This window comes from Podarcis bocagei (genome assembly GCF_964188305.1).
Source record: "Podarcis bocagei genome assembly, chromosome: 1".
Classification (NCBI taxonomy): Eukaryota; Metazoa; Chordata; class Lepidosauria; order Squamata; family Lacertidae; genus Podarcis; species Podarcis bocagei.
In genome coordinates this window covers 4,832,437-4,904,051 of record NC_138125.1, presented here as the reverse complement: position 1 = coordinate 4,904,051, position 71,615 = coordinate 4,832,437, and the positions used below count along the sequence as shown (strand labels likewise).

The following is a 71,615-nucleotide window of genomic DNA, read 5'->3' as shown; positions in this document are numbered from 1 at the left end:
ATCGCATGGTCGGCGGTTCGAATCCCCGCGGCGGGGTGCGCTCCCGCCGTTCGGTCCCTGCTCCTGCCCACCTAGCAGTTCGAAAGCACATCAAAGTGCAAGTAGATAAATAGGTACCATTCCGGCGGGAAGGTAAATGGCGTTCCGTGTGCTGCGCTGGCTGGCCAGATGCAGCTTGTCACGCTGGCCACGTGACCCGGAAGTGTCTGCGGACAGCGCTGGCTCCCGGCCTATAGAGTGAGATGAGCACACAACCCTAGAGTCTGGCAAGACTGGCCCGTACGGGCAGGGGTACCTTTACCTTTACCTTAATAAACATGATGCTTATATTTATTTCATTTAAAATATCTGCAGTTTAAAAATACAGCTCTGAAGATAAGACACATAAAAATATTTTTCACAAGCTCAACAAGCAGCAGGACAGTAATTAAAAGCAGCCTCCCACCGTAACTTAGAGGGAGGATTACAAAAACTGGGGAGCCACCACAGAGAAGGCCCTCCCCTGGGGTGCTGAATATTATTTGCCAGATGGTAGAAGCCCCACTAGGAAGGTCAACTCCACAGATCTCAACGCAGAGGCAGGTCTGCTTGGAAGAGGGGTTCCTTCATAGAATCACAGAATAGTAGAGATGGAAGGAACCCTAAGAGTCATTTAGTCCACCCCCTGCAATGTAGAAATCTCAGCTAAAGCATCTGGGGGCAGGGAAATTTGCACCGACATCTAATTCTTATTATTGCATTTCCCTGCAGATTTAGGGTTTGTGGATTCCATGCTCACCCCACCCCGAAGATTGATAGGCAAGTCGCTTTCAGGTTTATTTTATTGTCGAGTTGGAAAAAGCTCAGAAAAGGACTGCCCAAATGATTGAGGTGGAGGCAGTATGATACAATACGATAACGTTTATTGTCCTTGTCCCATACAGAACAACGAAATTGAAAATATCTACATCAAACATTTGAAACCAACAAGCCTGCTATCCCAGCTATCCCAGCTTGTTTAGCCCCCTAAAAACTCTGATACCCCATAAGTAAATACAATATACTCCCACAGAGACTACCTTACACTGCATTTAAAACCAAAATCGCATTTGGATAGAAACTGTTTCTCAGGCGGCTAGTCCTAGTCTTTATAACCCTGTATAGTGGTACCTCAGGTTACATACGCTTCAGGTTACACACTCCGCTAACCCAGAAATAGTGCTTCAGGTTAAGAACTTTGCTTCAGGATAAGAACAGAAATCGTGCTCCGGCGGCGCAGCAGCAGCAGGAGCATAGGCGCCGACTCCATGGGGCCTGAGGGGGCTCGAGCCCCCTCAAAAAAATTTTTGGGGGGGCTCAGCCCCCCCAATAATCTCGGGCGCCCTTCCAGCAGAGCGCCGCCGCCGTCCCCCGCCTCCTCCCCACCTGCTCCTTCGCCAGCCAGCCAGCCAGCCGCGCGCCCTAATCGGAGAGCCCCGGCCGTCCCCCGCGAGATTAGGGAATCCCCGGGGGGCGGGGGCTCCTGCCTCGCTGCTTCGCAGCACCATCGCCACTGCCAAGGCACTGCCGGAAATCCCGCGAGAACAGGGGAATCCCGACTGGCCACACCTCCCAGCCAGCCAATCGGCTGGCTGGGGGGGCGTGGCTTGCCCTATTTAGGGCCGGAGCCACTTTATTTGCATATTCATGAGCTTATTTATTATTCATGAGCTTTCCCGGGCCCCCCCAATATTTTTTATAAGTCCGCGTCCCTGAGCAGGAGGCCCCATTAGCTAAAGTGGTGCTTCAGGTTAAGAACAGTTTCAGGTTAAGAACGGACCTCTGGAACGAATTAAGTACTTAACCCGAGGTACCACTGTACCTTCTTCCAGAAGGCAGAAGCTGAAAGAGATCATTTCCGGGGTGCGCACTATCCTGCGCTATCTCTGCAGCTTTCTTATGGCACCTGGAAGCATAGATTTGATCCAAGGTGGGAAGAGTGCACCTAATTATTGTCTCCGCAGTCTTTACAACGCTGGATTGCATTGTTTTCCCCCTGACCGTGCAGCTCCCAAACCACACACAGTACTGCAGGGTCACAGGCAGAATATCCCTGTCACCACAAAATGTCACTGGGGGGACCGATTTTCGATGCTTCCGCAAGCAAGGCTCAGATTTTCCTGTACTTTCCTATAGTCACGAAGTGTCTACAAAGCCTGTCCCTGTTGAAGTCAGTAATCTTTGTTTTCCATCTGAGCTCCTAGCTCCGTGGAAAAAACAAACATGATGGATGGACAGAAGCAAATATTATGGCTCTCTGGTCACGAAGGGCTGAGGGCGCCAGCTCCTTCCAGCTCACAAGTAACCAGCCACGATCCCTTTCTTTCAGTGTGTGACAGGGGAGAGAGCTAGCTCAGGGGTTAAAACATCTGCCTTCCAAGCAAAAGGTCTTAGGTTCAGTCCCCAACATCTCCAGCAAGGGTTGGGAGAGGCTAGACTCTGTCTGGAAGCTGCTGGCAGCCAGTGCAGACAATACTGAGCTGTATAGACCAATGCTCTGATTCAGTAAAATGAATATTAGACTCAAAGTCTCTGAAAGTCTTTAAATGAAGAGAGATACCAAACTTTGTACGATGAAAGATAAGCTGTGAAGCTTTGTATTGTTTTTAACACTCGATTGGAAGCCGCCCAGAGTGGCTGGGGAAACTCAGCCGGATGGGTGGGGCATAAACAATAAATTATTATTATTATTATTATTATTATTATTATTATTATTATTATTATTTCAGCAAATATAATGTCCAACACTCACTGGAAGGGCAGATTGTGAAGCTGAGGCTCCAATACTTTGGCCACCTCATGAGAAGAGAAGACTCCCTGGAAAAGACCCTGATGCTGGGAAAGATGGAGGGCACAAGGAGAAGGGGACGACAGAGGACGAGAAGGTGGGACAGTGTTCTCGAAGCTACCAGCATGAGTTTGACCAAGCTGTGGGAGGCAGTGGAAGACAGGAGTGCCTGGCGTGCTCTGGTCCATGGGGTCACGAAGAGTCGGACACGACTAAACGACTAAACAACAACAACAATGTCCAACACTGAACAGAGATTCCGGATACTGACTGCTGTTTCGTAGATCTTCATCGGCATGGTGGGAGAATACAGAATTGTTTCATGAACCCATCTTATTTCGAATGAATATATGTGAATGGAAATATCAAATGCTGTGGAGCAGGGGTCATGTGATACTGTGATAAAAGACAGCTTCCTCTATTCTGAAATCAACATCCCAACCAGTGGACAGGAAGACATGGTGGTGAGCTTCCTGAAACCCTGGATGACCACTGCTCCAAACTTCAGAGATTTCAGAGAATCGTAGAATGGTAGAGTTGGAAGGGACCCTGAGGGTCATCTAGTCCAGCCCACTGCAATGCAGGAATCACAACTGAAGAATCCCTGGCAGGTGGCTACTCAACCGGCCTCCAATGCTGGAGAGTCAACCAGCTTCCAAGGGAGTCCATTCCACTGTTGAACAGCTCTTACTGTCAGAAGGTTCATCCTGATGTTTAGCTTTGGAATCTCCTTTCTTGTAACTTGAAGGTCTTACATTCTGGAGCAGGAGAAAACAAGATTGCTCCATCTTCCATCTGACAGCCTCTGAGATATTTGTAGTTAGCTATCCTATCTCCTCTCAGTCTCCTCTTTTCCAGGCTAAACATATCCAGCTCCTTCAAGAGCTCCTCACAAGGCTTGGTTTCCCAGACCCTTGATCATCTTGGTCGCCCTCCTCTGCACACGTTCCAGCTTGTCGACATCCTTCTTAAATTGTGACGCCCAGAACTGGACACAGTATTCCAGGTGTGGTCTGACCAAGGCAGAATAGAGTGGGACTATTACTTCCCTTGACCTGGACGCTATACTTCTCTTGATGCAGCCTAGAATAGTGTTAGCTTTGTTTTTGCTGCTGCATCACACTGTTGACTCATGTCCAGCTTGGGGTCCACCAAGACCCCTAGATCCTTTTCACATGTACTGCTGTCCCCCATCCTATATGTGTGCATCTGGTTCTTCCTAAGTGCAGAACCTTATGTTTGGCCTATTGAAGTTTTTAATGTTTGATGTCCTATTGTTTTAATTTGTTGGAAGCTGCCCAGAGTGGCTAGGGGAACCCAGTCAGATGGGTGGCATATAATTATTATAAGTGCTTTCTTTTCCCCTTAAAAAAATGTTTAGGGGTACTCTCATTTTCCTACTCATATTGAAATACTGCCTCTCAATGAGGCCAGACTTAGATTCACAAAATGTTTAGGGGTATGCGTACCCCTGTATACCCCCCAGAAAAAAGCACTGATGATGATCATTATTATTTCATCATCATAATCATGAGTGATATTACAGCAACTAGAGGAAGGGGGTCAGATTTAGGTTTGATGAGGCCCTAAGCTACTGAAGGTCATGGGGCCCTTTATATTTCCAGCTGTCCTTTGTCAACAACAAATTGTCAATGTTTTTTGTGTTGAATATATGCTAGATGGTAATTGATGGACCAAATAGGTCCATACACAACACAAAACACTAATGCTGTATGTAGGTTTTATTTTATTTGTTTTTTATCTTATATTTTGGAAATGTACATCCAGTTTTTTTCCCCTTTAATTTTTTGGGCTATAGCTTGTTTAGCTTATACAGTGGTACCTCAGGTTAAGTACTTAATTCGTTCCAGAGGTCCGTACTTAACCTGAAACTGTTCTTAACCTGAAGCACCACTTTAACTAATGGGGCCTCCTGCTGCAGCCGTGCCGCCGGAGCACGATTTCTGTTCTCATCCTGAAGCAAAGTTCTTAACCTGAAGCACTATTTCTGGGTTAGCGGAGTCTGTAACATGAAGTGTATGTAACCTGAAGCGTATGTAACCTGAGGTACCACTGTACATAAGGTTCCACTGGGGTTGAGGGCTTAGAAGGCCAACAAAACCTGCAAGTTCACTGGTCTTGCCAATGCTGTGGCTTCCCTCCTGTCAAAGGCCAGCTTCCCAGGTAAGCTTGGACAGACATCCAGTTCTGGGCACCACAATTCAAGAAGGACACTGACAAACTGGAACATGTCCAGAGGAGGGCAACCAAAATGGTCAAAGGCCTGGAAACGATGCCTTATGAGGAACGGCTAAGGGAGCTGGGCATGTTTAGCCTGGAGAAGAGGAGGTTAAGGGGTGATATGATAGCCATGTTCAAAGATATAAAAGGATGTCACATAGAGGAGGGAGAAAGGTTGTTTTCTGCTGCTCCAGAGAAGCGGACACGGAGCAATGGATCCAAACTACAAGAAAGAAGATTCCACCTAAACATTAGGAAGAACTTCCTGACAGTAAGAGCTGTTCGACAGTAGAATTTGCTGCCAAGGAGTGTGGTGGAGTCTCCTGCTTTGGAGGTCTTTAAGCAGAGGCTTGACAACCATATGTCAGGAGTGCTCTGATGGTGTTTCCTGCTTGGCAGGGGGTTGGACTCGATGGCCCTTGTGGTCTCTTCCAACTCTATGATTCTACGATTGATTGATCCCTCCCTCCCCTCGACTTCTGCAGTGCTGGAACTTTACCTGGGGAGATAGGAAGATGCTTTTGGTTCATCTTCCAGTGGGCTGACCTTCCTGAGGGGCAGGTTCCTTCAATCCTACCTGGAGAGGCCTGAGGGTGAACTTTGGACTTCCTGCATTCAAAGCAGATACTCTCCCGGTCACCTATGACCCTTCCCCCTCAAAGAACCAGTTTTTGCAAAGCCTCCCTATCTGGTCACCTGAGGGCAATTCATACCATGAAGCTGCCTTATTCTGAGTCAGACCCTTATCTAGCTGCGCCTTACGTGCTCTGAATGGCAGCGGCTCTCCGGGGTTTTGGACAGGGCCTTACCTGGAGTGGAGATGCTGCCAGCCAGGGACTGAACCCGGGACCTTCTGCACGCAAAGCAGATGCCCTGCCGCACTGCCGTCCTATGCGCCTTTGACTGGCGAAATCCCCCCACCCAAAACACCCTGAAGTGGATCCCTTTTTCCGAGTTACTGCTGCAAATCCGGACGGAAGTGGCGGTGAGGCAAGTGAGGACGGGCAGAGTGCCTCTGGGCATGTGCAGTGCGCCCTTGTCGCAGGCAACCTTTCGGCAGGACCACTGTACCCAACCTATTACCCTTCTCGGCGCTGCAAGTGAGGGTTTCTGGGGCAGAGGAGGTGCCTTGCTAGGCAACCCTAAGCCCCAGCACCTCTCCTTTCCCCGACCCTTTGCCGCCTGCCGTCTATAAAAGGACTCCATCGCTCTCCCTTGCTCCCGCCCGCCCCCTTCCCACAGACAGCCGCGATTCCTTCCCGGCTCCCCGTGGGAACAAACGGCCCCTTCTCCGCCCTCCCGGCGAGGGCAGCGCTTCCTTCTCTTAGCCCCCGCCCCGTCTGCGGGAGGCCGTCCACCCCCCTGCCCACCCTCCCCGCCCCGCGCCCCTTCATAGGCACGGCTCGCCCCGCCGCGCCGCCCCACACGCGTCCCGCCCTGCCCGCCCCGTCGAGGCGCACGCTCTCGCCCGCCGCCGGCTCCATGGACGGCGGCGGCGCTTACCGCTGCCGCGCCAACCGGCACCTGGAGGGCGGCCAGTCGGCGCTGCCGGGCTCGCTGCTCTTCGCGGCCGGCCTGCTGGGCAACGTGTTGGCGCTGGGGATCCTGTGGCAGCACCAACTCCGCGCGCGGCTGCAGCGCGCCGGCGGCTGGGGGCGCCCAAGGGCGTCCGCCTTCTACCTCCTGGTCAGCGCCTTGGCCGCCACCGACCTGCTGGGCAAGTGCCTGCTCAGCCCCATCGTCCTGGCTGCCTATGCGCGCAACCGCAGCCTGAGCGAGCTCTGGCCGCCGCCAGCAACTGCCGTCGGGGAAGACGCAGTCGCCGACGCTGGAGACGAGAACCCCGGGAGCCTGTGCCAGCTGTTCGCCTTCCTGATGGCTTTCTTCGGCCTGGCGCCCACCATGCTGCTACTAGCCATGGCCCTGGAGTGCTGCCTGTCGCTGGGACACCCCTACTTTTACCAGCGCCACACCAGCCGGCGCCTGGGCGCGCTGCTAACCGTCGCGGCGGGCGCGCTGTGCGCCCTCTTCTGCGCCCTGCCGCTGCTGGGCTTCGGTGCCATCGTGCAGTACTGCCCGGGCACCTGGTGCTTCATCCGCATGGCCGGCGGCGGGCGGGCCTACTCGGTGCTCTACGCCAGCCTCCTGGGCGCGCTGGGACTCGCCATCGGGCTCTGCAACCTGGTCAGCATGCGCAGCCTCTACCGCATGGCGCGCCGGCAACCCCCGCGAAGGAGCCAGCCGGCCGGAGCGCACGGAAGCGGCGGTGGCCCCGGCGCCCCGTCGACAGCGCCTCCCGGCGCCGGCCGCACAGAGGAGCTGGGCCAGCTGGTCTTGCTAGCTCTCATGACCGCCCTCTTCACCATCTGCTCCCTGCCCATGATCGTAAGTAACGCTACGAGGGGGGGACGGGAGAGCTGTGCGCCTTGGAGAGGCCCTGGCCGTCGAGGGAAACGCCCCGTCGGAAGGCGCGCTCTGTGCGCCCAGAGGGAATAATCATCATCATCATCATCATCAGTGGCGTAGCGTGGGGGGTGCAGAGGGGGCCGGCCACACCGGGCGCAACATCTGGGGGTTAGGGTTAGGGGGCGCAAATCCACGGGTTAGGGGGTGCAAATTACTTGCCTTGCCCCAGGTGCTGACAACCCACCCTACGCCACTAATAATAATAATAATAATAACAACAACAATAATAATAATATTTCTACCCTGCCCATCTGGCTGGATTTCCCCAGCCACTCTGGGCGGCTTCCAACAAAAGATTAAAAATACATTAAAACATCAGTCATTCAAAACTTCCCTAAACAGGGCTGCCTTCAGATGTCTTCTAAACGTCAGATAGTTGTTTATTTCCTTGACATCCGATGGGAGGGTGTTCCACAGGGCCTCTCCAGGGAACCTCCAGCCATAGGAGCCAACTCCGAGGGACTGAGGGGGCTTTGCCCCCCAAATAATATATTTGAGGGGGTCAGGGGCCCCCAAAGTTGACTGGCATTCAAATGGTTTGTGTGCACCACATTATGTGATGAATTATGTGGGGCAGGGCTTACCTGGGCTACCACAATATTTAATTCAAGTTGGCGCTCCTGCCTCCAGCATTTTGGTCCTTGGTGGGGGGCAGCCTTCCCCCGGCTGTGTATGTCTAGATGCCTAGAGAGCATGGAGTAGGTATCTCAAGTACCACATTGCCATGTGCCTCTCAAAGGCACCCCTGGCATCCGCAGCTGGAGCTGAGAAAGACTTGGGGTGAGAGGAAGACCAGAGGGTCTCCTTGTGCCAGCCAGCCGTGGGCCAGGCTGAACCCAGCATCTTGTGGGGCCTGAGACAGAAGAGAGATGGTCCACCCCCTTTTGCAAACACTTTCTGCCAGAACACTGCCATGGTCACACTTGCAGGTAAAGATAAAGGTAAAGGGACCCCTGACCATTAGGTCCAATTGTGGCCGACTCTGGGGTTGCGGCGCTCATCTCGCTTTATTGGCCGAGGGAGCCGGCGTACAGCTTCTGGGTCATGTGGCCAGCAGGACTAAGCCCCTTCTGGCGAACCAGAGCAGCGCACGGAAATGCTGTTTACCTTCCCGCCGGAGCAGTTCCTATTTATCTACTTGCACTTTGACGTGCTTTCAAACTGCTAGGTTGGCAGGAGCAGGGACCGAGCAACGGGAGCTCACTCCGTTGTGGGGATTCGAACCTCCGACCTTCTGATCTGCAAGTCCCCTGCGCCACCCGCGTTTCTTGCAGGTAGATAGATTTAAAAACTAAACTGAGGACTGTGTGAAATTAGGTCGGGAGACACAGAATCGTCTCAGTGCTATTTTTTCTATTTTTATTTTTGGTGGACTGATGTGGATTTTGCTGTTTGTAGTGATATTACTGTTACCACCGTTATATTCTCATTTTTTACTTTGCTTCTCATTGTGTATTCTTTGTGGGACACCTTGAGATTTTGTTAGAAAGGTGCTGAAGAAATTTAATAAAACTAACAACAGTAACAATAAATTAGCACACTTAATAATAATAATAATAATAATAATAATAATAATAATTTATTATTTATACCCCGCCCATCTGGCTGAGTTTCCCCAGCCACTCTGGGCGGCTCCCAATCAGATGTTAAAAACAGTACAGCATTAAATATTTGAAAAATAATAATATTAAGGACACCCGAAGAGCCTGCAGGATGAGGCCAATGGCCCGTCTGGTCCAGAATTCTGTTCTCCCAGTGGCCAACAAGATTCCTGTTGGAAACCCGCAAGCAGAACTTCAGCAGAAAACCCCGGTTGTGGTTCCCTGCAACTGGTAGACTGCCACCCAGAGTGGAGGTTCCACCCTTTTAGTCTTGCCTGCAGGGGCACAGATGCCATACACCAGGCATAGGCAAACTCAGCCCTCCAGATGTTTTTGGGACTACAATTCCCATCATCCCTGCCCACTGTTCCTGTTAGCTATAGGGTTGATGGGAGTTGTAGTCCCAAAACATCTGGAGGGCCGAGTTGGCCCCTGCCTGCCACACACGATGATCTGCGCACCTGATTAGAAGAGGGCCGGCGACTTCTGCTAGCAAACGTGTCTTTTCCATGTTTCATGCCTCCCTGAACAGTTTTAGCTCTAATCTCCCTTTTGCATCTCTTTGATAACTGCGCACCTTCCTGTCCCTTCTGCTGAAGCCCTCGCAGATTGCTTAATTTAACAGAAAACAGAGCCTGGGCCATAGCAGGACTGCGGTGATAAATGATCTAGCAGCTATTAACTCAGGCTGGAATTGTTTTAGGAAAGGGGGGGGGAAATCACAGCAGGCAGAGATCTTACGCCGGCTGCTCCCTGGAGGCAGAATTCTGAAAGAGGGGGGCTTCACACAAGGCGGGTTGGATTCTCCTTTCTAACATCCTCATTGGCCTGGCCAAAATATCCGTGACATATGCTTGCTTTCACTTTTGGGGGTGACAGTTTGGCGTCTGTTTTCCATCCACGTTGCAATCAATCTCTAGAACAAATTGGTTAGAGATAATGGCCCGGCGGTTGAGGGTGTTTTCTGCAGCATGTTCTTGACACAAGAATAGTTCATTAGCGGAGGATTTATCTCGCTTTGGTTTGGTCCGTGTCTCTTTCCCTAATCATGCCCCGTTATTGCTGCCTAGGAGGGCCACAGTGCATGCAAAAGAAGCAAAGAAAATGAAACAGAACGTTTGTGGTATAAAAAAAATTACAGGATTTCAGCAGGAAGATATGCACCGACTGGGAATGAAGCAGCGTGATCAACCCCCAAGCTTTTGCAGGTGCAACCGGCGTTGAAATCGTGATCACGTGTGACCTCCCTGATAGCATCGTGACCACAAATCATCATGCATGTGCATTCAAAAGGACGTCTGGCTGTTTTTCACATCCCAGATTAGCTCAGCAGCAGTCTCCCAACCTGAGGTTTTGCAGCTTTCCCTGCGGCAGATGTTGTTGGGTTTAAGGGCTTTAGAAAAACAGGGTGTATATAAGATACTCCAGGCTTTTAAATAGCTATTCGCCTAATAAGGGGGGGAGGAGAAAATGCTAAAAGTATCGCTTTACGTTTTGTAGTGTGTGCAGTTTGAGCTCAGTTTATAATCAAGTTACAAAGAGAAAATTTGAAATGGAGGCTGCAGGAGTGGACGCGCTAGGGAGTAAGTCACATGCATGCATTACTAAGGGGCAGGGGACTTTTGCATTCACTTCTGGGCAAGAATATGGGGGCCACATGCCGGTAGTGAGCAGAGCTGAAACTGAGAGAGGGGGACACAAGAAATGCCAAATTCACCCCTTGCAGTAGGCTACTTTCTACAGAAACCAACACAACCCCTCTCTGTCATTTGTAGAAGATTTTGTAGAATCGTGGAGTTGGAAGGGACCACGAGGGTCATCTAGTCCAGCCCCCAGCAGTGCAGGAATCTTTTGCCCAACGTGGGGCAAATGCCAACAGATTTTGAAACGGTGCAAAATGTAGGCTCCTCTCCCGGTCTCTGATCCACCTGCCCTTTCTTTCTCCCTAGCTTTCTGAAATGACTCGCGTTCTCTTGCAGCAATGACTGAGACTAAAGGAGAATTTGATCAGGTCGCTTTAACTTCCCCCCGCTGCCCCACCAGAGAACAGAAGCATATATCTCCCAAGCCCCATAACCATTGCCCCGTAAGTCACACCCCAACCCTGCTATGGGACATCACAGCGGACCTTGACTGCGCCCTCGCTGTTGTGGCTAAGGGCTCTGAGCCCTGCACTGGTTTTCTTGAGAATCATCACATCACACCTCTCTGAGATTAGCACAAGAGCAGGGATGGAAAGAACAGCTGCCCTCTGCGGTGTTTGGACGTGGGAAGCGGTTCTGGGTAACAGAAAAGGCTCGCCGCTGTTCTCTCTTGGTTAAGCTGCAAAACATTCCGGCTGTGCTTTCGGAGCACCGATAATGACAAGTCTCAGATTTATCGGATTCTTTGCGGCTTGCTGCGAGTCAAAAGCTGCTAACTAATTGATTTCTGGAACGGGACGGCGAGGGAACACTGACTAATGTTGATGCATTTGAGAACTTGCTTTGGTTACTTGCACACAGTCGGGAGAATGTTTCGCGCTGCCGGCCAACAGCATCCATTTTTTAGCCAACACGCACGGCATGTCTGGAACAGAGCAAAGAAGATTAAGACAGATCTCTGGTCATCAAGGCAGCCCTGCTGAGTCTGACAAAAGAGACCATCAACTCCAATATCCTGCTTGCAGCAGAGATGATGTGCAGGACCCACAAAGCAAGGCAGCTTGAAGAGAGCAGCCTTCTCCTCCCGTAGCAGTGGCTTACCTGTGGTCCTTGCCTGGTGCGCTTTGCGGGCAGGATGAGGCCTCAGTTAGGAAAGCCAGTTCGCAATCTAGTTGTGTAGCCCTGCCATGTGTGGTTAACGGGCTTTGAGGCCGGCACATCTAGCCATGAGAGACAAGGCTGAACAAATGAGCATAGAATCATAGAATCGTAAAGTTGGAAGGGACCCCTAAGGGTCATCCAGTCCAGCCCCCTGCAATGCAGAAATCTCAACAAGATCATCCATGACCAAATATCATCTCAATCGAAGCATCCCTGACAGAAGGCCATTCAACCTCTGCTTAGAAACCTCCAAGGAAGGAGAGTCCACAACTTCCAGAGGGAGACTGTTCCACTGTTGAACAGCTCTTACTGTCAGAAAGTTCTTCCTTTCTGTTTAGTCAGAATCAGTGCCAGATTTACTTATAAGCTAGGGCTTGCCAATCAGAAGGTTGGCGGTTCAAATCCCTGCGACGGGGTGAGCTCCCGTTGCTCAGTCCCTGCTCCTGCCAACCTAGCAGTTCGAAAGCACATCAAAGTGCAAGTAGATAAATAGGTACTGTTCCATTAGGTCCAGTCGTGACCGACTCTGGGTTTGCGGCGCTCATCCCACTTTATTGACCAAGGGAGCCAACGTACAGCTTCCGGGTCATGTGGCCAGCATGACTAAGCCGCCTCTGGCGAACTAGAGCAGCGCACAAAAACACCGTTTACCTTCCCGCCGGAGTGGTACCTATTTATCTACTTGCACTTTTGGGCGTGCTTTCGAACTGCTAGGTTGTCAGGAGCAGGGACTGAGCAACGGGAGCTCACCCCATCACAGGGATTCGAACCACCGACCTTCAGATTGGCAAGTTCTAGGTTCTGTGGTTTAACCCACAGCGCCACCCACGTTCACATTTATTACAGTGCTTTCAGCATTCAGAGCCTTTGGTGTACATTATCACAGGAGTCCTCCCTATAGACCTGCAAATTAGGCCCATATTTACCCCGGGGAGACTGAACTCCTTCACTTTACAGAAGACAGTCTTCTGTTTGACAATCAATCTCTCTTCCCTGTGAACTGTAGTTCTGGGAGGGGAAAAAGGGCGTCCTAACAGCTTAACAAACTACAGCTCCCAGGATTCTTTGGGGAAAGCCATGGCTGTTTCAAGTGATATAAGAGCATTTTAATTGTGTGGTGTCCCGGGGTCTATTTAAAGTTAAACAACTCTGAGAAGGGAGATCTGCAGAGACATTGGAGTTACCCATCAAAAGTTAGCAACTGTTAGCAGATCAAGGAAGTCAACTCGCCACAGGCTTTCCCACCAGCGTAAAATGTACTGTATAGCAAAGGCTACCAGCCACAATGGCTGGGCTCTGTGCACCACAGCGGGAAGTCATTCTGGGTACCAGTTTTTGGAAAGCACAGGAAGGAGGAAAACTCTCTGCTTGCTGGTTTTCCGCAACCATCTGGTTGGCCCCTGTGAGAACAGGATCCTGGAACAAAAGGGCCATTCGCCTGATCTAACAGGGATCACCTGATCCAACAGGCCCAGAGCCGAGGAATCCAGCTGTTCTGAGGGTGGGGTGCACGGCTGGCTCCAATGCCAGCACTTTCTAAGTCTGTTCCACTGTCAAACTGGGAACCAGGCAGAGGGCCTCTCGGTGGTGGCGCCCACCCTGTGGAACACCCTCCCACCAGATGTCAAGGAAATAAACAACTTTTTGACTTTTAGAAGACATCTGAAGGCAGCCCCGTTTAGGGAAGTTTTTAATGTCTGGTGTTTTGCCGTGTTTTTAATACAGTGGAACCTCGGTTTCCCAGTGTCTCAGAAGCCAAACATTTCAGTTTTCGAACGCCAAAAACCCGGAAGTAATTGCTTCCATTTTCGAACGCGCCTCACAAGTTGAACGGCTTCTGAGACGTGTTTCTCAATTTTCTCCATTGAATTTGCCAACAGCCCATCGAGCCTCAGTTGTCTAACATTTCGGAAGTTGAACAGTCTTCCGGAACGGATTACGTTCAACAACCCAGGTACCGCTGTATTCTGTTGGGAGTTGCCCAGAGTGGCAGGGGAAACCCAGCCAGATGGGCAGGGTATAAATAATAAATTGTTGTTGTTGTTGTTTGTACTGATGTTGAGTCAGGATCTCCTTTCTTGTAACGTGAATCCACTGATTTGAGTCCAACCCTCCAGAGCAGGAGAAAACAAGCTTTCTCCATCCTCCATGTGACAGGCCATCAGAAGGTGACTATCCTTTCTCCTCCCAGTCTCCTCTTTTCCAGGCTAAACCTCCCCAACTCCCTCAACCGTTAAGGTGTTGTTTCCAGGCCCCGGGTCATCTTGGTTGCCCTTCTCTGAATTATGTTCCAGCTTGTAAATGTTATTGTTGTTGTTTAGTCATTTAGTCGTGTCCAACTCTTCGTGACCCCCTGGACCAGAGCGCGCCAGGCTCTCCTGTCTTCCACTGCCTCCCGCAGTTTGGTCAAACTCATGCTGGTAGCTTCGAGAACACTGTCCCACCATCTCGTCCTCTGTTGTCCCCCTCTCCTTGTGCCCTCCATCTTTCCCAACATCAGGGTCTTTCCCAGGGAGTCTTCTCTTCTCATGAGGTGGCCAAAGTCTTGGAGCCTCAGCTTCAGGATCTGTCCTTCCAGGGAGCACTCAGGGCTGATTTCCTTAAGAATGGATGCGTTTGATCTTCTTGCAGTCCATGGGACTCTCAAGAGTCTCCTCCAGCTTGTAAATAGTCAACTTAAATTTAGATTTCTCTGCCCATATTTCACATTTGGCCACCACAGCAGGGTTAGGGGTGAGAACCATCTGGTCTGCCAGCCTGCCCCCCCCCCACTTTAAAGGACATTTTCTCAAGGAGACAGAAGAAGGAAGTCAATGTTAGCGAAAGTGTCTTTTCAGAACTGAACGTTGAGAGTACAGTGGCCCAGGAACAGCAGGAACCCTGTTAACGCGAGAAATGGATGTTTGCCAACCGGCGTAAAAGTCTTCAGGCTTGGCCGGATTTGGTGCCAGATCTGATTCATCTGGCAGATTGCCAAATGCAGGCCAGTTTCTAGAGCCAGAACGGCTATTTTTGAGCTGCTGACCCCATTCTGAAGCTGCCCTTTCCTGTCTTCTCCTAGGCAAGGTTCAAGGCTCTTGGGTCAATTGGCAAGGCCCTTCCCAACTTGGGACCAGGATATCTCAAGGGATGCTTGATCGAGGGAGTCCCTGTCGGTGGTCCCCAGTGGCCCCGATCCACCAGCAGCTAGGTTTGAAAGAGGATTTACACAGAACAAAAGAAATTATCGTGAAAATCCCTGAAACGAGAAGTAATTGACTATAGAATAACAAAAATTTAAGAGAATAGGGCTATTCAAGAGAATAGGGCTATGTTTAAAGTCATTGAGGTTTTCATACCTTCTTTGTAAACTCGAGGAAGCATTTTCAGCCCTGCTCTTGAGCTTGTTGGATATCACTTAAAATCTTATCATTTCTTTATTTCCTTCTGAGGAAACTGATTAGTTCAGTGAAACGAGTTTTGTAGCCGGCATCTCGTTAAGTCTTTGTTTAATTCTAGTTGATTTTTTTATTTAACCTGAGGTACCACTTTATCTAATTTTGCCTCCCACTGCCGCCGCACGATTTCTGTTCTGATCTGATGCAAAGTTCTTAACCCGAGGTACTATTTCTGGGTTAGCGGAGTCTGTAACCTGAAGCGTCTGTAACCCGAGGTACCACTGTAGTACATTTACAGTCATACCTCATGTTACGTCCGCTTCATGTTACATTCTTTCAGGTTACGTCCTGCGGCGACCCGGAAGTACCGGAAAGGGTTACTTCTGGGTTTCGCCGCTCTCACTTGTGCAGAAGCACAAAATGATGTCATGCGTATGCGCAGAAGCGATGAATTGCAACCCATGCGTGCGCAGACCTACCACTGCAGGCTGCATTCTTTTCATGCTGCAAACAGGCTTCCGGAACGGATACCGTTCGCAACCAGAGGTACCACTGTATATATAAAACAAAGGTGGCATTTTTTCATCTCCGCCAAGCTAAGCAGTTGGCTCCTTACCTCTCCTGCCCTGACCTAGCCAGTGTGATCCACGCGGCGGTCACCTCCAGACTGGATTATTGTAACTCACTCTACGTGGGGCTGCCCTTGAGACTGACCCAGAAACTCCAGCGGGTTCAGAATGCCTTGGCAAGACTCCTTACGGGGTCCTCGCTGCGAGATCACATTCACCCGGTACTATACCAGCTGCACTGGCTCCCGGTGGAGTACAGGATCAGGTTCAAGGTGCTGGTTTTAACCTTCAAAGCCCTATACGGCCTAGGACCCTCGTACCTTCGGGACCACCTCTCCTGGTATGTCCCACAGAGGACCTTACGGTCTTCAAACAAAAACATCTTGAAGGTCCCAGGCCACAGGGAGGTTAGGCTGGCCTCAACCAGAGCCAGGGCCTTTTCGGTCGTGGCCCCAGCCTGGTGGAACATTCTGCCACAAGAGACTAGGGCCCTGCGGGACTTGACATCTTTCCGCAGGGCCTGCAAGATGGAGCTGTTCCACCAGGGCACAGCCTGACCCCCTCCTCTGGCAATCCTCACAGAACTCTAGCCCAATGGTTGCCATTAATTTGATTTGAACTGATTTTAGAATGAAATGATTTTAGAATGTTGTATTATTTTACTGTTATTAGCCGCTCTGAGCCCGGCTTCAGCTGGGGAGGGCGGGATATAAATAAATTATTGTTGTTGTTGTTGTTATCTCACCTTCTTTCCTCTGAAAAACTCAAGGTGGCATACATAATACCCTTCTTTCTCCCCACGTTGTCTGCACAACAACCCTGAGAGGTAGGCTAGGCTAAAAGCAGCCGATTGACCTCCCAGGGTCACCTAGTGCAGTGTTTCCCAACCTTTTTTGGGCAAAGGCACACTTGTTTGATGAAAAAAATCTCGAGGCACACCACCATTACAGCCCCGTGACGTCAGCGCGCAGCGTCACGCCGGGAGGGACGCACGAAAGTGTAAGTTTCAATTTTTTTCCCTCCCCCTTGCCGGGGAACCTCCAAGCTTTGGGGGTGGGGGGGAGGAGGCAGCAAAGCGAGGCAGGAAGGAGAGTGCGGCTTGGCTGGGTAAGCTTTGGCAGGGGCAGGGAATGAGAGCCGCGAGGCGGGCGCTGCAGACGGAGGCGCTGCCCGCCGAGCTCGCAGGCAGCCAGGCAGGCAGACGGCGAGAGCCCCGCGCTGGGCGGCCTCTCCTCGCCGCCGCCGCCCCGCCTCTCGCCGCCCGACTCGCCCGCCTCCCTCCAGGCAACATCTCGCGGCACACCAGGCAACATCTCGCGGCACACTAGTGTGCCGCGGAACAGTGGTTGGGAAACACTGACCTAGTGAGTATTTAACCCTTGTCTCCAAGGTCCTAGCCCAGCAATCTTAACAGCAGTGGCTCTGCAGTGTCTGGTTGCTGTTTTTTAAAACAGTTTTAACTGATTGTTATCTTGAATTATAACCAGCCTTTGAAGCTGAGATCTTTCCGAGAACAGCATCTGCAATGGAATTGTTTTGGAGATGTTTCACTGCATGTTGTCTGGCGCCCTGGCCTCCTTTGAGACAAAGGGAGGCATTCAAATTTACTAAATAAATAAACGGTATATACATTGTGGAAATCAATGCAAGAAACTTGTGTCCTCCTGGAGAAACATTACTGGGAGGAGGGAACAAGAGTCCTTGGAAAATACCGTGGTATTTTCTCAAATTTAATCCGTTCCGGAAGTCCGCACCAAATCAAAGTGTTCCAAAACCAAAGCGCGCTTTCCCATAGGAAGTAATGCAAAACGGATTAATCCGTTCCAGACTTTTAAAAACAACCCCTAAAACAGCAATTAACATGGATTTTACTATGTAACGAGACCATTGATCCATAAAATGAAAGCAATAATCAACTTACTATAAAATAAATAAGACAGTATTGTAGATGATAAAAAATTAAATTAATTTTTTTCCTTACCTGCACTGATGACAGTCATTGTTTGGATGGGGGGCTTGTATCCATTTCTGCAGTCACACAATCAATCAGTAGCTGAACTGGGTTCCACACAGTCAGAAAAACATATTAACCGAGAAAGCCTCAAAAACAAAAACACAAAATAAATAGCAAAAACAAAAGCGCCAAACTTCATCCGTTCCAGAAGTCCGTTTGACTTCCAAAATGTTTGAAAACCAAGGTGCAGCTTCTGATTGGTGCAAGTGCCCCGGAAACAATAGCCAACAGCTGCATTGGGCGTTCAGCTTCCGAAAAAACATTCAAAAACCGGAACACTTACTTCTGGGTTTTCAGCGTTTGAGAACCAAGGCACCACTGTACCGTGAGTTCAAAATGTGGCTACCAGGTTGCTGAGGGGATGTTGGAATTCCCTGCGGGGTGCTAAGAGGCAGGGGGCTTTGGAGGTATAAATGACCATGAGACTTTGAAAAACTGGTTTCCTTGGATCAAGTTAATTGGTTAATTTTGTTGATTTCATAGAACTCCAGGGACACCCAGGGGTTATCTAGTCCAACCATCTGCAAAGCAGGAACCGCAGCTGAATCACCAGGCTGTGCACTGCGATGGAGAGCCAAGCCAAGGTGCAGGGAATCGTTTCCCTTCCCGCCACCCCCCTTGCCCCACCTTCCTCCACCCAACCAAATACAGTGGTACCTTGGTTCTCAAACATTCATATAGATACAAAAAGTCCTTGCGCTCAATACTATTTCCCAAATGGTGTTTCCAGAGGTATCTCAGTAATGGATACAAAGTTCTGACTTTCTCTCAGGTCTAACTACTAAATTCCATGGGCGTTTGAAACATTGTCTTATCTCGCACGTATAAGTTTGTTTTTTCTACCTTTTATTCCTGTATCTTTCCCGTTCTCATTTACTCAGTAGATTTTCTAATATGCTGATTCACTCATCACGCTTTTACCATGCGCCATTTTCTCCGCCAGTGTCGGATTTCCTTAACTTCCCAATCCTTAAAACAGAACCTCCTTTTGCTTTTGTAAAAAGGTAAAGGGACCCCTGAGTGTTAGGTCCAGTCGTGACCGACTCTGGGGTTGCGGCGCTCATCTCGCTTTATTGGCCGAGGGAGCCGGTGTACAGCTTCTGGGTCATGTGGCCAGCATGACTAAGCCGCTTCTGGCAAACCAGAGCAGTGCTCGGAAACGCCATTTACCTTCCCGCCAGAGTGGTACCTATTTATCTACTCGCACTTTTTGGCAACTGATTGACTGGTTGTGTGACTGCAGTACATTATTGCTTTCATTTTATGGATTGGCGGTCTTCTTAGATAGTAAAATTCATGTTAAATTGCTGTTTTAGGGGTTGTTTTTAAAAGTCTGGAACGGATGAAACCCTTTTGCATTCCTTTCTATGGGAAAGCGTGCCTTGGTTTTGGAACGCTTTGGTTTTGGAATGGACTTCCGGAACGGATTAAGTTTGAGAACCAAGGTACCACTGTAACAGTTGTGGGAACTAAAATAAGGGCTGTTTCAGGCGCCATAAGACAGCAGATAGGCCCTGAGATCTTCAGATGGAGGGTGGCATACAAATTTAATAAAATAAATAAAAACAGAATCACAAAACTGTCAACTAGGTGGGGCTTCCGTTGTGCTTGACCCAGAAGCTGTGGCTAGGGCAGGCTGCTGCAACCCGATTGCTGGCAGGAGCGAGGGCTTGCCAACAGATAACACCTGTACTTGGAGGTCTGCACCAGTTGCTAATTTTCTACCAGGCTGAGTTCAAGGTTTTAGGAAAGTCCTTAGCAACTTGGGACCAGTTTACCTGGGAGATTGCTGCACCTCTTATGTGCCAGTCGGGCTGAATCGGTCTGCGGTACTGGTGCTGTTACCAGTGCCACACAATACACTTTCTGCATTTGCAGGAACTTCATCTTTTTGTGCACTTTGGAACTCCCTGCCTCATGATACCAGGCAGGCGCCTCCGCTGTGCTCTTTCTGGTGCCTGCTAAAAGCATTTGGGAACCGCAGATCCGGAAAAGGGACTATCTGCTTATCGGCCTGTCCGAAGAGGTGGTATATATTAGCAGAGCCTTAACTACAGTATAAGCATCTTCAGCTTTTTGTTGTCTTGTGTCAGATCTCTTAGCCGGAAAGCAGTTTGGGGGAGTTTTTACAGGACCGCTGCAGTTACATTGTTTTTGGAAAGCTGTTAAATGCCTGCGGAGAACCAGAGCCTCACGTGGACATTCTGAGCCCTTTTAAGGCCAGGATTCTAAAGAGAGGAGGTTGGAGGTTGTCAAGGGGTTATTGGAGACATTTTTGAGAAGAGCAAATGTTGAGGTTGGTGCGTCAGAGGCCAGCCTTGGCCAAGTTCAAGGGTGGCTGTAACGCCCGCGGAGCCACTGCTTCCTTAGTTCCACGAACTCATCCCCAATGCCGCCCCCACAAAAGGCATTATTTAGAATAGTGGTTTGCATGACCCAGTAAAGACGATAATAAGGCAACAAAATTGAAAATGGTGACAGTTAATTTCACATCTATTCCAAATCCCACTACAGTGGTACCTTGGTTCTCAAACTTAATCCGTTCCAGAAGTCCGTTCCAAAACCAAGGCGTGCTTTCTCATAGAAAGCAATGCAAAACAGATTAATCCGTTCCAGACTTTTAAAAACAACCCCTAAAACAGCAATTTAACATGAATTTTGCTATCCAACAAGACCAAGGATCCATGAAATGAAAGCAATAATGTACTGCAGTCACACAATCAGTCAACCAGTAGCTGAACTGGGTTCCACACAGTCACAAAAACAAAATGAAAAAGAGCCGCCAAAATGAATAGCAAAAACAGACAGACCTCAGTGTTAACACTCAAAATGGAAGTGTGGCACTCAAATCGGAAGCGTAACACTCAAAACAGAGCACATTTGGCTTCCGGAAAAAGTTCGCAAACTGAAACACTTACTTCCGGGTTTGCAGTGTTTGGCTTCCAAGTTGTTTGAGTACCAAGGCATCTAAGTACCAAGGTCCCACTGTACTTAGATATATAGCAGGATGACCCTCCTGGAACGAACGCAGGGAGACTTGGAGCCAATTCTCATGTTCCAGAAAAGCACCTGAGAAGCACTTTAGACTGCAAGTGTGCATATGAAAATAGGGATGTCCAATATAATAATAATAATAATAATAATAATAATAATAATAATAATAATAATAATGTTTTTATGTACTGAGTTGAATAGGATCCAAAATGCAGCAGTCTGATTGGTCCTAGAACAATAGGATTCAGAATGCAGCAGTCTGATTGGTCCTAGAACAATAGGATTCAGAATGCAGCAGTCTGATTGGTCCTAGAACAATAGGATTCAGAATGCAGCAGTCTGATTGGTCCTAGAACAATAGGATCCAGAATGCAGCAGTCTGATTGGTCCTAGAACAATAGGATCCAGAATGCAGCAGTCTGATTGGTTCTAGAACAATAGGATTCAGAATGCAGCAATCTGATTGGTCCTAGAACAATAGGATCCAGAATGCAGCAGTCTGATTGGTCCTAGAACAATAGGATCCAGAATGCAGCAGTCTGATTGGTCCACAGGAGCCACCCAATCCAGTTCCAGGTGGAAGTGAATCCACAACCTGATTGGCCTACAGGAGAATCCCGGAATTAGCCAATCACGTGGGGCCCATTGTGTAAATAATGTATATAAAGCAGACATTCTGGGGGAACTTCCATTCCTCCTCACCACTATGAGCTGAATAAAGAGCATGAAATCCACTCTCGACTCTGAGTATATTTCAAATAATACTCTGCCCATCTGACTGGCTTGCCCCAGCCGCTCTGGGCAGCTTCCGACAAATTATAAAAACATAATAAAACATTAAACCAAACAAAAAACCTTCCCTATTCAGGGCTGCCTTCAAATGTCTTCTGATGGTGGTACGGTCTCCCTCTGGAAGCGGTGGACTCTCCTTCCTTGGAGGTTTTTAAGCAGAGGTTGGATGGCCATCTCTCAGGGATGTTTCAGTTGAGATTCCTGCATTGCAGGGGGTCAGACTAGATGACTCTGGCGGTCCCTTCCAACTCTGATTCTATGGAAGCCCCTTCAAAGAAACAGTTTTGAGACAGAACTGAGCAACCACCATCTTTATCCACAGGGGGGAGCTCTTTGCACATGCAGACGGCCGAAAAACCAAAGCAAAGGGTTGTGGGTTTTTTTGCAATTCCTGCTTACAATATTTCAGTGGCTTTTGGGATAGCAACTCTCCAGATGTTGCTATCCATTACCAGTTTATTCCATAAAATTTATACACCGTGTGGTTGTTAAAAAGCAGGCGTCCTGGTTTTCAACCTCCAAAGGTTGTACGGTATGATATACTACCTTCCCCACCACCACCCAACTTTGCTCAAGGTGGCCTGCATAATTCTCCTCCTCCTCCTCACCTTATATATATATAATTTTTTTAAATTTTCCACAATAACAAAAGCAGAATGATACACAAAAACAGAAAAAGAGAAGGGAAAAAAGGAACAATAAACAAATAAACAGTGACAACAAACTTAATTCTTCACAAATCCAACCTTTTAAACATCTTGGTTGACGTCCTCAAGTGCCTCCCTTCTGAGTTTCCTTGTAGTTAAAAGTAACAGCTTTCCAATATCATTATTAAACTAAAACAATTTCCAATTATGGTCCATCTTATTCACTTTTCTTAACATTCTAAATCCCATTTATTTAATTATAACGTAGTTTCATCCTAGGCCTATTTGTTTTCTTTCAAGTAATTTCTAATTTTTTATATGACAATATTTATTCAAACAGTCCTTAAATTTCCTCCAGTCCTCTTGAAACTCCTCTTCTTTCTGGTCGCGGATTCCCATTTCTCAACAACCCTGAGAGGTAAGTTAGGCTGAGAGGCAGCGGCTGGCCCAAGGTCACCCATGGCTGAGTGGTAGATTCGAACCCGTGTCTCCCAGGTCATACGCTCTAACCACTACACCCCCACTGCCTCTACAATGTAATGCTGAAGATGTAGCTCTCTACCCCGGCCTTTGATGGCCAAGACAGGTGTTTCTGGGGTACACCCCTTTCCCTGTGGTTTGTCTTTTAGATGAACTGTTTTTCAATACGTACCCAGTTTTAAATTGATGTAAATCTGTCCTGGGACCTGATGTTACAGAAGGGCAGGTAACCAACCAACAGGAAAGCTCAGTTGGTTAGAGCGTGGTGCTGATAATGCCAAGGTTGCAGGTTGAATCCCCGTTTGGGACATCTGCATATTCCTGCATTTCAAGGGGTTGGAATAGATTATTATTATTCTTGTTGTTGTTGTTTAGTCGTTTAGTTGTGTCCGACTCTTCGTGACCCCCTGGACCAGAGCACGCCAGGCACTCCTGTCTTCCACTGCCTCCCACAGTTTGGTCAAACTCATGCTGGTAGCTTCGAGAACACTGTCCCACCATCTCGTCCTCCGTCATCCCCTTCTCCTTGTGCCCTCCATCTTTCCCAACATCAGGGTCTTTTCCAGGGAGTCTTCTCTTCTCATGAGGTGGCCAAAGTCTTGGAGCCTCAGCTTCGGGATCTGTCCTTCCAGTGATCACTCAGGGCTGATTTCCTCAAGAATGGAGAGGTTGGATCTTCTTGCAGTCCATGGGACTCTCCAGAGTCTCCTCCAGCACCAGAATTCAAAAGCATCAGTTCTTCAGCGATCAGCCTTCTTTATGGTCCAGCTCTCGCTTCCATACGTCACTACTGGGAAAACCATAGCTTTAACTATATGGCAAGATGATGTCTCTGCTTTTTAAGATGCTGTCTAGGTTTGTCATTGTTATTCAATACGTAGTGAGTTTTAAATTGATGTAAATCTGTCCTGGGACGTGATGTTGAAGAAGGGCAGGTAATAAACGAACCAACAGGAAAGCTCAGTTGGTTAGAGCGTGGTGCTGATAATGCCAAGGTTGCAGGATGAATCCCCGTTTGGGACATCTGCATATTCCTGCATTGCAAGGGGTTGGAATAGATGATTCTAGCCCCTTCCAACTCTGAAATTCTATGCTTCTGTGAGTGTCTGGAGGCTGTTGGAGGATGGATGGCGGCTAACAGATTGAGGTTGAATCCTGACAAGACAGAAGTACTGTTCTTGGGGGACAGGGAGCAGGCTGGTGTGGAGGACTCCCTGGTCCTGAATGGGGTAACTGTGCCCCTGAAGGACCAGGTCGCAGCCTGGGAGTCATTTTGGACTCAAAGCTGTCCATGGAGGCACAGGTTAAATCTGTGTCCAGGGCGGCTGTCTACCAGCTCCATCTGGTACGCAGGATGAGACCCTCCCTGCCCATGGATTGTCTGGCCAGAGTGGTGCAGGCTCTAGTTATCTCCCACTTGGACTACTGCAATGTGCTCTAAGTGGGGCTACCTTTGAAGGTGACCAGGAAACTGCAACTAATCCAGAATGTGGCAGCTAGACTGGTGACTGGAAGACCACATAACATCGGTCTTGAAAGACCAACATAGGCTCCCAGTAAGTTTCTGAGCAGAATTCAAAGTGTTGGTGTTGACCTTTAAAGCCCTAAACAGCCTCGGCCCAGTATAACTGAAGGAGTGTCTCCACCCCCATCATTCTGCCCAGACAGAAAGCTGAGGGCCTTCTGGCGGTTCCCTCGCTGCAAGAAGCCAAGCTACAGGGAACCAGGTAGAGGGCCTTCTTGGTGGTGGCGCCCACTCTGTGGAACGCCCTCCCACCAGATGTCAAAGAGAAAAACAACTACAGTGGTACCTCGCAAGACGAATGCCTCGCAAGACAAAAAACTCGCTAGACGAAAGGTTTTTTCGTCCGCGATTTGCCTCGCAAGACGAATTTCCCTATGGGCTTGCTTCGCAAGACGAAAACGTCTTGCGACTTTGTTAAGCCGTTTAAACCGTGCTTCGCAAGACGGAAAATTCGCTAGACGGCAAAAATTGCGGAACGAATTAATTTCGTCTTGCGGGGCACCACTGTACCAGACTTTTAGAAGACATCTGAAGGCAGCCCTGTTCAGGGAAGCTTTTAATGTTTGATGCATTACGGTATTTTAATATTTTGTTGGAAGCTGCCCAGATTGGCTGGGGAAGCCCAGCCAAATGGGCAGGGTATAAATAATAAATTATTATTGTTGTTGTTGTTGTTGTTATTATTATTATTATTATTATTATTATTATTATTATTATTATTATTATTCTATGAAGTAGTAGTCACAATAATACTCAGCCACCTCAATCTGCCGCAAGTGAGTTTTTCAACCTGTCTCCCTCCCCTCCCACAGGTCCGTGCTTACGTCGGCGCATTTGCCCCCGATTTCGACGAGAAGGCGGACCTCACCGCCCTGCGCTTCTTCTCCGTGAACTCCATTGTGGACCCCTGGGTCTTCATTATTTTCCGGACATCCCTCTTCCGCAGTTGCCTCCACCGGGTTTCGAGGAGGCTGAGCTCAAAAAGGTCCACAGACTCTCAGCTGCTAGAAACTTGGGAGCGGAAAGGATCCGATCGTCTGCAGTGAGGCATTTCTGCCTTCTGAGGAGCTGGTACTGGAGGGGGTCCAGCTGGACTTCCCCCATCCTCCATTCCGGCCCTGTAAATCATCCATAGTCCAAGGAACAGGACGACAAGCAAACATTTTCCCTGGTCAGAAAGAAGCAGCTGGCTTAAGCTGCATGGTTAACCTCTGGAACTCATGCCCACTGGAGACAGCAATGACCACCAGCCTGGGTGACTTTGAAAGAAGACTGGACAAATTTGTGGAAGAGAGGGCTTGCAATGGCTATTAGCCAGGACTGCTAGGCTCTGCCTCTACTGCAATGCTTCTGAATAACAGTTGATGGAAACCGCAGGAAGGTCTTGTGTTCGAATCCTGCTTATCGGATTCCCATTGGGGCATCTAGTTGGCCAATGTAAGAACCAGACGCTTGCTGGACTAGATGGGCCATTGGCCTAATCCAGCGGGGTCTTCTTGGGTTTTTAATGTAGTGACTTCACCACCATTCATGGTTTCTGTTCTTTTAAGATGGGTGAAAAATCCAAGAAGCAGTCACCAAATTTGGGGGGGACACGGACATTGCACCCCCGGCTGATCAAAGGTACTAGGCGGTTTGCGTACTGCCTGCAGGTATCAGCCACTTGTGGGCAGGCCTGAAAAGTTAAAGAGAGAGGAGTCCGCTCTCTCCCACCTTGCAAGGACTTTCCTGCCAGGTCTCCTGGAGACCATGGTTGCTCGCCAGTGGTGAGCAGGCGAGTTGGCTGGCCTGATAGGAGAATCGCATAGCCACGTGGATATGTGCTGCTGTCTCAAAAGGGCAAATTCCCCTTGTATTTCTGCCCACAGGCCTGTGAGGAGACAGAAATCCGGAATGACCACCTTGATCATTCCCAGTAGAGCGGATGTGCGGCTGTCATTGGAGTAGTATGTACCATATTTTTCGCCCCATAAGATGCACCTGACCATAAGAGGCACCTAGTTTTTAGAGGAGGAAAACAAGAAAAAAAATATTCTGAATACAACAGTGGATGTATGATTTTTGTGGTGCATGCTGTGGCCACAGACATGTGATCTGATGGTGAATTTGGGGTGACCCAATGCAAAAATACTGAGGATTCATGTGGATCTGTGCTTTGTAACCACATTTTTGTACCATTGCAGCCCCAGGAAACAGTGGGTGTGTGATTTTTTTGGTGCAGGCTGTAGCCATGGACATGCTATGTGATCTGATGGTGAATTTGGGGTGACCCAATGCAAAAATCCTGAGGATCCACGGGCTTTTACCTCCCCCCTCCCAGGCAGCCTCTAGCATCCCTTATCTCTCTCCCGATCACTTACCGATCAGCTGTTTCCTTTCAACACTCCCTTCCCTCTTATTTGCCTTGGTGTCTTTTCCTTAGCTGGAGCAGTTTTTTGCTCCTCCTTTTCTTCTAATTTCTCTCCTTATTGCTTTAGTCTTCCTGTTTCCCCCCTTTGCAAGTTTGCTGTCTTTACCTCCCCCGTCCCAGGCAGCCTCCTTTATCTCTAGCGTCCCTTATCTCTCTCCATGATCGGCAAACGATCAGCGGCTTTGTTTCAACACCCCCTTCCCTCTTTCAAAAAAAAAAAGAGCATGATCTGTTTTTCGCCCATAGGCGCCGACTCCATGGGGCCTGAGGGGGCTCGAGCCCCCTCAAAAAAATTTTTTGGGGGGCTCAGCCCCCCCAATAATCTCGGGCGGGCGCCCTTCCAGCAGAGCGCCGCCGCCGTCCCCCGCCTCCTCCCCACCTGCTCCTTCGCCAGCCAGCCAGCCGCGCGCCCTAATCGGAGAGCCCCGGCCGTCCCCCGCGAGATTAGGGAATCCCTGGGGGCGGGGGCTCCTGCCTCGCTGCTTCGCAGCACCACCGCCACTGCCAAGGCACTGCCGGAAATCCCGCGAGAACAGGGGAATCCCGACTGGCCACACCTCCCAGCCAGCCAATCGGCTGGCTGGGGGGGGCGTGGCTTGCCCTATTTAGGGCCGGAGCCACTTTATTTGCATATTCATGAGCTTATTTATTATTCATGAGCTTTCCCGGGCCCCCCCCCCCAATATTTTTTCTAAGTCCGCGTCCCTGTTTTCGCCCCTGGGCAATTCAGCTCCAGGGACCACACATTTGCTCCATAAGACACACAGACATTTCCCCTTACTTTTTAGGAAGAAAAAGGTGTGTCTTATGGCGCGAAAAATACGGTGCATTCCTAGTTACTCCCATCTCGAAATAGGAGACTGTGGCGCTGGGAAGGGGGCAGAAAGAGGCAGACAAAATGACCAGGGATAAAAGGATACACTTGATTTACCTTTGCTTGAAGGGAAGGGACGGTAGAGTTGATCTGCCCTCAGCTAAATCCTCCTTTCTGCGTTTAAATCAGGAATCTCCTCCTCAACATGCCCCCCCACCCCACTTTATACATGAATGGTGCAGATGTCATCAAGCCAATGTTGGGTTTCGTCCAGTGAATCATTAGCTTGCATGGTGGGGGGTTGGACTAGATGAACTGGGGAATCCCCTTCCAATTCTACAGTTCCGATTCTATGAATTGTGAGCATTGCTGGGGAAGCTACGGAATGTTGAGCATCAGCCAGGCCAGGACTGAGAAAGGACAACTGAAACCATCAAAGGGGTTGGAGCCCTTGACAAAAAGGTTGGAAATAAAACTTCACGATGGCGTCACGTTGTTCCGCAATATTGGGGCGCATCCAGTCGTGCGTCGTTTGAGGGGTGAAGCCTCCCTGGAGGTGCCTCTTGTTCCGTTCCGGCCAAGCTCCGAAGAAACCTGTTTGTGTTTGCCAATTGGTTGGTTGGCAATCACAAACACACCCCCTCCCAGGAGCAGTTTTTCACCTTGGGAAGACCGGTTGGTTTGCTTCAGCTGGCCAAACAAATGTTTAGTCTGAGACATCTGCCAAGCGCCTGATATTTTTATTTTTATATTTTTAAAATTTATTTTCCATTTAATAATACAGTGGTACCTCGGGTTAAGTACTTAATTCATTCCGGAGGTCCATTCTTAACCTAAAACTGTTCTTAACCTGAAGCACCACTTTAGCTAATGGGGCCTCCCACTGCCGCTGTGCCACCGGAGCACGATTTCTGTTCTCATCCTGAAGCAAAGTTCTTAACCTGAAGCACCATTTCTGGGTTAGCGGAGTCTGTAACCTGAAGCGTCTGTAACCTGAAGCATATGTAACCTGAGGTACCAGTGTATACATTCACATCATCATTGTCTACTTTACCACCCTGGCTCTTTAGAGCCTGTCGACTTCCTTCCCTCCCGCCTCATGGCTTTCAAAATTAACCTTTATATCGTTGCAATTTGTACGTTTTCCAATTCTAATGAGACTCGTTACAAAATGACTCAAAAATTAAATAAGTATTGAAAGGTAGAAAATTTCTCATTACAAGTCTTCAGACAACCCTGCTAGGGATGTTAATTGCTTACAATAATCTTTCAGGTATCGTATAAATTTACTCCAGTCCTTTTGGAATACTTGATTATGTTGGTTTCGGATTTTTCCTGTCAGTTCTGCAATGTCCATCATCTTCATCTGCCACTCTTCTTTCGTTGGGAATTCTTGTAGCAGTTGTTGCATACATAAAGAGTCTTTTAACTTCCCTTGGTATATCTTTGCCCACTATACCCAATAAAAAGGCTTCCGGTTTTTTAACAAAAGTATTTTAAAACATTTTCTTTAACTCATTATATACCGTTTCCCAGAAAGCATTTACCTCTTTACAAGTCCACCACATGTGATAAAAGATAACTTCCCTTTCTTTACATTCCCAGTGCTCTTAAAGAGAATGTTATGAAAATGATGTATAGATGGTACTTAGGTAAAGGGTAAAGGGGCCCCTGACCATTAGGTCCAGTCGTGACCAACTCTGGGTTTGCGGCGCTCATCTCACTTTATTGGCTGAGGGAGCTGGCCTACAGCTTCCAGGTCATGTGGCCAGCATGACTAAGCCGCTTCTGGTGAACCAGAGCAGTGCACAGAAATGCCGTTTACCTTCCCGCTGGAATGGTACCTATTTATCTACTTGCACTTTGACATGCTTTCAAACTGCTAGGTTGGCAGGAGCAGGGACCGAGCAATGGGAGCTCACCCCGTCACGGGGATTCGAACTGCTGACCTTCTGATCAGCAAGTCCTAGGCTCTGTGGTTTAACCCACAGCGCCAACCGTGTCCCGAGATGGTACTTAACACCAGGTAAATTGGCTAAAATGTAGAAGACAAGAACCAACGACTGTTGGAAAGACAAGTGCCTGATTTTTCATCCAGACGCATAAAGGCTGGAAGGTTCAGAGTTGAGTCAGGGCGAGCTTTGGAGGGGAAAGTGTGTGGGTGCCACCTGAAAAGCAAAATCAGGAGAAGTCCATGCTTACCCAGGAGCAGGGGGGAAAGGCACGGATTCCCTCTTTGCAGGTATGCCTGTAGGCACCTCTGGAGTAGGGCGGTGTTTGCGCCACCAGCTTAAAACTCAGCTAGCTTGTTCAGTTTCTCAATTTAGATCAAAGCTGGCTTGGGGACGGTGACGCATCAAAGTGCAGCATTTCGTAAGGAAGGAAAGGATAGATGCGGATCATGGCCAATGTCACAGGAACACCATTTCCTAAACCAGCCGTGGGAATGCCCTGGATGCAGAGTATTGTGGACACAATCCGAGTGTGAAGCTGTGAGAACAGATGGAGCAGAGTTTGAAAAGGGCTACTCGAGAGAAACATCTTCCTCACAGAACTGTAGGGAACCCGATCCCCCTCTCTCATGGCTATCAGCCAGAAATGGGAATACAAGACGTTCTTCCCACGGTATTTTATTCAGTATTCGGGGGGGGGGCATCTCTCAGGTAATGGCGTTGCTCTGAGTAAAGTCCCATGCCCTCCGTCTCTCCTATTCAGTGCCGGATTTACGTATAAGCTAAGCAAGCTACAGTGGTACCTCGGGTTACAGACGCTTCAGGTTACAGACTCCGCTAACCCAGAAATAGTGCTTCACGTTAAGAACTTTGCTTCAGGATAAGAACAGAAATAGGGCTCCGGCGGTGCGGCGGCAGCGGGAGGCCCCATTAGCTAAAGTGGTGCTTCAGGTTAAGAACAGTGTTATTTTAGAATATTTAAGTAAATAGTCCTTAAATTTCTTCCATTCTTCTTGGTATTCCTCCTCTTTCTGTTCGCGGATTCTTCCCGTCAGGTCGGCCAGCTCCATAAAGTCCATCATCTTCATCTGCCATTCCTCCACTTCTGTTCTCCTACTCTCAGTGCACGCCGGGTCCTGGAAAGGGGGGGGGGGTTAGGAATGCTTTCTGAAGACACTGCGTCTGCCAGCTGTCTCTCCCAGCTGTTGCTGCTTCCTGCTGCTCTCCCAATATTTCCCAGCTTCTCTCCTCGGCAGCCTCCGAATGATTACTGTATTTTTTGCTCTATAAGACTCACTTTTTCCCTCCTAAGAAGTAAGGGGAAATGTGTGTGCGTCTTATAGAGCGAATGCAGGCTGCACAGCTATCCCAGAAGCCAGAACAGCGAGAGGGATTGCTGCTTTCACTGCGCAGCGATCCCTCTTGCTGTTCTGGCTTCTGAGATTCAGAATATTTTTTTTCTTGTTTTCCTCCTCTAAAAACGAGGTGCGTCTTGTAGTCTGGTGCGTCTTAAAGAGCGAAAAATACGGTAGCTTCTGCAACCCACTGTTCTAAAATCTACACTGTCCTCCTCAAGAAGGTTCAGGAAGAGGGGGGGGCAGTCCCCACCATCCCTCCTCAGTCCAGTCCATGGGTAGGCAAACTAAGGCCCGGGGGCCGGATGTGGCCCAATTGCCTTCTCAATCCAGCCCACGGACGGTCCTGGAATCAGCGTGTTTTTACATGAGTAGAATGTGTCCTTTTATTTCAAATGTATCTCTGGGTTATTTGTGGGGCATAGGAATTCGTTCATTTCCCCCCCCCCCAAAAAAAAAAAAATATAGTCCGGCCCCCAGAAGGTCTGAAGGACAGTGTACCGGCCCCCTGCTGAAAAAGTTTGCTGACCCCTGGTCCAGTCCCTGACATAGAGTTGTAAGGGACCCCAAAGGCCATCATCGAGTCTATTGCAGAAATCCTCTTCTGAAGAACGGGCTCGATGGCCATGATTTTTTAATTTCTATTTTTAAAAGTGAGACAGGTGGACTGGGGGAAATGGATGCAGAAGAAAGGAGCTTAGAAAAACATGGACGGCATCACATTTAAAAATACAGGACAGCCGTACCTCAGGTTACAGACAGGTTGCGTTTTTTCTGGTTTCGGACCGCCGAAACCTGGAAGTACCGGAACGGGTTACTTCTGGGTTTCAGCAGTCACGCATGTGCAGAAGCGCTAAATCATGCTTTGCGCATGCACAGAAGTGCCGAATCACAACCCCTCATGTGCGCAGACGTGCCGCGGCGGGTTGCGAACGTGCATCCCGCACGGATCACGGTTTTGTTCTTGCTGTCTCTCAACATGTCAGTGGCGCCCCGGCTGTTCGATTGGTGCAGACAAAAGCATGGATTTCTTTATGCAATGACTAATCGCTGCTTTTTTAAAAAAACACACGAGAGGTTCTGGGGAAATGTGTCTGTCGAAGGCTCCTAGTTGCAGTAGCTATGAGAAGGAACTCTCTGTACTGTATACCTCTGGATTTCCTAGGGACATATACCTGAGTATTTGTTCCAAAGCTCTGGGGTGATCGCCAGGAATCTGTTCCAGCAGGGCTGTCCATCATTCCTCCGCTGTCAATATTCTGTTGCTGACACTTTGATGTGGAGCAGTTAGGACTGTTCTTTACCAAGTTCTGATTTTTCCAAAACTCCCATGGGAAAAGCAGGCAGACAAGGCTGATAATAGCCGGTTTGGGGGCCAAATTCTAGCTTGTTTGTAAATCAGGGCCCAAGTAGCCCTGAGAGCTCTGCCAAGTGTCTCTGTCTCCTCCAGGAAATGTGTGTGTGTGCGCGCATCTCTTTTCATAACGCACAAGCATCTGAAGAGACAGGTGTACAATGTTCTTTTGCTGACATATTGCCGCTGAGCAGTCAGGAGGTTCATAACCTTACTGCTTATGAGCTCACTTGAATGCTTTGGTAAAGGTAAAGGGACCCCTGACCATTAGGTCCAGTCGTGGACGACTCTGGGGTTGCGGCGCTCATCTCACTTTATTGGCCGAGGGAGCCGGCGTACAGCTTCCAGGTCATGTGGCCAGCATGACTAAGCCGCTTCTGGCGAAACCAGAGCAGCGCACAAAAACGCTGTTTACCTTCCCACCGGAGCGGTACCTATTTATCTACTTGCACTGGTGTGCTTTCGAACTGCTAGGTTAGCAGGAGCAGGGACTGAGCAACGGGAGCTCACCCCGTCGCGGGGATTCGAACCGCCGACCTTCTGATCGGCAAGTCCTAGGCTCTGTGGTTTAACCCACAGCACCACCCACGTCCCGTGAGTGCTTTGATTGATGGAATTAGTCCTGTTCCAGGTGCCTCGTAATACCCATTCCGCCCTTGTAAGAACTCAGTCTTTCAGTGTGGCAGAGTCCACACTTTGGAACTCCCTGCCTCTTGATTATCAGGCAAGCGCCTTCACCGTACTCTTTTGGGTGCCTGCTAAAAACATCCTTGTTAGACAAACCTATCCAGATGTTTAGAAAGTTCATGCGAGCTTTGAATGTTTTTAGTCTATTGTTATTGCAACTTTTCGAAAGTCTTAACTTATTGTCAGTTTTCCTTCGTGATAATTGTATGTCTTTTGTAAAGCGCTTTTTTATTTTACAAACAAGCAGTGTATAAGTTATGTGAAATAAACAGTAATAATAAATAGCCTCTGATTGCCTGATCGCCAACGACTGGGGTGCTTGCACAGAATCTGGCAACAGCTGACATTTAGGCTCTTTTATATACCATGAAAAGCATCCAGCCTTTTGGGCACATTCCTGTCTTATTCAAGAAATAATGCATGCATCTCTTTATTATGTTGAGGAAGGCGCAGGCTGAATTCCCAGATACATCTCCAAGCAGGGCTGGAAGTGGAGACCCCCGTCTGAAATCCAGGAGAGATGCTACCAGTCAGTGTTGACAATACTGATTTGGATGAACCAGTAGCCTGATTCAGAATAAGGCAAAGTCCTAAGTTTACACGAATCTGGAGGGAAAACTCTCATGTCTTTGAAAGGTAGCATGGGAGATGTCCCCTTAGAGCAGTGGTGGCCAAACTCGGCCCTCCAGCTGTTTTGGGACTACAATTCCCATCATCCCTGACCACTGGTCCTGTTAGCTAGGGATGATGGGAGTTGTAGTCCCAAAACAGCTGGAGGGCCAAGTTTGGCCACCACTGCCTTAGAGGCATGCTCTGCAACGGACACACATCTGGGCCCAGATGTGGAAGGGGCGGCAGCTGGAATTGCCGCTATGCCATCCAACAGGCGAAGGTGTTAACGGAAAAATCCGAGGGCTCTCTTGGACAAAAAGTAAAGACACCAACCAGGATAACTTGGAGCAAAACAGCAGCCTGTAGGCTTGGCCTTTATTGAACTGTTGCAACAGGGTATTCCCTTCACTTGCAAGAGAGAGGAAAGACCCAGAACAATGGGCTGCAAGACCTTATAAAAACTTTTGAAATTCCCCTCCTCTAGCTCAAGCCCACCCCCAGAAACATCATGCATACATTTCAGAAAGGAGGGGTTGACATCATGCATACGTTACAGAAAGGGTTGACATCATGCATACATTACAGAAAGGAGGGGTTGAGGGAGGAGTTGTGGTGGTAACCTGAGTGTCCAGTCACCTGGCTTTCCCCCTGCCCACGAGTCACTTCCAGGAGACAAAGGGGAGTTTGCAGTTTCCTGCCCCCAGAGGGAAGATCTGATTATTGTCCTTTGTTTCAGTCTGTGCTGAATCCATTCCCATATGCAAGTTCTTTGTCATTTTGATTGTCTTCTGTCTGGGATTATCAAGGCTGACATAGCAACTGGGCAGGGCTCCTGTGGATGTGCTGGTATGCTGAAGGGATTATGGCCGGACCAGAAACCAAGCCACCCTCCTTTGATAGTAAAATAAAAATGGAACAGTGCAAATCCGATGTATGGTTGATTTTCTATGAATTTATAACAGAAATGTGGCGTATGTAGTGTGTGAGTATGAGTGTGTGAAGTTTGTACAAACAGAATGATTGGGGTGGGGGGGGTTCCTGCTACAAAGGTGAGTTGTGGCTCTTTGCTTCTCTTCCTAGGGACCACAGAAGGAGGCGGCGGCAGAGTGGACTGGACCATTTCGGACAGCGTAAAATTGAAGAGTTTCCGCAGGCTACGGAAAAGCCCTCTGTCAGCTTCAGGCACAAAGACTTGCTTGTTTCCGCAGGCATTTTATGGAGAATTTCCATTGTTCGTATCTTTGCATGCTTTTGTTTTTTTCTTCAAATTTTATGCCCCCTCATTTTAAAAAGTTCACAGTTCCGTATCTAAAGGCCTTCAAAGAATAAATCAATTGGCTAGTCCTTCTCCCTGATGGGGTATTTCATTTTGGGTAAAGGGACCCTGACCATTAGGTCCAGTCGTGACCAACTCTGGGGTTGCGGCGCTCATCTCGCTTTATTGGCCGAGGGAGCCAGCGTACAGCTTCCGGGTCATGCGACCAGCATGACTAAGCCGCTTCTGGCGAACCAAAGCAGCGCACGGAAACACCGTTTACTGGTTTTTTGGGGGAAATGTAATCAACTGTGCGGGTTGCTTTTTGGTACATTCAACACCTCGAAAGATTTCAAAGCCTGATGGCATAACTTTCTGCTTGCTGTTATTTGGCAGGAGCACGGAGATGTTGCAGAATGCAGTATTTGGGGTTTTTTTACATGGATTTCAGCTCCCTCAGGATCTCTGCTTTCGCAAAGAAGCAAGCAAGATTCTAGAAGCTGTGTGAACAATGACTAATAAAATCTTAAGCCAGAGAAGTGGCTGAGCATTGGTGCTCTGTTTCGTTCTTTCCTTGTGGCTAGCAAAAAGGAGAATAAAATTTGCAAATGAATGACACACGGTCGCAGAATTCATAACTGGTTGCAGAACTCAGCTTTTCCTGATGCAGAATTTTGCTCATTTATTTTAGCACACATCAGTCTACCTCCTTAAATGCAGGCAAACATTTATTTGGGATTGTTTGGGGACAAAAGCCACTTTGATTGAGGGCAATTCAGAGTGAAGAAATGAGGTAGGGACAGAGTCCCTCCTGCTATTGCCACCTTTTTTTTAAAAAAAAAGCAAAGTTTCCAGCAGAAAGATAACAAGTACAATAAATAGGAACAACAAAGCAATAAACTCAACAACTAAGTAATCACTGGGCAGACTTTGATTGCTCTTCTGGTGGCAGCAGAACTTCCTGTTTTAAAATGTCATGGGAGTAATGTTAGCAAGCTGCAAGACCATCCACTCTGGGCTTCAGCTCCACCGAAATCACTTGAGTGGTTTGTGAAGTGCAGTTTGATTTTCTTCTCTCTAAAATTAACAGTGCCTTCGGAAAAAGGAAAGAGAAGTGTGGAAAAAATATCACAGGAGAGAGAGAGAGAGAGAGAGAGAGAGAGAGAGAGAGAGAGAGAGAGAGAGGAGCGTCTCCACCCCCATCGTTCTGCCCGGACACTGAGGTCCAGCACCGAGGGCCTTCTGGCAGTTCCCTCACTGCGAGAAGCCAAGTTACAGGGAACCAGGCAGAGGGCCTTCTCGGTGGTGGTGCCCGCCCTGTGGAACGCCCTCCCACCAGATGTCAAAGAGAACAACAACTACCAGGCTTTTAGAAGACATTTGAAGGCAGCCCTCTTTAGGGAAGCTTTCAATGTTTGATGTATTATAGTATTTTAACATTCTTTTGGAAGCCGCCCAGAGTGGCTGGGGAAGCCCAGCCAGATAGGCGGGGTATAAATAATAAATTATTATTATTAGAAAGAAAGAAAGAAAGAAAGAAAGAAAGAAAGAAAGAAAGAAAGAAAGAAAGAAAGAAAATAACCACACCTTAGGGCAACCCCAACCTCTCTCACCACCAAAGGAACACAAGTGAACAGCAAAGAACGTGCACAAGCAACGCTGACACAAAACCCCACATATATTAAGTAAAATAGAAACATCGCCACCTGACGCCACCCCCACCCAGGTCACAGCTCACACCCTATTCATATCTTAAACGTGCCCTTAAGACAGGATTTGTGAAGGAAAAGACAATGGGGAGCCTTTTCCATTTTCCTTTGACCTTGCGGAGAAAATGTTTGGTCAGTTTGGGAATCAAAATGGTTTCAGGTCAGTCTTCCTGTGCTAATCTTTGCTTGGTTGGTACACTTATGAACATTTAACCTATATCGAAGATCTCAAAATTCCTATCACACGTCCATCTCACAGAATCTCAGGTGTGGGGCAGATAAAGACATGAAGAGGGCTGTCCCTTTGCCTGCGTGTGTCAGGGCTGCGCATATCAGGATTGTGGCCTCAGCCACACAATAGGTGTGTGATACTGTGCAGCCGAATCTGTGTGGCACACAGTGGCGTAGCGTGGGTTGTCAGCACCCGGGGCAAGGCAAGTAATTTGCGCCCCCTAACCCGTGGATTTGCGCCCCCTAACCCCCAGATGTTGCGGCCGGCCCCCCTGCACCCCCCACGCTACGCCACTGGTGGCACATTCTGTTTGGCTGTGGCTGCAACTGAACAGGGATTCTTATGAGGAAGAGACCTTGTAGATTCTCTATTGTAGAATCTTCCCAGGAAGGCTGTTTTTCCCAGGCCAGAGCTCAACAATGAATAGCCCTTCCGCCCTTTGAATAGAACAGGATTCTAGCCCTTCGCGTTTTGCTGCATCGTGCTGATGAGTCAAGGGTGAATTTCTTGCCTTTGTTTCTGGAAACTGTAGGGGAAATCTGACATCCACTGCACACTTAAATGTATCCTGTTGAAATCTGTTAAGGGGCAGAATGTTGCCAGGATTATGCCTTACACCAGTGGTTCCCAACTGGTGGTCCATGGACACGGGGGGGGCGGTCCTCATATCTTACTGTTACGGGAAAATGTAGGTGTGAGGCTTTGGGCAGAGCCCACGAGTCCCTGCGGAATAAAGGAAGGAGTCCAGCCACCAACTGGAGCAAATCCTCCACCAGGGCCAGGGCCTTTTCAGTGATGGCTCCAACCTGGTGGAATGCTCTGTCCCATGAGACTAGGGTCCTTCGGGATTTAATCTCCTTCCGTTGGGCTTGTAAAACAGAGCTATTCCGCCTGGCCTTTAATTGAATTCAGCCTGATCTTTTATTTCCCTTCTCTTCCCTCCCTCTCCCCTTTTATGAAGATCACCCACTCTGAGACCCCACAGCTAATTCTCCCCTGGCCTCCTCGCTGGCCCAAGTAGCACCAATTCAGCCAGCTAGCCCTGGGGATTATCTGATTGATTTTTGATTTTTATTGTTATTCATGTTTTTATACTGTATTTTATGCTGCTTTTATAATTAAGTGTTTTAAATTTGTTGTTAGCTGCCCTGAGCCCGGTTTTTGAACCGGGAAGGGTGGGGTATAAATAAAAATTTATTATTATTATTATAGGTTCAAAGAGGAATTTTGAACCCCGAGGATGGGGTGACAAGGACTTTTAAAAGTTTCTATCTTATCCCAGCATACAGTTCATTAAGCATCATCACGACATCATTGCTACATCGGAAAAGGGGAGAGTTATACATGATTAATATAAAAGGAATGTGTTGGGGTAACAGGCGGATACAGGATATGTATTGGGAAGTACATTCTAAGCACCTACTACAAAGGGACAATAGAACTTTGGTTTGCATAGTCTGCCACCTGGGCAAGTCAGGAGGAGTGCATTTGCCCAGTGATTTGACACCTATGAGTACCTTCCTGTGAGTACCTGACTTCCCGCTTGAGGGATTATGATGGGGACCAAGTGGTTTCCAAGTCCTTGGCCAATGAAGCAAATTGGCGGTGGAATGAAGGAAACTGGCAAAGGGGTTGATTTTATATGATTTTTAAAGCTAGGTAACTTCCCTGAGCTGTCAAGTCGAAAGGGTACATTTATGCATAATATTTGTAACATTTAACAACTTTAAAGATGTGCCCCCCCCCCGTAATTTCCGTAACACTACCAAGGAGTACCATTCACATTTTTAAAAAAACAACAACACAACCACTTCCTTAGAGATACCAGAATTTTCCAAAGTAGGGGGTCCATGTCTTGGCTTTTGCAAAACAGGGAGTTTGCAGTATACTTAGCGAATTGGTAACCACGGCCCTAGCTATTTTGCTGGATATAAAAGAAATATTAATGATTTCACCCCATAGGTGGCAGCATTTGACAGATGAGGGAAAAGACACACCTTGAGCCAAGCATTTTTGTAGTTGCTAACACTTTTCAAGTGTTCAAAAAGCATTTCCTAACCAGTGTCAGATTTATGTATAAGCTAAACAAGCTCTAGCTTAGGGCCCCACTCTCTTTGGGCCCCAAAAAATTTAAAGGGAAATAAACTGGATATACATTTCCAAAATATAAGATAAAAAACAAATAGAATAAAACCTACATACAGCAACAGTGTTTTGTGTTGTGTAGGCTCCTATGATGTAAGTCATGGGCCCCACCTGTCAGCCTGCTCCCTAAAATATCACTGATTTGCTCATTTCTATATACAAGGTTGTATTTCACAATTAATATACTTCTTAACTGTATTTCAGTTCAACTGCAGGAATGGAGAGCACTCCTGTGGTCGGATCCTGCTTGCTAGTTTCCCAATAGAGGCATCTGGTCCAGCATCCTGTCCTCACAGTGGCTAACCAGATGCCACTATTGGGAAACCAGCAAGCAGGATCCGACCACAGGAGTGCTCCCCATTCCTGCAGTTCCTGTGGCAGGGAGTTCCATAGTTTAAATCTGTGCTACATGAAGAAGAACTTTCTTTCATCTGTCCTGAAACTTAAATTATTCTGCTCCATTCTCTGGCCACTTCCTTTTTAATTTTTATAAACTTCTATTGTGTTGCCTCTTACTAATATTTTCTCTAAATGGAAAAATCCCAAATGCTGAAACTTTCCCCCTTCGGAGAGTCGCTCTGTCTCCTTGATCATAGAGCCTGTAGCACCTATATAAGTTGCTACTCTAATCTTCAAGCTCCAGCCTTCATAACCTGGGGAACGGACTTTCCCATGCACTATTCACTGCTTGAAAATTCCCTCCCCGCATCTGGTTGGGTTTGTTTTTTTTGCCCGGGTGCCCAGTGACTCATCCAGAGATGCAACAGACCCCTCCTCTGGGGGCAATTATTTCTGTGGCACCACATGCACTGAATGACCCTGACAGGCCCGATGCAAAGAGTGCCAGAACTGTAACAACAACAACAACAACAATTTATTATTTCTACCCCACCCATCTGGCTGGGTTTCCCCAGGCACTCTGGGCGGCTTCCAACAAAAGATTTAAAATACATTAAAACATCAGTCATTAAAAGCTTCCCTAAACAGGGCTGCCTTCAGATGTCTTCTAAACGTCAGATAGTTGATTATTTCCTTGACATCTGCTGGGAGGGTGTTCCACAGGTGGGCGCCACTACCGAGAAGGCCCTATGCCTGGTTCCCTGTAACTTTAGTAAGGGAACTGCCAGAAGGCCCTCGTCACTGGACCTCAGTGTCCGGGCTGAACGATGGGGGTGGAGACACTCCATCAGGTATCCTGGGCCGAGGCCGTTTAGGGCTTTCAAGGTCAGCACCAACACTTTGAATTGTGCTTAGAAACATACTGAAAGCCAATGTAGGTCTTTCAAGATCGGTGTTATATGGTCTCGGCGGCCGCTCCCAGTCACCATTTTAGCTGCCACATTCTGGATTAGTTGCAGTTTCCGGGTCACCTTCAAAGGTAGCCCCATGTAGAGCGCATGGCAGTAGTCCAAGCAGGAGATAACCAGTGCATGCACCACTCTGGTGACACAGTCTGTGGGCAGGTAGGGTCTCAGCCTGCGTACCAGATGGAGCTGGTAGACAGCTGCCCTGGACACAGAATGGACCTGCGCCTCCTTGGACAGCTGTGAGTCCAAAATGACTCCCAGGCTGCACACCTGGTCCTTCAGGGGCACATTACCCCATTCAGGACCAGGGAGTCCCCACACCTGCCTGCCCCTATCCCCTAAAAACAGTACTTCTATCTTGTTAACCTCATCCTATTCTCTGCTCTCCAAGCAGCTCCCCGATTCTGTTTGGGATATGATTAACTCAAGTCAGTCATTGCTTCTTCCACTGTGACTGCCTCTATCTCCACCTCTGGGTTGGGTTCATTGAATTATTTCAGTAGCAGCACCAGCCCCACGGCTGTAAGATGCTAAATTTGTGAGTCAGGAAATCCCTGGTCCACATCCCACCACAATCATTTCCTACTGTGCTCTTAACTCTGGGCTTTTACCCATCTTAATTTAACTCTCCCAGCTTAAAACGGTTAGATCAGTCACATTCTCGCACTCCATGCCCCTGGGATAACGGCCAGTGTGCCCACGAGGCAGCAAAACAAGAAATAAATATCCCGTTTCTCCTGAGCACAAACTGCATCGGTGTGATTCACTCTCTCCTGACCTTCAAACAATTAGCCTCCGCTGGAAGTGGGCAGTTCTGGCACTCTTTGCATCGGGCGTGTCAGAGTCATTCAGTGCATGTGGTGCCACAGAAATAATTGCCCCCGGAGGAGGGGTCTGCTGTGTCTCTGGATGAGTCACTGGGCACCCGGGCAAAAAAAAAACCCAACCAGATGCGGGGAGGGAATTTTCAAGCAGTGAATAGTGCATGGGAAAGTCCGTTCCCCCAGGTTATGAAGGCTGGAGCTTGAAGATTAGAGTAGCAACTTATATAGGTGCTACAGGCTCTATGATCAAGGAGACAGAGCGACTCTCCTAAGGTGGAAAGTTTCAGCATTTGGGATTTTTCCATTTAGAGAAAAGATTAGTAAGAGGCAACACAATAGAGGTTTATAAAAATTAAAAAGAAACTGGACAGAGAATGGAGCAGAATAAGGTAAGTTTCAGGACAGATGAAAGAAAGTTCTTCATGTAGCTCAGATTTAAAATATGGAACTCCCTGCCACAGGAACTGCAGGAATGGGGAGCACTCCTGTGGTCGGATCCTGCTTGCTGGTTTCCCAATAGTGGCATCTGGTTAGCCACTGTGAGAACAGGATGCTGGAGGCGGTTGGAGGATGGATTGAGGTTGAATCCTGACAAGACAGAAGTAGTGTTCTTGGGGGACAGGAGGCGGGCAGGTGTGGAGGATTCCCTGGTCCTGAATGGGACAACTGTACCCCCGAAGAACCAGCTGTGCAGCCTGGGAGTCATTGTGGACTCACAGCTGTCCATGGAGGCACAGGTCAAATCTGTGTCTAGGGCAGCTGTTTATCAGCTCCATCTGGTATGCAGGCTGAGACCCTCCCTGCCCGCAGACTGTCTCAACAGAGCGGTGCATGCTCTGGTTATCTCCTGCTTGGACTACTGCAATGTGCTCTATGTGGGGCTACCTTTGAAGGTGACCCAGAAACTACAACTAATCCAGAATGCGGCAGCTAGACTGGTGACTGGGAGTGGCTGCCGAGACCACATAACACCGGTCTTGAAAGACCTATGTTGGCTCACAAGAAGCCAAGTTACAGGGAACCAGACAGAGGGCCTTCTCGGTAGTGGCGCCTGCCCTGTGGAACACCCTCCCACCAGATGTCAAAGAGAAAAACAACTACCAGACTTTTAAATGACATCTGAAGGCAGCCCTGTTTAGGGAAGCTTTTAATGACTGGTGCATTACTGTATTTTAATATTGTGTTGGAAGCCGCCCAGAGTGGCTGGGGAAACCCAGCCAGATGGGCGGGGTATAAATAAAAAATTATTATTATTATTATTATTATTATTATTATTATTATTATTATTATTATTATTATTATAGATCAAGCTAGTGGCCTGGTCCAAAAGGCTGTTCTGGTGCTCTTATGTTCCTGCTGCTCAATTCCCATCCCTTTTCTGTGCAAAAGACCTCCAGCAAGTCTGCCTGTCCTGTTTAAGCTTCTGAGCAACTCACAATTCATAGGAGCCTGCTGGGGTTTCATAACAGTTTGTTAATCTCCATGATTTAAAGGAGCAGGGCTGCGGCCACAGTAATCCAGAAGACAACAAGCTCCCTGAAGGAATCCTCAGAGCTCAGCTTTTGTTATGAAAAAGTCTCTCGAGCAGAACATTGAAGTTGGACGGACTGCACCGTTGCCAACTGATATCCATCTTCCTGGCGCATTTTGAGTGGAGCTCAGGGCAATGTTGTTGCATACTTTTCAAAAGTTCATACGCAGCCCACAACACTTAACAAATCCGGAACTCTGTGATGCCCCATGGCCAACACAGATAAAAGGAGGTCCTTCTTCACTCAGCACATAGTTAAACCATGGAACTCCCTCCCACAGGAGGCAAAGAAGACCACTAAGTTGGGTAGTCTTAAAAGAGGTTTAGACCAGGCATAGGCAAAGTCCGGCCCTCCAGATGTTTGGGACTGCAATTCCCATCAAGGTAAAGGTAAAGGGACCCCTGACCATTAAATCCAGTCGCAGACGACTCTGGGGTTGCGGCGCTCATCTCGCTTTACTGGCTGAGGGAGCTGGCATTTGTCTGCAGCTTCCGGGTCATGTTGCCAGCATGACTAAGCCACTTCTGGCGAACCAGAGCAGCGCACGGAAATGCCGCTTACCTTCCCGCCGGAGTGCTACCTATTTATCTACTTGCACTTTGACGTGCTTTCGAACTGCTAGGCTGGCAGGAGCAGGGACTGAACAACAGGAGCTCACCCCGTCGCGGGGATTCAAATCACTGATCTTCTGATCAGCAAGCCCTAGGCTCTGTGGTTTAACCAACAGCGCCACCCGTGTCCCTTCTAAATATATACATCCAGTGGCGTAGCGTGGGGGTGCAGGGGGGCCAGCCGCACCGGGCGCAACATCTGGGGGGGGCGCTCGCACTCTCAGCTCTCTGCCCCTACCTGGCTCACTCACTCTCTCTCACTGCAGTGCTGGCTGTGCGAATCCGATCCGAGCCGCCGGGTCGCCGCCCACTGTGGAGGGGGGGGTGCCAGGCGTGCGGTGCGGAGAGAGAGCGAGGGACTATCTGGGGGAGGGACAGTGCAGCGGCCGCCCAGCGCAGCGCTGAGCGTGGGAGAGAACCACACCAGACCAGGCAGCAGCAAGAAGAAGCTGGCAGCGGCGGCAGGTTAGGGGTTAGGGGGCGCAAATTACTTGCCTTGCCCCGGGTGCTGACAACCCACGCTACGCCACTGTATACATCACCCTAAAAGAAACACACAACAGCCACTCAGCAAACATCTGCCCCTCCTTTAATTCTTCCTATACCCCAGTAGATAGTGAAATCAGAGGGTGGGTGGTCTGTGTCCCAAAATACAGGGTATCACCCACATAACAGGTTTCCCAGCTGCCTCCTGTGCACCTCCTCCAAAACCGCAGCCCCCAAAACCACTCCAAGACACCTACATAATACCCTCGGATGTTGGTACCCCAGTTCCCTCTGAGGTTGAGATGATGCCACCTTCATTTGCCCCCACTTGCCTTCCTTTTCAGAAGCCCGTCTCTTTCTTTCGGGTCATTCCCTTATTATTTAAATTCCTACCCCGCTTCTTCTCCAAGGAGCTCAAGGAAGCATACTTTCTTCTTCCCCTCCCTCTCATTTTATCCTCACACCAACCCTGCAAGGTGGGCCAGGCTCGGAGCAACGGGGACTGGCTGGCCCAAGTTTGGTGAGGGGGGATTTGAACCCAGGTCTCCCAGGTCCCAGTCGAGCACTCTAACCACGACACCAACCAGGAACCACTTCACAGCTGGAGAAGGAAACCCGCATGATGTTTTTACAGAGGTGGTCTCTTAATGGATGGCGGCTAACAGATTGAGGTTGAATCCTGACAAGACAGAAGTACTGTTTTTGGGGGACAGGAGGCGGGCTGGTGTGGAGGACTCCCTGGTCCTGAATGGGGCAACTGTTCCCCAGAAGGACCAGGTGCGCAGCCTGGGAGTCATTTTGGACTCACTGCTGTCCATGGAGGCGCAGGTCAATTCTGTGTCCAGGGCGGCTGTCTACCAGCTCCATCTGGTACGTAGGCTGAGACCCTATCTGCCCGCGGACTGTCTCGCCAGAGTGGTGCATGCTCTGCTTATCTCCCACTTGGACTACTGCAATGTGCTCTACGTGGGGCTACCTTTGAAGGTGACCCGGAAACTACAACTAATCCAGAACGCAGCAGCCAGACTGGTGACTGGGAGCGGCCGCCGAGACCATATAACACCGGTCTTGAAAGACCTACATTGGCTCCCAGTACGTTTCCGAGTACAATTCGAAGTGTTGGTGTTGACCTTTAAAGCCCTAAACGGCCTTGGCCCAGTAGACCTGAAGGAGCATCTCCACCCCCATCATTCTACCCAGACACTGAGGTCCAGCTCCGAGGGCCTTCTGGCGGTTCCCTCACTGCAAGAAGCCAAGTTACAGGGAACCAGGCAGAGGGCCTTCTCGGTGGTGGCACCCGCCCTGTGGAACGCCCTCCCAGCAGATGTAAAAGAGAAAAACAACTACCAGACTTTTAGACGGCATCTGAAGGCAGCCCTGTTTAGGGAAGCTTTTAATGCTTGATGTATTACAGTATTTTAATATTTTGTTGGAAGCCACCCAGAGTGGCTGGGGAAGCCCAGCCAGATGGGCGGGGCATAAATAATAAAATTATTATTATTATTATTAATAAGCCAAGGCTTGCGTGCTGATGGGTCCTTGCTCAGACTGAGCCCTGGGATGACAGTTGCAGCTCTGAGCAAACTTTCTTTTGGAGGGAAGATGGTTATTCTTCAGGTGACAATACGTGGCAACTCTAACAGATGGTGCCCGTCCCAATAAACTTCCGGCGAGGCAACGGTTTGCATCATCACTTGTTTTTCTACAGGGTGTGTCTGCCGCAGGAAGGGAAAAAGTGTCTTTAAGACTCTTTGCCATTATTTTTTGTAGCTCAGGACATTGCTGCTGTTCTTTGACCCCTTCCACTTGCCCAGGTAGGAGGGGAACTCCTAGGCTGTGGCTATCTTCAAGCGGGACTGGGGGTCAGCTGATGATGCCAGGTCAACAGACACATGGTTTTCAATAGTTTTCCCAAATAGTTGGGGCAAAGTTAGCAACGATCAACGGCGGAACAGAAATGCCAAAAACCAGCTTGCTCTTCACACAGAAGAGGTCTCCAACAGCCTGATTGGTCTGTGATTCTGGGAATGAAATAATAATAATAAATAATAATAATAATAATAATAATAATAATAATAATAATAATAATAATAATAATAATTATTATTATTATTATTATTATTATTATTATTATTATTATTATTATTATTATTATTATTATTTATACCCTGCCCATCTGGCTGGGCTTCCCCAGCCACTCTGGGCAGCTTCCAAAAAATATTAAAATACTGTAATACATCACACATTAAAAGCTTCCCAAAATAGGGCTGCCTTCAGATGTCTTCTAAAAGTCTGGTAGTTGTTCTTTTCTTTGACATCTGGTGGGAGGGCGTTCCACAGGGCGGGTGCCACTACTGAGAAGGCCCTCTGCCTGGTTCCCTGTAACTTGGCTTCTCGCAGTGAGGGAACTGCCAAAAGGCCCTCGGCGCTGGACCTCAGTGTCCAGGCAGAACGATGGAGGTGAAGACGCTCCTTCAGATATTCTGGGCTGAGGCCGTTTAGGGCTGTAAAGGTCAGCACCAACACTTTGAATTGTGCTCTGAAATAGGATATACACTTATACCTCGGATTACAGAAGCTTCAGGTTGCGCATTTTTGGGGTGCGTACCGCACTGAACCCAGAAGTACCGGAAAAGGTTACACAGAAACTAGATGGGTGACACCTGGCCTGAGAGCAGTACATGTGAAAAGGATCTAGGAGTCTTCGTTGACCACAAACTTGACATGAGCCAACAGTGTGACGCAGCAGCTAAAAAAGCCAATGCAATTCTGGGCTGCATCAATAGGAGTATAGCATCTAGATCAAGGGAAGTAATAGTGCCACTGTATTCTGCTCTGGTCAGACCTCACCTGGAGTACTGTGTCCAGTTCTGGGCACCACAATTCAAAAAGGACATTGACAAACTGGAACGTGTCCAGAGGAGGGCAACCAAAATGGTCAAAGGCCTGGAAACGATGCCTTATGAGGAACGGCTAAGGGAGCTGGGCATGTTTAGCCTGGAGAAGAGGAGGTTAAGGGGTGATATGATAGCCATGTTCAAATATATCAAAGGATGTCACATAGAGGAGGGAGAAAGGTTGTTTTCTGCTGCTCCAGAGAAGCGGACACGGAGCAATGGATCCAAACTCCAAGAAAGAAGATTCCACCTAAACATTAGGAAGAACTTCCTGACAGTAAGAGCTGTTCGACAGTGGAATTTGCTGCCAAGGAGTGTGGTGGAGTCTCCTCCTTTGGAGGTCTTTAAGCAGAGGCTTGACAACCATATGTCAGGGGTGCTCTGATGGTGTTTCCTGCTTGGCAGGGGGTTGGACTCGATGGCCCTTGTGGTCTCTTCCAACTCTATGATTCTATGAGAAACACTAAATCTCACTTTGCGCATGCACACAAGCACCAAATCGCGACCCGCGTGTGTGCAGACACAGTGCTGCGGGTTGAGAACGTGCCTCCCACACAGATCATGTTCGCAACCTGAGCGTCCACTGTGCTACAATTTCCAACCTGGAGGAACTGAGCCAGTCAGAGTGATCTCAGTGTAACAGCTTAGCAAGGACAGGAGTCCACCAGTTGAAGTAGGTTTTAAACATTTCTGGGGGAGCAAGGAATGTTGACTTTGGAGCCTTATTAGGTTGATTTATCATTGATTTAACTTGGTGTGAGGTTGTTGGTTGGCATCTGTCTGTCTCGGGAGACAAATAGAGGAGGATGTGCCTTTGGGGGTGAAGTCAAACAGTTGGAAGGTTACACCGCCTGCTGTGGCTGTTGAGACCGATACTGGAGAGACATGTTTAGTTGCAGCTGGGGCAGAAGAAGGTGTCCAGTTGTGTTGCTGCGGATGCACCAAGACGTTTCCTCTCTCTGTGCTTCTCCCAACGGCCATTCCTCCTCTGCTCACTGCTGTGGAGTCACAACCCGACTGTGAGGTTAAAGGTAAAGGTAAAGGACCCCTGGCCATTAAGTCCAGTCATGGATGACTCTGGGGTTGCGGCGCTCATCTCACTTTACTGGCCGAGGGAGCTGGTGTTTGTCCGCAGACAGCCTCCAGGTCATGTGGCCAGAATGACTAAGACGCTTCTGGCGAACCAGAGCAGCGCACAGAAACGCCGTTTACCTTCCCGCCGGAGTGGTACCTATTTATCTACTTTGCACTTTGACGTGCTTTCAAACTGCTAGGTTGGCAGGAGCAGGGACTGAGCAATGGGAGCTCACCCCGTTGCAGGGATTCAAACCGCCAACCTTCTGATCAGCAAGCCCTAGGCTCTGTGGTTTAGACCACAGCGCCACCTGCATTGGATCCCAAAGAAGAGAAACTCCACGGTCTACACAAAGCTCAGAAACTGATGGAGAACTGTATGATTTAGTAAAATAATACAGTGGTACCTTGATTTAAGAACAGCTTAGTTTATGAACAACTTGGATTAAGAACACTGCAAACCCAGAAGTAGGTGTTTTGGTTTGTGAACTTTGCCTTGGAATAAGAACATGTTTCGCTTCCTGTTGAGTGCGTTCCATTTGTAAATTGAGTCCCCCGCTGCTATGGGAAAGCATGCCTTGGTTTAAGAACACTTTGGTTTAAGAACAGACTTCCGGAACGGATTAAGTTCGTAAACCAAGGCACCACTGTAATTGGTCCAGTCATCAGTTGAAATGTGGGCTCCAATGATCCCTTTCATCTCAGCTGGGCCATGGGCAGAAATATCTCAAAATCTAGGCTCATTCTTTGCTCTAGTAGCCATACGCAAGGCCTCCCACTGAGTTCTGTTATATTCCAGAGTATGTTTGTGTAAGAGGCATTTATAAGATGTTGTGGATTTTATGAGCTCTTGAGTGGCTACTTCCGTTATAAGATGCTGTCGAGAGAGTTGGGACAATGTTTGCTTAGCATTCTGGCAATAATTTATCAAACCATGAGAAGGATATGTCAGAAATCTTATGTGGTGTTACAAGATGTCATCAGAGTTTCATTCTGCCTGCTATTTGTTGGTGCTTAAAAGAGCTTTTCCTAAAGACAATGAGAACGAAATAGTACCAATTCCTTAGCCCTCATAAAGTTAATCAAGGGCTGAGAAAATGGCTCCCTGTTCTGGATCCCAAAACTTTCCCTTTCAATTATGCAGATGTGGCTTTGAGGTCCAGCAATATCCTTTAAGGGATGCGGGTGGCGCTGTGGGTTAAACCACAGAGCCTAGGACTTGCTGATCAGAAGGTCGGTGGTTCAAATCCCCGTGATGGGGTGAGCTCCCGTTGCTCAGTCCCTGCTCCTGCCAACCTAGCAGTTCGAAAGCACGTCAAAGTGCAAGTAGATAAATAGGTACCGCTCTGGCGGGAAGGTAAACGGCGTTTCCATGCGCTGCTCTGGTTCACCAGAAGCGGCTTAGCCATGCTGGCCACATGACCCGGAAGCTGTACACTGGCTCCCTCGGCCAGTAAAGCGAGATGAGTGCTGCAACCCCAGAGTCGGCCACGACTGGACCTAATGGTCAGGGGTCCCTTTACCTTAACCTTTAATATCCTTTAAAAGTGCAAGAAGATAAATCGTGATTGCTACCTATATGCTCCAAATCATCCATTTACTTTATGCAATCAAGCAAGGAAGGGCTGTGTTAGCAGAACCCTTTTCATCTACTTTAATTGCACTAAAGTAAATTTTGGATATGTACCTGAATCCCTCCCACACGAAACAGTGACAGTCTGGAGGCAACGTGAAAAGAGAACTGTGGATTTTGCCTGAAAATCCTCCACGAATAGTCCCAGAGAGAGAGCGAAGCAGCAGCGCTCTCCACACATGCTCAGAGACAACCTCGTCATTACATCCCTGAGTGTTCAGAGTCCCTGAAAACTGGTCCGACGCCCGAGGCAGGAAAAGTGGGGGGATGTCTTAGGAAATCCAGGGAAAAGATCTCCACGCCTCTCCCCTCACCCAGAGCTGACGGGGCCACGTCCCCCGCCACGTGTTTTCAGTTTGCATCTACCAACGGACCCGCGTGAAGGAGACCAGGGACGTGGACTTATAAAAAATATGGGGGGGGCCCGGGAAAGCTCATGAATAATAAATAAGCTCATGAATATGCAAATAAAGTGGCTCCAGCCCTAAATAGGGCAAGCCACGCCCCCCCAGCCAGCCGATTGGCTGGCTGGGAGGTGTGGCCAGTCGGGATTCCCCTGTTCTCGCGGGATTTCCGGCAGTGCCTTGGCAGTGGCGGTGGTGCTGTGAAGCAGCGAGGCAGGAGCCCCCGCCCCCGGGGATTCCCTAATCTCGCGGGGGACGGCCGGGGCTCTCCGATTAGGGCGCGCGGCTGGCTGGCTGGCGAAGGAGCAGGTGGGGAGGAGGCGGGGGATGGCGGCGGCGCTCTGCTGGAAGGGCGCCCGAGATTATTGGGGGGGCTGAGCCCCCCCCCAAAATTTTTTGAGGGGGCTCGAGCCCCCTCAGGCCCCATGGAGTCGGCGCCTATGAAGGAGACCCACGCGCGTGTAGCGCCCAGGGACGCCGCGGAGATCGGGGGCTGCCGCATCGCCCCGTCGAGGGCGAATCCGGGGCTGCGGTGGGAGGACAGGATCCCGGCCCTGGAGCAAGACGGCTCGGATGACTTCACACTACACGGCGTTGAAAGCGTTGGGAAAGGTGCTGCACCCCGTGGGAGAGGAGTATTGGCGAGGTGCTCTGGGTCCCCGTCGATTCCCCCTGCGCCTTGGGGACTCCGTGGTGGGAGGCGGAATTGGAGATGTCCTCTGGCTTCCCATCAATTCCCTCCCCCACCCCCCGCGTGCGCCTGCGGGACGCTGTCGGATGGCGGGGATTGGCGAGGTCCTGGGGTCCCCGTCGATTCCTTCGTGCGCCTTGGGGACGCCGTCGTGGGGCTCGGCTGCTGGCGAAGGTCTGGGGAGGCCGGCCGACGCTCCGCCCCCGACGGGGCACCCGGTCTTTCTCCAGCACCCTAACAGGTGCGGCCGCCGCTTCGTCGTCGTCGTCCTCCTCCTCCTCTTCCCAGCTCTGCCAGACTGAGTCCTCCGACGGTCCTCGGGGTCCCCGTAGATTCCTTCGTGCGCCTTGGGGACGCCGTCGTGGGGCTCGGCTGCTGGCGAAGGACTGGGGAGGCCGGCCGATGCTCCGCCCCCGACGGGGCACCCGGTCTCTCTCCAAGGAAGGAGGGAGGTGTCGCCTGGTCCCGCCCCCGCCGGCTTCTCCGCCTCCGCCAGCCTTCCCTCTTGACGGACCGCGCTGAGGGCAGTCCCTCCGATGAACACCACGAGCTGCGAGGCGGCGCTGGAGCTGCGTCCGCCGTCGGGCGAGAGCCCGGCCAGCGCGGCGCTCATGTTCGCGGCCGGTGTGCTGGGCAACGTGACGGCGCTGGGGCTGCTGCTGCGGGCGCGGGCTCGCCGTCGGGCTCGCCGGGAGCGCCTGGCGCCCTTCCACGTGCTGGTGATGGCGCTGGTGCTGACGGACCTGCTGGGCACGTGTTTGCTGAGCCCGGTAGTGCTGGCAGCCTACGGGCGCCGGCGGACGCTGCGCGGGTTGTCCGACGGCGGCGGCGTGTGCCTCTACTTCGCCTTCGCCATGAGCTTCTTCAGCCTGGCCACGATGGGATGCCTGGGCGCCATGGCGCTGGAGCGCAGCCTGGCCATCGGCGCGCCCTACCTGTACGAGCGGCTCCTGAGCGCCCGCCCCGTCGCGCCGCTCCTGCTGGCCGCCCTACCGGCCCTCTACGCGCTGGCCGCCGCCTTCTGCGCCCTGCCGCTGCTCGGCTTCGGCCGCTACGTCCAGTACTGCCCGGGCACCTGGTGCTTCATCCAGATGCACTTCCCGCGGGCCGGCGGCGCGGCGGAGCTGTCGTCGGGGGGCGCCTTCTCGCTCCTCTACGCGTCGCTGCTGCTGCTGCTCATCCTGGCCGTGCTGCTCTGCAACCTCAGCGTCATCGTCAACCTGTTCCGCATGCAGCGGAGGGGCAAATCCACCCGACGGGCGACCGCAGCTGCAGCCGCCGCCGCTTCGTCCTCCTCCTCTTCCCAGCTCCGCCAGACGGAGTCCTCCGACGGCCAGGCGCCCAGCCCCAGGTGCGCGGCCAGGAAGCAGCTGTCCATGTTCGAGGAGCTCGACCACCTCATTCTCCTGGCCATCATCACCATCACCTTCGCTGTGTGCTCCCTGCCTTTCACGGTGAGTGGGAAGGGAGGATGCGACTGGGACGCTCCGGGGGAGCAGTCCAAAATCATGGGGCACAAGCAGCCAGCCTGTGAGCTGGCCAAGAGGTGCGGGGTGAGCTGCCATGGGGCTGGGGCTGCATCAGAGTGAAAGGGGCTCTTAAAGAGGTTTACAGTTGCAGAATTGTAGCACTGTAGTGTTGGAAGGGACCCCAAGGGTCATCTAGTCCAACCCCTGCAATATAGGAATCTCAACTTCTTCTTTGGTGATCCCTCATAGCTGAGTAAGATTGTCTTCCATGAACACAGTCTTAGCAGTGAGCCCGTAAGTGACTGTGGAGGCCAATTCTGGATCCACACGTCCTTCCACAGTGGGGACATTGGTTTCCGGGTGGGAGTTGATCACGGTGTGGATTTGCCAAGCGTGCCTTCCTCTTAGCACGTTTCTCCCTTGCGTCCTGAGTTCGAGTGTCTTCAAAGTCCATGACACCTTTGGTCAAGGCTGTTCTCCAACTGGAGCGCTGGCCCAGTTGTCGGTGTTTATAATACTTTTTTTAAAGATTTGCCTTGAGACAGTCTTTAAACCTCTTTTGTTGACCACCAGCATGACGCTTTCCATTTTTAAGTTCGGAGTAGAGTAGTTGCTTTGGAAAATGATAATCAGGCACCCACATAACATGACCATTCCAACAAAGTTGATGTTGAAGAATCATTGCTTCAACACTGGTGATCTTTGCTTCTTCTAATACACTGGCATTAGTTTGCCTGTCTTCCCAAGCGATTTTCAGAGACACCGTCAAGGGAATCCGTTCCACTGCCAAACAGTTCATACTGTCAGAAAGTTCTTCCTGATCATAGAATTGTAGAGCTGGAGGGGACCACGAGGGGCATCTAGTCCAACACCCTGCAATGCAGGAATCTTTTCCCCCAACATGGGATTTGAACCCATGACCCTGACATGCAGAGTCTCATGCTCTGCAGACTGATGTTTAGCTGGAATCTCCTTTCTTGTCATTTGAATCCGATAGTTCAGGTCCTACACTCTGGAGTAGCATAAAACAAGCCTCTTCCATGTGATCACAGCCCTTCAGATATTTGAAGGAGGCCAATAATAATAATAATAATAATAATAATAATAATAATAATAATAATAATAATAATAATAATGTTATTTGTATCCCGCCCTCTCTGGCCAAAGCCGGGCTCACAGCAGCTAACAACAGCCATTACATCATCTCTAAATCTTCTCTTCTCCAGGCCTTTGATAATTTCGGTTGCCCTTTTTGGAACCATTCCCAAAAGTGTTGTTGTTGTTTAGTCGTTTAGTCGTGTCCGCCTCTTCGTGACCCCCCTGGACCAGAGCACGCCAGGCACTCCTGTCTTCCACTGCCTCCCACAGTTTGGTCAAACTCATGCTGGTAGCTTCGAGAACACTGTCCAACCATCTCGCCCTCTGTCGTCCCCTTCTCCTTGTGCCCTCCATCTTTCCCAACATCAGGGTCTTTTCCAGGGAGTCTTCTCTTCTCCTGAGGTGGCCAAAGTCTTGGAGCCTCAGCTTCAGGATCTGTCCTTCCAGTGAGCCCTCAGGGCTGATTTCCTTCAGAATGGAGAGGTTGGATCTTCTTGCAGTCCATGGGACTCTCAAGAGTCTCCTCCAGCACCAGAATTCAAAAGCATCAATTCTTTGGCAATCAGCCTTCTTTATGGTCCAGCTCTCACTTCCATACATCACTACTGGGAAATTCCCAAAAGTACAATATCCTTTTTGAGGCGAGGCAACCAGAACAGTACACAGTTAGGATCCATGGGTCTTCTGCTGGCTGTGGGGCCCTGGCAGCTTGAGCACCCTCTGCTGCTGGCCCCGAAAGCAGCTGGGTTTGAATCTGCGACCTTCTGCAGGCAGAGCAGGTGTTCTCCCAGTGAGCTCTTGGCCTTCCCCAAAGACCCTGCAGCCTTTTGACGCAGCAGGGCTGATAAGGCAGCTTCCAATGCCCCAGAGTCTTGGATGTTTAGCGTTAAGGGCTCAGGATGACTCTTAAAGGCATGTTAAATGTGAGACATCAGTCAATTTCCTCCTGCGATTTATGCCAGTGTCTAACCACTCTTCCTCCCCCGTAAATTTTTATTGATTTTCATACAGTTTTACCAATTCCGTTCAGTTCCCGTACAACCTTCCCCTGGTGTTTTGACCTCCCATCCTTACTTCCACGATGTTTCTGTTCAAATCCTTTATCTGATGCCTTAAATACAGTAAGGTAAAGGTAAAGGGACCCCTGGCCATTAGGTCCAGTCGTGGCCGACTCTGGGGTTGCGGCGCTCATCTCGCTTTATTGGCCGAGGGATCCAGCGTACAGCTTCTGGGTCATGTGGCCAGCCTGACTAAGCTGCTTCTGGCGAACCAGAGCAGCGCACGGAAACGCCGTTTGCCTTCCCGCTGGAGCGGTACCTATTTATCTACTTGCACTTTGACGTGTTTTCAAACTGCTAGGTTGGCAGGAGCTGGGACCGAGCAACGGGAGCTCACCCCGTTGCGGTGATTTGAACCACCAACCTTCTGATCGGCAAGTCCTAGGCTCTGTGGTTTTAACCCACAGCACCACCCGCGTCTTAAATACAGTACTCCCCCCCAAAAAAAAAACCATATATCTTACATTGCATCCTTTTGCTTGCCTTTCAAGTCTTACCTGCAATTTCGTTTGACGAATATTTTCTCAGATGATCCGAAAAGGGTCTCCACTCTTCGCCAGTTTCTTCTTCTTCTTCTAATCATTTTTGTTTGGTTTTACAAATACGAAATTATAACAATCCAAAGACATATCCATGTATTGAGATTACTCTGAATCTCTCGACTTCCCCATATCCCCTCCATGGAATCCTATTTTCAACATTTACAACTGCATATTTTTCCATACTCTAAATTTTACATCAATCCATATTGTCCATAACATTTATTACATTACAAGCTGAATTAAAATCCTGCTAATTTTTCCATCTGCTTATAGTGGTCTCCTAGATAACTTATTAAAAAATTCCCATTCTTTTTAAAAAGTTTTTGTTCTCTTGGTTCCGGAGTTTTCCAGTCAGCTTTGCCATTTCGGCATAGACCATCATCTTAGCTTCCCATTCCTCTCTGTTAGGGATTTTGTCTTTTTTTCTGTCTCTGGGCTAGTAGCATCTGAGTAGCTATTGTTCCATACATGAAAAGTCTTTTCTGCTCCTTTGGGATGTCAGTACCTGTAATTCCTAAAAAGAAAGCTTCTGGGGTTTTTTAACAAAGGTTATTTAAAACATTTTCTTTTCATTTCATTAACCAGTCATACCTCGGGTTACACCTGCTTCAGGTTGTGTTTTTTTGGGTTGCGGACCACCGAAACCCAGAAGTACCAGAATGAGTTACTTCCGGGTTTCGGCAGTCTCGCATGCGCAGTAGCGCTAAATCGCGCTTTGCGCATGCGCAGTAGCGCCGAATCGCAACCCGCCCATGCGCAGACATAGGTTGCGACTGCTGCGGGTTGCAAACGTGCATCCCACACAGATCATGTTCGCAACCCGAGCATCCACTGTACAGTATATCATCTCCCAGAAAGCTTTTAATACCTTACAGGTCCATCACATATGATAGAAGGTACCTTCTTTTTCTTTACATTTCCAGCAGGTGTTTGTACTTGTCCTATTGACCTATTTGCTAGCTTAAAAGGAAAAGGACCCCTGACAGTTAAGTCCAGTCGCAGATGACTCTAGGGTTGCGGCGCTCATCTCGCTTTACTGGTGGAGGGAGCTGGCATTTGTCTGCAGACAGTTTTTCCGGATCATGTGACCCGCATGATTGAGTCGCTTCTGGCGAAACCAGAGCAGCACACGGAAATGTCGTGTACCTTCCCGCTGGAGCGGTACCTATTTATCTACTTGCACTTTGGCGTGCTTTCGAACTGCTAGGTTGGCAGGAGCTGGAACTGAGCAACGGGAGCTCACCCTGTTGCGGGGATTCAAACCGCCAACCTTCTGATCAGCAAGCCCAAGAGGCTCAGTGGTTTAGACCACAGCGCCACCTGCATCCTAGGAGTCAAATACCACTGGTACATCATTTTCATATACAGTGGTAACTCGGGTTAAGAGATTAATTCGTTTTGGAGGTCCGTTCTTAACCTGAAACTGTTCTTAACCTGGGGTACCATTTTAGGTAATGGGGCCTCCTGCCGCCACTGCGCCGCCAGAGCACGATTTCTGTTCTCATCCTGAAGCAAAGTTCTTAACCCGAGGTACTATTTCTGGGTTTGCGGACTCTGTAACCCGAAGCGTCTGTAAGCCGAGGTACCGCTGTAGTTTTCTTTCAGCATACATACAACATGCCATAATTTTCAAGTCTGCTTTCCATAACCTTTCCCAATCTGCCAATTTTAGTCGTTGGAAAGCACAAGGAGGCTTGGGCAGAAGCGAAGATGAAACTAGATAGCACTGTGGTCCTGAAATGAGATGGGCTGGGTGAGCAATTTGAACCCCTGGTGTGTCAGTGGATGGGGGGGGGGGGGAATAGACTTAAGAACTCCTGCATTGATAGAGCAAACACGGTCACTGTAGGAGGATGGTAGGGCTGTCCATTGAGCGGTCCAATATTGTCAATTTTATTGGTTCATTCGTATTGTCAATAATGAAGAGGCTAAAGAACAGTGGATGGAAATTAAAACCTCATGCAGGAAGAAGAAAGGAAAACTTCCCTTGCGAATTTACAAATTGCTAAATGTCTTAATACGAATTGAAGTCAATCATTGTAGCTGGGGTACAAGGGATTTTATCAAGAGTGGACTGTAATTGGATTGAGTAATAGATCGGAAGCAGGGTGAAAGGGAATCAACAGACCTTGAAGTACAGCACGCGGGGGGGCATATAAATTTTTATAATTGGCTTTATGATTGATTTGTACTTGAATTTGTACTGCAATTTGGAATTAATATAATAAGGCTTATATTGGAGTTTTGTAATTGAAAAGTAATAAAAATTATTTAACAAAAATTAAATAAAATGAAGAGGCTCCAGAGAGGAGTCCCTAAGGTGGTTGGATGACTCCTTGTACGCCTTGTTAACGGAGAAATCTGGGGGCTCCCTTGGACAAAAAACAAGCAGCCAGGAATACCAGAGTGAAACAGCAGCCAGTAGGCTTGGTCTTTATTGAAGACTGTCGCGACAGGACTCCCACCTGCCACCAGGTGGAACAAGATGGAAGCCCCCAACAAAAGAGCCCCCAAACTTTTATTAGCTGCTAATCCCCATGTTACACCCCCAAAAAAACTACATCACTCATACATCACGGTTACATCATGAAAGGGGAGGTCTGGTGGCAGTAATCTGAGCATCCTGGACCCTGCCCCATGGTTCCCCTTGCCCTCCACCAAACACCCATCAAGTGGAACAAAAGAGATCTTTACATTTCCCTGTTTCCCAGCCAAGTTAATCGCACCCTTTTGTCTTCATCTGGGTTTGTTATTTCTGGAATGGCTACCTGCCTGGCACTCAGGTATCAGGATGCCAGGGATTATCACTCGGGCAGAGGGGCTGCTGAGGAGCTGAGCTCACATGTCTAGATGAATTTCTGAAGTTTTCCCAGTGAGCCAGTACATAGAGACATTTATCAGTGATTTCTTACATTTGGTATTGTGCAGCAAAGGCCCTTTGAATAGATAGGAAGAAACTGGGATGAAGTGTTTTGTGGGGGCAAATCACAAAAGTCACAAAAGTGATTGTGATGATTTTGGTAGTGAGCTGCATGTGCATGGTATCTGCTGGAGGGGCAACGCCCCCCAACCTATACATAAATTCCTGCAACACCCCTATTTGGCCCATGCGTCCATTTCACAGAATATCAGGTGTGGAGCAGATAAAGACATGAAGAGGGCTGTGCCTTTGCCTGTGATATCTGTGATATCATGATATCTGCTGGAGGGGTAACCTCCCCCCGGCAACCTATATAAATTCCTGCAACAGCCTCCTTCCAGCAACTCCTGCAGCCAAACTGGTGCCAAACGTCTTGTGTGGTGTAGTGGTTAAGAGCGGTGGACTCCTAATCTGGTGAACCTGGTTCGCTTCCCAGCTCCTCCACATGCAGCTGCTGGGTGACCTTGGGCCAGTCACACTTCTCTGAAGTCTCTCAGCCCCACTCACCTCACAGAGTGTTTGTTGTGGGGGAGGAAGGGAAAGGAGAATGTTAGCCGCTTTGAGACTCCTTAAAGGGAGTGAAAGGCGGGATATTAAATCCAAACTCTTCTTCTTCTTCTTCTCTACTTTCCTTTGGACCCCGCCAGCAAGGCCGAGAGGGGGGTCTTGTCGTCTGGGCAGTTCAGGACCTCCAGACCCACTGCCCAGGCTTGCGCCCCGGGGGGGGGGGTCCCTTTGGACCTGCTAACACAGAAGTTTGACTTCACCCCCGGAGGCTCACCCCCATTGTCTCTCGAGACGGATGGATGACAACAATAACACAAAACATTGCCCGGTATTCCAGGGATGGTTAGGTGGATACAATCTGTAATGTTCTTTTTTAAAAAAAAAAATTATTACATTTTTTAGACATAAAACAAACCAACAAACATACACAATACCATCACCATAAAACAAAACAAAAGAAACAGAAAAGATTTAGAAAGTAGACAAGGACTGAATAGAGAATAAAGTACATCAAAATCAATTTATCCGTTAATCATATTCTCATAACCTTTGGACTTCCTCACATCACCCTTTCCTGCATTCTCAGTTATATAGTTACGAGCAGCAAATTATTACCTTGTTTCAAATCTTATTTTGTAGTCTCGAATATTATATCCCCAATTTTCAATATTTTTATCATATACTAAACTGGTTAACTTAAGCATAATATTACCTCATATTCCACCATTTTCTTAAACAATACTTAATCATACATCTTACAACTGAGTTACTGATGCCGTGTTGTTTTCTATCATGCATTCTCTTAACATTCATACAACTTATGATGTTTTTGTAGGTAGTCTTTAAATTTCTTCCAGTCCTCTTCCACCGTCTCTTCTCCCAGGTCTCGAATTCTGGGATGGTTAGGTGGATACATTCTGTAATGTTCAATCCACCTTCGGGACTCTTTCCAGCCTCTCGCGGCATAAAAAGGGGAAACTCTTAAACCGTGCAATAGAATGCAAAACATTTAAATGGCTTTCTGTTTATATGCGTTAGTTTTTACAGCATGAGATGAGCAAGCCAACTGTGTAAACAAGGCTGAAATCCCAGGGAGCTGCTAGCAACAGAGGCAGCCCAGCAGCCAGCTCAAATTAGCCAGAGGGCGGCTTTTTACAAAATGAAAATACCACACATGGAAAAGCCAGAAGCAAATGCTGAGTCAATATATATGACGAGGAGAAACTTTGGGCTGGTTCACACTTCCTCCGCTTGCCCTGTGCGCAGGTCTGTGTGGTTTTCCACTTGCCATTCTTCCTTCCCAGGGAAAACCTGCTGTTCGGCTCTAAATCAGAGCCAACGTCAACCGGGAGAAAACCAGAACTGCCGTTTGCACTTGGACAAGAGGAAGCAGGGATAAACCGTTCCTTTCCATTGCTAGTATGGATCACCATACTTTGCTGTGGTGTCCATCGCATCACAGCCCTTGTCTCAAACCAATCCTCCTCTTTCTCACTGACCTTAAACCCTTTCATTCTATGTATCTTCACAGTTAGGTATTCTAAAATTATAATATGATTCAGTTTTTTCCTCCATTGGTTCACCCCTAGCTCTTCTGCATTTTCCCAGTTACTCGCTGTAACCTGCCTGGCTGCAATTATCATCCATTTTACCCATTTACATTACCCATTTACTCTCTTGTTTTTAACTCTGTGCTACTCAGGCTAATAAGAACCATTAATTTAGATATTTCTCTCTCTCTCTTTCTATCTATCCTTACAGTCTCATCCCAAAGTTTATTATAACAGGATATTGACATTCGGCTGTTGGCCCCCAGTATTTAGCTCTGGGTCTCAACAGCCTTGAAACATCTTCTCCACTTCATTTGCCCCCCCCCCCCGGCTGAGTCATAACTGGAGAAGGTGCAGCTGGCAGATCTGCAATGGGCCGGGTCAGAAAGGGGAAGCCGCAGTTGTGTGTTCTTTCGTCCTGGACTGCCTGGGGCTTTCTCAGCTGGTATTTAGCACAGCGATAAGTCACCGTCCTGAGTCTGCGTGTGAGAATTCCCGCTTTCCCAGTGGGACCTTCTCCTCCCCTAAATCTGCTTTGTGGGGCTCCCACTACACTCGGAAGCAGATTTTGGGGGAGGGTGCAAGGCAAAGGGAGAGAGATGAGCGGAAGTCTCGTTACGCAAGCAGAAATCCTATGAAAGTTGTTTGGAGCTGCCTGGGATTCCAGTAATTTAGTTCATGTGTGCCCCCGTTACTTTCGGGGGAGGAATATAAAATATTGAAAGGAGGGTGAAATAGACTCAGAGTCGAGTGTGGATTTCATGCTCTCTATTCAGCTCATAGTAGTGAGGAATTGAAGTTCCCCCAAAATAGCTGCTTTATATACATTATTTACACAATGGGTCACACCTGATTGGCTAATTCTGGGATTCTCCTGTAGGCCAATCAGGTTGCGGATTCACTTCCACCTGGAGCTTGATTGGGTGGCTCCTGTGGACCAATCAGACTGCTGCATTGTTCTAGGACCAATCAGACTGCTGCTTTTTGGATCCTATTCAACTCAGCACATAACAGAGGGCTAATAATAGATCACCAGTGTTGAAGCGATGATTCTTCAACATCAACTTCGTTGGACTGGTCATGTTGTGCGGATGCCTGATGATCGTCTTCCAAAGCAACTACTCTATTCCAAACTTTGTGACAAGTGAGTGCTGCAGGTCATTTTTGGAACCTCACAAAGATCATGTACCACGTAGCAGGATTACTTTGCGAGGAGATCTGAATTCAGTGGTGAAGCATCTGTTCTGCATGTAGAAACAGATCTTGGGTTCTGTCCCTAATATACCCCATGACAGGTGAATATGTCCATTTCCACTATCGGAAACAGTACAGTGGTACCTCGGGTTAAGAACTTAATTCGTTCTGGAGGTTCATTCTTAACCTGAAAGGGTTCTTAACCTGAGGTACCACTTTAGCTAATGGGGCTTCCCACCACCGTGCAATTTCTGTTCTCATCCTGAAGCAAAGTTCTTAACTCGAGGTACTATTTCTGGGTTAGCGGAGTCTGTAACCTGAAGCGTCTGTAACCCGAGGTACCACTGTACTCTATTCCGAACTTAAAAATGGAAAGCGTCATGCTGGTGGTCAACAAAAGAGGTTTAAAGACTTTCTCAAGGCAAAACTAAAAAAAATGTAGTATAAACACTAACAATTGGGAAACACTGGCCTGCGAGCGCTCCAGTTGGAGAACAGCCTTTACCAAAGGTGTCATGGGCTTTGAAGACACTCGAACTCAGGACGCAAGGGAGAAACGTGCTAAGAGGAAGGCACAGGGAGAAGCTGGGAGGGAGGAGGAGCACCCGGCGGCGCCATGTGAAGGAGAGGGAGGGAGAGGGAAAGAATGTGTGCATGCTGGCAGTTCCCGGACCGTCCGTGGGCTGCAGCCAGAAGGCAATTGGGCCTGATCCAGCCCGTGGACCTTAGTTTGCTGACCCATACTCTAACCATTACGCCACACTGACTCTGCCCTACAACAGGTTCTTCCAAACCATGGTGGCAGAGAGGGCTATCAAAGGCTACTAGCCATGATGGCTGCCATTGGAGCCCAAACTCCCATCAGCTCCAGCCAGCACTGGGCAATGTTCAGGGATACAACAGTCTGGAAGGACACAGTTTTCCCATCCCTGTTTTGAATGGTGAATAAACTGAGGCATGGATACATGAGAAGTTTTGCAGGTCTTATTGCTTCCAGGGCTTCCTGAATGCCACGATTCTGCAGAGGGCAGGGGAGGCTGCCATAATGAATGGAGCTTCCTGCAAATCTCAGAATTATTTCTGTGAATTCTCAGAAGGAGGGGGGTATTGTTTTGTTATTTGGGTTTAATTACTTTCTTGTGTATTGTATTTTATTCTGTGAGCCACCCTTTTAATGACAGGCGGTATATAAATTTAATAATAAAAACAATAAGTAAAATAAAATTATAAAACCAAAATTAAATTTCTTTTTACATATATGATTTTAAAATTAAATTTTCTGTTACACAATTTAAAATACTCGTTTCAACATCCTTAAAATATCAATGACTTCCCTTCTTTTCCTTCCATGGTCCATTTTGCGTATCATAGATTCCTGCATATTTTACAAAAACTAAACCATTCCATATTCCAAAAATGCATCCATCAAACCTAATTTACACCGTCGAATTTATCTTAACGCTGCCAACGTTTTCAGGTGTACACAATTCCCCCCTCCATATATTCAATAAACATTTTCCAATCTTCTTTAAACATACGTTCTCCTTGTTCTGTTATTCTATATGTTAAGTCTGCGAGTTGTGCATATTCTGTCATCTTAAATCACCGTTCTTCTCTGGTTGGTCGCTCATTTTCCATTTGGGACTAACGAAACACAGTCCGCAGTAATAGCTTACATAAATAACCTTTTTTTGACACCTGGGAATTTCATTCTGAATTATCCCCAGTAGAAAGGACCCTGGTTGTTGTTTTTGGGAAAAGTGAATTTTAAACATCCCACCCCAATTCATTACAGATTATTTAGATACAAAAGTAAGTTTCTGGCGGACACTGCCTGACACTTCACAAGCCAGTAAGAATTCTGATGGTTAGGCGGGTTAGCGTTGCTCAGAGTCTTGCATAACTCCTTCCTTTCCCAAGAAATAGCAAAATAAGACAAATGATGCATAGCACTTAAGTCCAGCTGGACCAGGCCAAACTCCCATCTGGTACAGCATGCAGTTCTCATGGTGGCCAGTCCGCTGCCCCATGAGAAACTTGCAAGCAGGGTCTGAGCAAAAGAGCACATCTTCCCAGCTTGTGACTCCTAGCAGGTGGTGCATGCTGCAAAATGAGATCAGTGGCACATCTTTGTCTGTTTTTGTTTAGTCATGTCCGACTTTTTGTGACCCCCTGGACCAGAGCATGCCAGGCACTCCTGTCTTCCACTGCCTCCCACAGTTTGGTCAAACTCATGCTGGTAGCTTCGAGAACACTGTCCAACCATCTCATCCTCTGTCATCCCCTTCTCCTTGCGCCCTCCATCTTTCCCAACATCAGGGTCTTTTCCAGGGAGTCTTCTCTTCTCATGAGGTGGCCAAAGTCTTGGAGCCTCAGCTTCAGGATCTGTCCTTCCAGTGAGCACTCAGGGCTGATTTCCTTCAGAATGGAGAGGTTTGATCTTCTTGCAGTCCATGGGACTCTCAAGAGTCTCCTCCAGCACCAGAATTCAAAAGCATCCATTCTTCGGCGATCAGCCTTCTTTATGGTCCAGCTCTCACTTCCATACAACACTACTGGGAAAACCATAGCTTTAACTATACGGATCTTTGTCTAGTGTGCATCATTTTGAAGGTGGCTGTGCAAGACACTTCCCTGGGAGTAAGCTCTACTGAATATCGCCTTACCCCATCCATGCATGCTCATTCCGCTGCTTCGATCTGCAGAAAAGGCACTCTCACAGGGACCTGTTAGGCACTCAACCTTTTGGCATGGCAGCCCCTGCCCATTTTTTTAAAAATACAATTATTTATTGAGATTTCCCAGTAAAATTGCAGCCACGAAAGGTACAAAACAAAGGAGAAAAACGGAAGAAGGAAAGAAAGGGGCTATAGAGATAAAGGGAGGAAAGAGAGAGCGAGAAAGAAAGCAGAAGGAAAGAAACATGAGCAAAAATAATAATAATAATAATGCAAAAGGGGAACTTCCAATTTTCCATCTGCTGTTTACATAAAAGAATAAACTATTTAAACTAGTCACCAGCACTACACTTTGTGACAAGTGAGTGCTGCAGGTCATTTTGGAACCTCACAAAGATCATGTACCACGTAGCAGGATTGCTTTGTGGGATGATTTGAATTCAGTGGTGAAGCATCTGTTCTGCATGTAGAAGCAGATCTTGGATTCTGTCCCCGATAAACCCCACGAAAGGTGAATATGTCCATTTCCACTATCGGAAACAGTACAGTGGTACCTCGGGTTAAGAACTTAATTCGTTCTATAGGTCCATTCTTAACCTGAAACTGTTCTTAACCTGAGGTACCACTTTAGCTAATGGAGCCTCCCGCTGCCGCTGGAGCACGATTTCTGTTCTCATCCTGAAGCAAAGTTCTTAACCCGAGGTACTATTTCTGGGTTAGTGGAGTCTGTAACCTGAAGCGTCTGTAACCCGAGGTACCACTGTACTCTATTCTGAACTTAAAAATGGAAAGCGCCATGCTGGTGGTCAACAAAAGAGGTTTAAAGACTGTCTCAAGGCAAATCTTAAAAAATGTAGTATAAACACTGACAACTGGGAAACACTGGCCTGCGAGCGCTCCAGTTGGAGAACAGCCTTTACCAAAGGTGTCATGGACTTTGAAGATGCTCAAACTCAGGACGAAGGGGAGAAACGTGCTAAGAGGAAGGCACGCTTGGCAAATCCACACCGTGATTAACTCCTGCTGGGAATCAATGTCCCCACTGTGGAAGGACGTGTGGGTCCAGAATTGGCCTCCACAGTCACTTACGGACTCATTGTTAATGGAAGACAATCTTACTCAGCTATGAGGGATCACCAAAGAGAGAGAAAAGGCTTACTGGGAAATGATATATAATGAATTGAAAAGGATGTCTAAAATAACGCTTGTAAAAAAAACCCAAAAAACCTCCAGAAGCTTTTCTTTTGAGAATTATAGGGACAGAACTACCTAAATAGTATAGACATTTATTTATGTATGCTACTACAGCGGCAAGAATGCTACTTGCCCCAAAATGGAAAGAAGCAGAAGTCCCAGTAAAGGAAAAATGGATACAAAAATTTATGGAATATGCAGAAATGGCGGAAGAATAAGATAACAAACTTTTTTATATATAAAAGAATGGAAATGGTTTATTGAATACTGACAGATAAATTGTAAGCAGTTAAGAACATTGGCAGGATTATTGTTATAGCCTGCGGTTTTATACGAGTATATATTTAAAACAGATGAAAATTAAATGAGCAAATTAAGTTAATTTGGATATGCAGAAGTTATGAAAAATACATTTAAGGAACTGCAGAAAGGGGGAAAGGAAGTCAAGTTTTGAAATGTTAAAATGATTGTCAAGTTGTTGTTTAGTTGTTTAGTCGTGTCCGACTCTTTGTGACCCCCTGGACCAGAGCACGCCAGGCACTTCAGTCTTCCACTGCCTCCCGCAGTTTGGTCAAACTCATGCTGGTAGCTTCGAGAACACTGTCCCACCATCTGGTCCTCTGTCGTCCCCTTCTCCTTGTGCCCTCCATCTTTCCCAACATCAGGGTCTTTTCCAGGGAGTCTTCTCTTCTCATGACGTGGCCAAAGTACTGGAGCCTCAGGTTCAGGATCTGTCCTTCCAGTGAGCACTCAGGGCTGATTTCCTTAAGAATGGAGAGGTTGGATCTTCTTGCAGTCCATGGGACTCTCAAGAGTCTCCTCCAGCACCAGAATTCAGAAGCATCCATTATCTGGCGATCAGCCTTCTTTATGGTCCAGCTCTCACTTCCATACATCACTACTGGGAAAACCATGGCTTTAACTATACGGTACTTTGTTGGCAAGGTGATGTCTCTGCTTTTTAAGATGATTTTCGAGTTAGTGAAATGTATAAACCTGAAAAGCATAAATAAATTTATTTTTAAAAAGAAGTGGGAAGGAGCAGGAAGGGAGACTCAGAGGCTGAAAAGGGAGGCTGGCGTAAGCCTGGAGGCAAAACCACAGCCACAAATTCACCCTGGACTGTGAGCCAGACCCTCAACAATTTCCTGTGTTCTGCTCCAGCCTTATAAAGAACCTTCTTGCTGCTGCAGTGCAGTTAAGTCCACACAGTCAGAGCATCCTTTGAAGCGTTTCCTGTGTTAGGGGGGCTGACGTAATTCTCTGCAGCCTTTTCCACCCGTAAAACGCTTGAGGTTCAAAAGCAGATCCCAACATGCCTCCTCCGTTTAACGAATATTCCTGGGCATGCTATTGTCCTTTTCCGCTGCCCTGTGAAGTTTTGACATCAGGGCTTCACTGTACTCTTTACAGCAGCTGCTGAAAACATTTTTGTTCAGACAAGCCTAGCCAGGCATGAGAACATAAGAGCCCGCAGGATCAGGCCAAGTGCCCAGCTAGTTCTCACAGTGGCCGGCTTTTTGCGACTGAATTCTGGTGCTGGAGGAAACACTTGAGAGTCCCATGGACTGCAAGAAGAACAAACCTCTCCATTCTGAAGGAAATCAGCCCTGAGTGCTCACTGGAAGGACAGATCCTGAAGCTGAGGCTCCAATACTTTGGCCACCTCATGAGAGGAGAAGACTCCCTGGAAAAGACCCTGATGCTGGGAAGGATGGAGGGCACAAGGAGAAGGGGATGACAGAGGACGAGATGGTGGGACAGTGTTCTCGAAGCTACCAGCATGAGTTTGACCAAACTGTGGGAGGCAGTGGAGGACAGAAGTGCCTGGCGTGCTCTGGTCCAGGGGGTCACGAAGAGGTGGACACCACTAAACGACTAAACATTCACAAACATTGCTGTCTCCAAAAGTGGAGACAGGACATTGCTGTCATGGCTAGCAGCCACTGTGCTGGGCCCGGGGATAACCCGTGCAACGCTGTCCAGGGCCGGTCCAGAATCCAAAGGTTCTGCTAGGAGTCAGTCCAACAGGGCCAAGGCAGGACACTAGGTAGAAAACCAGGCAAGAGCAGGTACAGGATCTCAGGCAGGATCTGGCATACAGCAATGTTGCTCCCGCAACCTGGGGCAGGGTCCGACAGCCTTTTATCTTTGTCGGGGTAGCGGCCAGTCCTGAGCCCCCGGCGACTCACCTCCCTGTTTCGCCTGAAGGTTAACAGTCCTCCTGCGAGTACTCAGGTCTCTCCTTCTCTCAGACCTTAGTCTCTGGAGCTCGGGAGACGTCGGTGGGTCACTAGACCCAGAGGCCGCCTCAGCCTTCCCTGACCCAACCGGTAGTGGAGCAGCTGTAAGTGAAGGCCCAGCTGAAGGCAACGAGGGAATCCCTGCATCTGGAGCCAGGGTAGGCTCAGGCCCCTGACTCAGCCCAGCTGGTGCTTGTTGCAGGGGAACCTGTGCAGACTGGGGCTCTTCAGGATCAGGCCCCAGACTTGGTTCAGATGATGTCTGAGGCAAAGGATCCAGTGCAGACAGAGACTCCTCTGGTTCCGAGTCCGAGCCTGAGTCCCAGGCCATCACAGCCACTGACCATCACTGCCTCCTGCGGAAGTGAGTTCCATTATTTGACATTCCATGGAGAACGTTGATATATATGTTTCAATGTCGTGGACCGGTTGGACGCAGAGGAATGGTAGAACGGACCAGTTGGGGAACCTCCAACGGAAGGTGTTATGTACTGAAGTTCTCACCCTGGGCCAGCAGGGGGATACTGTAGATAGTTATGCAAATGAAGGATTGAAAGTGACGTTCAGTGATTGGATAGTTTGTATGCAAATGAAGGATCAAAAGTGACGTTCAGTGATTGGATAGTTTTAGAAAGTTGCAACAGTTACGTTGTTCTGGAGCTCTATATAAGCAGGCTGACTGAGCTCTTCAGTTCAGTTCTGTTCCAGCTTACAAATAAAGAGCTGCTTGGGAAGAATTGTTGTGTCGTCTGATATGTTCACCCGGGTAACAGGACTTGGTGAGCTGGGAGAGTCTGTGGCAGAGAGAAGTCTAGAATTGGAGGCAGAAGCTGAAACAGGCGAGAGGGACAAGGGAGGTCAAGAGACAGAGATGGGTGGGATTTTACAACTGCAGCCAGAGAGGCTGGAAGACAAAGAAAGAGAGATCTCTCTAGAACAGGCATGGCCAAACTTGGCCCTCCAGTTGTTTTGGGACTACAACTCCCATCATCCCTAGCTAACAGGACCAGTGGTCAGGGATGGTGGGAATTGTAGTCCCAAGACATCTGGAGGGCCAATTTGGCCATGCCTGCTCTAGAATGGCACTGAGACAAAAAGACACAAGGCATGATGGAGACCAGGAATAACCAAGGTGGACATACTATTTGGCAAAGACGCAAAGGAATAATTGGTTAAAATAAATACCTCACACAGGAAGAAGAAAGGAGAACTTCACTAGCAGACTCGTAAATGATTAAATGTGCTAATAAGAATTGAAATGAAAACATTGTAGTTGTGGCATAAGGGATTGTTATTAAGATTGGATCGTAATTAAAGGGAATTATTAAACCTTGAAGCCTAGCATGCAGGGAGCCACCTAAATTTAATAGTTGGCTATTTGATTGACTTGTATTCAAATTGGTATCGCAATTCGGTATTGATATAATAAGGCTAATATTGGGTTTTTGAAATTGAAAAAGAATAAAAATTATTTCTAAAAAAGGGAGAGGCAGAGATGAGTTAGGCTGGTGAAGAGTCACAGGTGTCTTCCCCTCCTGCTGTGACAAACTTCCCCCTTGTCTCTCAGGGCCAGAAGAGGCATGAAGAGCGAGGAGCAAAGGCTGGAATGCAGGCACAGTCTCCAATTGCTTGGGAAAAACCCTGGAGAGGAGATGACTTAGGCAGCTGTGGGGACCTTCAGTCTCGGGAACTGCTTCACGGGGGCAAGACCTACCGGGATGGAGTTGCTGTACTCATTAGGCCTGACACTCTGCCAGGTCCTGGCAGATCGTATTTTTGCCAATCAAGAGTTAACTCCGATGTGCATGGTGTGATTTACTGCTAGCTTGCTTCTGACATTCAATCTGTTTTCAGTTTATTGCTGGGTTTTGTTCCTCCTGAATATTTTAAGGACTTGTTTTTTACTAGTAGTAGATAGGTAGCCGTGTTGGTCTGCCATAGTCAAAATAAAAAAATTCCTTCCAGTAGCACCTTAAAGACCAACTAAGTTAGTTCTTGGTATGAGCTTTCGTGTGCATGCACACTTCTTCAGTGTGCATGCACACGAAAGCTCATACCAAGAACTAACTTAGTTGGTCTTTAAGGTGCTACTGGAAGGAATTTTTTTATTTTGTTTTTTACTGACGATGTCATTGTTTTGTTCTCCTTGTAAACCACTCTGAGGGAGTTGCTGTTTTTACCAATCACATGGCGTATAAATTCTATAAATTAAAACCCATAACATTTTAAGCCTCGTGTGCTATACAATTGCTAAACTGCTATTGCTGTTTAGTCGTTTAGTCGTGTCCGACTCTTTGTGACCCCATGGACCAGAACACGCCAGGCACTCCTGTCTTCCACTGCCTCCCGCAGTTTGGTCAAACTCATGCTGGTAGCTTCAAGAACACTGTCCAACCATCTCGTCCTCTGTTGTCCCCTTCTCCTTGTGCCCTCCATCTTTCCCAACATCAGGGTCATTTCCAGGGAGTCTTCTCTTCTCATGAGTGGCCAAAGTCTTGGAGCCTCAGCTTCAGGATCTGTCCTTCCAGGGAGCACTCAGGCCTGATTTCCTTCAGAATGGAGAGGTTGGATCTTCTTGCGGTCCATGGGACTCTCAAGAGTCTCCTCCAGCACCAGAATTCAAAAGCATCAATTCTTCATCAATCAGCCTTCTTTATGGTCCAGCTCTCACTTCCATACATCACTACTGGGAAAACCATAGCTTTTACTATACGGACCTTTGTGGGAAAGGTGATGTCTCTACTTTTGCTAAACAGTGTGTTGTTATTCTTGTTTCTTTCCAGGTCCGTGCCTTTATGAACCATTTTGACCCGGGTGTGGATTACAAGGAAGACCTTCAGGCAATGCGGTTCCTGTCCTTCAATTCCATCATTGACCCCTGGGTGTTTGCCATCCTCCGGCCCCCCATCCTGAGGGTGATACGCTCTGTCCTCTGCTGCCGGGTGCCCCTAAAACCACGAACTACAGACAGGCAGAGGCCTCCCTTTGCCAAACCAAAGCCCGTCGAACAGGCTGGCATTTGCAGGCAGTGAACGGTCTCCTGCTTTTGGAGAAGAAGAAGTTTGAAAGTCCATCTCTGGACAGTTCCTCAGGGTAATTCCAGGAGAATGGCTAGAATTCTCCATTCCCATGTTGGCATGCCTGCTGGACATAAAAGTATGCGCTGTCCTGCATTTCCCTAGGGCAATTGTCTGAAATGACTCCATCCTAGATCTGTAGAGTTTGAAGGGACTTTTAGGAATCCTAGTCTAGTCCAATGTTCTGCCATGGGGGAATCACAGCTAAAGACTTCCTGACATAGGTAGGTAGCCGTGCTGGTCTGCCGTAGTTGAAGCAAAATTTAAAAAATGGACATAAATCTGACATCAGGAATCACAAGACAGAGAAACCTGTAGGAGAAGACTTCAGTCTCCCAGGACATTCTATACAAGATCTCAAAGTAGCTGTCATATTACAAAAGAAATTCAGAAATAGACTGGAAAGAGAAGTTGCTGAATTGCAACTTATTACCAAACTTAAAACCATGGAGAGACCTGGTCTGAACAGAGACGTTGGATTCTTATCTCATTATACATGATAAAGCTATTTTTGGCCATCTCATCCCTTGCTTTTTCCTGTAAGACCAACTGCAGTCGTTAACAGTCGTCAACTGGTTTACCACACCTATCAGCCAATCACCCATTCCCACCACCCTTCTGAGTAATACCCCTCCCCACCCTCTCACTATATATAAAGGTCTGGTGACTTCTGTTTCAGTGTATCTGAAGAAGTGTGCATGCACACGAAATCTCATACCAATTACAAACTTAGTTGGTCTCTAAGGGGCTACTGGAAGGAATTTTTTTATCTTGTTTTGACTTCCTGACAGATGGCCATCCATCCTAACTGTTCACCAGGAAATCCTCAGGTGGCAACATTGGAGACTGTTCAGATTGGAGACAACATTGGATCATTGGTCCATCTTGCTGATTATTGTCTTTCCTTCCTGGAATTTTCTCTTCCGGATTTCAGGCAGGGGTCTTTTCCATCCTCACCTGGGGATGCCTAGGATTGAATTTGGGGGATTTTGCATGCTATGATGCTTAGATGGGTCAACCTTATGTTGCACTGAGACAGAGGGAGAATTATCTCCCCGAGGAACCATTATTTGTTTGCAAAACACTCTGTAACCAAACGTGTCATCTTTGCACGTTTCTTCTCTCGGAAGAAGGCCGGGGCCAATGCAAAGAACATGATGCACACTTTATCAATGGATATTTATCTTCGAAACCCACTGTTTTCTTCCTCCTGTTTCCTTTGACTTCAGATGTTATATGTCAGTAAAACTGTATTTGGTCGTTGGTCAATGTGGTAAGATCCGTATTAGCTTGCGTTATCTTATATGAACCATTAACTTTGTTGTTTACGCACTGAAATCAACATCTTCAAATCCAGAAGGAAGATGCTCTTACTTAAAGCAGGTAGAGGCATAATTTACTAGTGCAAACTGTACACAAAATGGCCAGTAAGTGTGGAAAGCAGAGAGGAGGCAGAATGTGGAGACGTTAGCTTCTGAGAGGTTGGGTCTTTTAATTGAATTGAAATTGAAATTGGAATATTTTATTGTCACTTGTACAACTTGTATACAGTGAGGCTATACGAGCACCCCCCACTCAGCTCTCTTAGTCTTAATTCCCCTCGTTTACTGACGCACACACACCAAACCCGAAAGTCAGTTGCCCTGTTGTTATCTTTTCATTTAGCAGCCTAACAGCCCACGGATAGAAGCTGTTCTTTACCCTGTTGGTACGACTAATCGTGCTTCTATATCTTCTGCCCGAGGGCAGGAGATCAAGAAAGTGTCTGCCAGGGTGTGAATCATC

The 71,615-nt window shown here is 48.3% G+C and overlaps 2 protein-coding genes across 2 annotated transcripts; both read left to right on the top strand.

Annotated features, from left to right (window-relative positions):
• Positions 1–5,915: 5,915 nt before the first annotated feature.
• Positions 5,916–26,326, top strand: LOC308592686 (prostaglandin D2 receptor-like; the record flags this gene model as incomplete). Its single annotated transcript, XM_081204296.1, has 3 exons — positions 5,916–6,032; positions 6,290–7,432; positions 25,129–26,326. 3 exons carry the CDS (start codon positions 5,916–5,918, stop codon positions 25,360–25,362), a joined length of 1,494 nt encoding a protein of 497 aa, XP_081060422.1. The 3' UTR covers positions 25,363–26,326.
• Positions 26,327–50,836: 24,510 nt separating this feature from the next.
• PTGER2 (prostaglandin E receptor 2) lies at positions 50,837–70,446 on the top strand (the record flags this gene model as incomplete). The annotated part of the gene is made up of 2 exons (XM_081193686.1): positions 50,837–51,754; positions 69,537–70,446. The coding sequence occupies 2 exons, from the start codon at positions 50,837–50,839 to the stop codon at positions 69,783–69,785; spliced, it is 1,167 nt and encodes a 388-aa protein (XP_081049812.1). The 3' UTR covers positions 69,786–70,446.
• Positions 70,447–71,615: the final 1,169 nt, after the last annotated feature.